Source organism: Manacus candei, unplaced genomic scaffold, assembly GCF_025592945.1.
Source record: "Manacus candei isolate 608988 ecotype Guabito, Panama unplaced genomic scaffold, ASM2559294v1 h1tg000033l, whole genome shotgun sequence".
In the NCBI taxonomy this organism is placed as follows: domain Eukaryota; kingdom Metazoa; phylum Chordata; class Aves; order Passeriformes; family Pipridae; genus Manacus; species Manacus candei.
Genome location: NW_026138081.1, coordinates 9304395 through 9355963, shown reverse-complemented (window position 1 = coordinate 9355963; position 51569 = coordinate 9304395). Strand labels below are relative to the sequence as shown.

The 51569-nt window shown below is 42.6% G+C and overlaps 3 protein-coding genes and 2 long non-coding RNA genes across 6 annotated transcripts; 2 read left to right on the top strand and 3 right to left on the bottom strand.

Annotated features, from left to right (window-relative positions):
- Positions 1–3050: 3050 nt before the first annotated feature.
- On the top strand, positions 3051–18200 carry LOC127472847 (embryonic protein UVS.2-like). The gene is made up of 11 exons (XM_051791680.1): positions 3051–3168; positions 3327–3351; positions 4237–4374; positions 5705–5822; positions 6220–6398; positions 10811–10892; positions 11806–11933; positions 13651–13766; positions 14203–14428; positions 15530–15648; positions 16221–18200. The coding sequence occupies exons 1-11, from the start codon at positions 3100–3102 to the stop codon at positions 16449–16451; spliced, it is 1431 nt and encodes a 476-aa protein (XP_051647640.1). The 5' UTR covers positions 3051–3099; the 3' UTR covers positions 16452–18200.
- LOC127472863 (uncharacterized) lies at positions 13693–20205 on the bottom strand. Its single transcript, XR_007905192.1, has 3 exons — positions 19850–20205; positions 19155–19359; positions 13693–13770 (listed from the first exon to the last, which is right to left on the bottom strand). It is a non-coding gene; the product is annotated as an uncharacterized LOC127472863 (long non-coding RNA).
- Positions 20206–20365: 160 nt separating this feature from the next.
- On the top strand, positions 20366–37307 carry ZFYVE19 (zinc finger FYVE-type containing 19). Of its 2 annotated transcripts, XR_007905185.1 has the most exons (12): positions 20366–20572; positions 21113–21234; positions 23835–23888; positions 24381–24541; positions 25770–25915; positions 26811–26925; positions 27489–27698; positions 28205–28284; positions 29007–29117; positions 30517–30656; positions 32038–32363; positions 37085–37307. XR_007905185.1 is itself a non-coding variant. In XM_051791687.1 (11 exons), exons 1-11 carry the CDS (start codon positions 20519–20521, stop codon positions 32108–32110), a joined length of 1266 nt encoding a protein of 421 aa, XP_051647647.1. In that variant the 5' UTR covers positions 20366–20518; the 3' UTR covers positions 32111–32559. The 2 variants fall into 2 exon arrangements, 1 of the variants encoding a protein (XP_051647647.1); XM_051791687.1 differs by lacking the exon at positions 37085–37307 and having other exon boundaries at positions 32038–32559.
- LOC127472861 (uncharacterized) lies at positions 35200–37188 on the bottom strand. Its single transcript, XR_007905191.1, has 3 exons — positions 36932–37188; positions 36506–36590; positions 35200–36012 (listed from the first exon to the last, which is right to left on the bottom strand). It is a non-coding gene; the product is annotated as an uncharacterized LOC127472861 (long non-coding RNA).
- A 42-nt stretch (positions 37308–37349) lies between the features above and the next one.
- PPP1R14D (protein phosphatase 1 regulatory inhibitor subunit 14D) lies at positions 37350–44232 on the bottom strand. The gene is made up of 4 exons (XM_051791704.1): positions 43519–44232; positions 39764–39859; positions 39526–39558; positions 37350–37498 (listed from the first exon to the last, which is right to left on the bottom strand). The coding sequence occupies exons 1-4, from the start codon at positions 43699–43701 to the stop codon at positions 37430–37432; spliced, it is 381 nt and encodes a 126-aa protein (XP_051647664.1). The 5' UTR covers positions 43702–44232; the 3' UTR covers positions 37350–37429.
- Positions 44233–51569: the final 7337 nt, after the last annotated feature.

Here is a 51569-nt window from a genome sequence, read left to right as displayed (position 1 = left end):
GATTACATGGTGAAAAAAGTGCCCATTCTATGCTGTGAAATTAAGTTGAAACTAAGCAAGCATCACTAAGAATATGATAAACATCATATTAAAATTTCTAACCAATGGCAGTGATAAAATATCTGGCAGATCAAGGACAGTGCAGCTAACAATGAGAAATGCCAAAAGACAGTGTAAGAAAAGGCATACGGGAGAAGGAATGCAAGTTACAGCTGTGTAATCAAATTATTTGGATAGATAATGAGAACAAGACCTGAATATTATTCTGCTAAAATATTGAAGCAGGCAACTGTAGACAAGCAGCATCAAAAAGGAAATTTGCATCTACGAGACAACTTCTGATAATGTGTTATCAGGTGATATGAGACTTAGGTCTATTAATTAGCCTTGAAAAATGCCCAGTTGTTTCTGGCAGTCAGGAAAATTAATTAAACCATGGGATAAATCTCTTCATTCAAGGTTTTTTTTTCCCATGAAATGGATATGCAAAACTGGCAGAACTTCAAAGGGCCCTCCCATCCCTCCTTGCTGCACACCTGGAGTGACCCAGCTGGAACAGGTCGTCTTCTCTTGCTTCTACTGCCTAATAACTTCTGCTCTTTCCTTTGTTGTTTTGTGATGTATTGCATCAGGAATATGCTCCTGTGACTCCTTCTGTCTCTATTTTGAACCTGATCTTGAATAGACACAGAGGTTGCTTCGAACTGTACAGAAAGAGCTCTGGTTAACAATATAACAAACATGAGGACAGTTTTAGCCACATTAGAAATCCAGAGTCCAATTTCCAGGCTTCCTCCCACCCCTTCCCACAATTTATCCCAATACCAAAGAGAAAACTTTCAGGCCAGAGGCTCCTATAGGGGGAAGGGGAAGTATATATATTTATTTACACAAATAAATACTATACAAACTAAAGGCAACTATATATATATATTATTACACTTCTATCAGTCCCTTTAAGCCCCTCCCTTTAACTTTAGTCCAGGAGAAGCCTTTCAAGGCTGATATGTAACGCAGTCTCTCTCTTGTGGGAGTGTTCGGGGCCCCTGAACACTCCCTCACCAACCTTCAGCTGTTTACTGCAGTCTTTCTCCTCACAAAGTCCAAGACGGTAGCTTTGAGACCTTTCTCCTCGGTCCCATGTCAGTCTCTGCTGTGTCATTCTCTCTCTCATACCTCAGTCTCATACCTCGGTTTGCTGTTGCTGTAGTGTAGCTTATCACAGTAGGCGTTTGGAATCTTCATTCCTCCAAGTCAGTTTTCGGCTGCCCCCAGTCAAAACTCGGCAGGGCAACTCTCAAGCCTTTTGGCCCGTCTCCAATTTCACCTGGGATTCTTCTCCCAAGTGCCGAGCTCTTTCGTTATCAGCCCGTCCACTTGGCTCTGCTTCAATGCTGAGCCTCGCATCCACTCCCACTTAAACAGTGAGAGGGAAAAACAGCCCCCTTCTGCAGCTTGGCTGCAAAGGGGGGGGAAGAAGAGGGCCTGGCCAAGGCCTGCCTCTCTCTCCTCACTTACCAGTTGTTTTGTGAGTCACGTCCCTCACAAGCACTCACTCACTCCAATGCTGTCTCTAACTCTGGCCTAGGCAGAGTTGCGGAGGCTGCAGGTCTCCCCTCTCCCCCCTCGGAGGGGGGAAAGAAGGAGCCCAGCCACCCCCTGGCCTCCCACGCCTACACACAGCAGACACCAACAGAAGAATGCCAACAGCTTCTGGTGCTGTGTATGTATGATTTTGAGCAGAAGCGAACCAGACGAGTGGTGATTTGCCCTCCAGGGAACACTGCCCTAGCACCCAATCACCTCTGAGCCCCCCACTCCCAATCGGGGGGGCCATCTCAAACTATGACACTTCTGAACCTCATCCTCTTATCAGCCAAAGAAAAATGTTGCACTTCATTTTGCAGTATAATCTACATGGAAATTATAACTGTAGATGAATTGTGGAAGTCACAGAAATGTGCAATATTTTAGAAATTTTATGAGCAAACTATTAATAGGGTAAAATGAAAATATTAGTAGCAAAGCTTTACATAATATCAGCTAAAATTTTCCTAGCAAAGTACTCCCTAATAACAAAGGACCAGCCCATACATCTCTCTGAAAAGGCACACTCTGCCATCTCAATTTGCTGTGAACCACATAGGTTCCTCAAAAATTTGTCTCTGCAGGCAATTCCAAAGGTTTTCTTGCTTATTTCTTAAAGATCTGATACAGCAAATCCTTAGGATTTTCTATAGCACCTCAGTATTTGTGCAGGGGCTGAAGCTGGAAGGAGAAAGCAAGATATGCTTTCCTATGGTGGGGTTCATGTATCTGCAAGATGAATATTCCCATTCTGTGGCTTACTCTTACAGTGTAGGATTTTCTAGGATTCAGCCTGTCTTTCTAGTCTTGTTTCTACTTATGGACATCAAAGGAAGGAGGGCTTCCCAGAAGGTGGGAAGCCAAAACTCTGTGAGCTGGTGGTTTTTATTTATAGATTCCAGAAAGACATACAATTGCTGTCAGTGGTGATTATATTGCAAGATATTGTATTGGAAAAACAATTTTAATCAACAATCGGATTCATCTCTGACTCCAACAGATTTCTAGTGCTCCTGGCTAGCAATGCCTGCCTGAGAGCTGTGCACAGAGGGGACAAGCTTATAGATGGGCTTTGCAGAGCAGGGTGGCTCCTGGCAGCAAGCTAGGGAATTACTAGAACAGGTAGTGTGGATAGATCAAAGAGTTGTTTGAGACTGAGTTGTGCTGCAAACAGACTGCTACCAGATATCCTTGCCTTGGTCAGCAGTGAGGGGACCTACAGCAGCTCATGGGTTCTTAGAATTAAAGATGAGTCACTTTAAGGTTATGGAATTTTCTTTCCTATTGCTCCACTTCCTCTGTTTTCTAAAGATAAATAAGAAATGAGAGCCTGGAAATTCTCTTGAGAGGTCCTGCAGCTTGTTTGTTTTGTAAAAATACTTCTTGTTATCTAATTTTGTTACACTTGTTAACAACAGCAGCAGCTTTCCCATAAAACTTGCCCCAAGTAAACTAACCACAACTTTGACAACTGAGCTGCAGAGCAGAGAAGATCGTCTTGGAAACCTGAAGATGAAGTACTTTCTTCTGCCAACTCATTTAGCATTTCTCTATAGCTTTGCACTAAGTAAACCTGTCCAGGTGTGTCCCTGCTCTGAGATGCTGAGAATTTACATTGCTGCTGCTGAGTTGCTCTCTCTTAAAATTAGTTACAAACTCCTACTGCTGTGATTCCACATGATAGAAGTCTTCTGCTATGGAGATGAACATGTATTAAAATATATGCTTTTTTTTTTCAGATAGCTACAAGAAACAATGACTTAGGTGAGTTTGATTGTAATTATTATATAAATAACTGCAGGTTTTGGTGGGGCTGGATCTATATACCTGAGCATCGTTATCTGGTACTTTTTTCTCTTTGAAAATGTTTTTTGGCATCACTGGAAGGCAGTTCACAGAATTCAAGTGTGTTTTAAAGTCATATTCAGTGTGATTATTTATGCTGTTTGGATAAAGAAATTAAGAAGACTTATAGAGCAATTGCTACATGAAATGTTCTTTTCTATATGTAGTTTCAGCAAATCAGATTATTCTTCACTTTGTTTTCTTTTCTATGTGATATATAGCAGTTCCCTGCCTGCTACACCCAAGACTGTTGTACTTTTCTTGGCCTAATAACTGATAGCTCTTGTCTGTGAGAAATGTATTTCAAGTATTTTGGAGTCAGAATTGAGGTGGATGTCACAATGTCTTATGTCAAATTAACAGTTAACCTGGAAATTAATAGCTTTCATGCATTCAATATGCATGATAAAAATAGTAATTTCTTTTGTATGATTCATCTCATTTTTACAGAGGTCACTTATGATTTTTCTTTAATTCCACAATCTCTAATAAAGAGTACAATGACTTATAATACTTAGCAGTCCCCTCTGAAAGCTCCCAAAGCTTTTTTAAGCTAAAATATATTTAGTCAGGACTGATTACAGCTGCACTATGACATCTATATTAATATTAAACTTTTCTACCCAGGAAGCAAGGCAAACCTAACCAGTCTTGGCATACTAATCCTTTCTCACATTATTAGGAGATGAACTTCAGTGAAAGAAATTTCCAAAAGCTTGGTTAGTGTGTACCTCTTGTCTCCCTTATTTATGTGTATTTGCCTTCTCAGTGCCTTGTATGTTCTTTATCTTCTTCATCTGCCAGGTAGTGAAATAGCTGTGTATGAAGGAGACATCCTCTTGAGAAGAGGACGACGCAGTGCAATTAACTGTGAGAGTTGTTTATGGCCTAAGTCACAAGATGGACTAGTCAAGGTTCCAGTTAACATCTCTTCTGATTTCTGTGAGTGTATGCAAATGGATGCTGTAAAGTTAGCATTGATCGGCCAGTCCCTATACTCCCTGTTATTTTATTTTTCTGTGGCATGCACCAAAAGCAACCTCTGCACAAGTGAGAGTTTATTGACACATCTCTTTTGCTGTCCTTTAGCCCTGTGGTAGTTTGGCTAAGACTCCAAACATTTCAGTTACAGACACTAAAATATGTGGTTAATTGGGCTGTAGTCAGCTAATTAATTGTAATTTCAAATATTAGCCCATTCCTGCTAACTACAATACACTTTGATATTTAGCAAGTAGAGAAGAAAGAGCATAATTTATTCACATTATGAATGTATTTTTGTCAAAATTACCACTAGGAGCACTTTTTTGAACTCTATAATTTTCTTTCAAATTTCTCATAGAAATATTCCCACACTAGAAACCCTGTAGAGGCAAAAATGGAGGAAAAGATATCCTTGAAGATATTTTTTCCTTTGTTAATTCCCTCTAGTCAGTCAATAGCTCTGTCCTGTGCAAAAGGCTGCAGGAGTGATGCCTTAATCTGGACTGGGGCTTCCATACAGACCCTTCTTAAAAGATCTTACCCAGAGAGAAAATGTCATGGAAGTGAAATATGGCCTGTGCCTGATTCCCGTTCCTCAGGGAAAGGAACTGAGGAAAGCCCAGTCTCTGCGTTATCTAGTCTGCTTCTCTGCCTATGTGCTGCTTCCAGAACTGCGGCATATACTCTTGTGGTTAGGTGAGGGTTATTTCCTTCTCTCCAAACTTTAAATGTTAGGAAGTTGAGATACAAATCAGTCATAGATGATTCATAACTAAGGAAGCCAAATTAGGCCAAAATGTTCCAAAGTAGATAAACACTCTGATCTTTATTTGGTAGCTGAATAGAAACACCACATGTGATCATCAGAGCCTTGGCTGTCTCCAGTGATTCCAGAGGGGCTGTGGCAGGCATTTTTTTTTCTGATAAAAAATAAGGTTTTGGTGCTTAGCTACAGTCAACTGGCTCATTTGGGATATTTTAATCTAATTATTTATATCTGAAACTGTCTCATTTCTTCTGTCCTGTCTAATGGAAGAAACAATGTAAATTTTTGCTTTCCATCAGGGGTTTCCTATAGAATATGCATATGGATAGCTGTAATTCTTATACCTCCCCTTAAAAGTCCAATCAACTTGAAGATCTCTGAAGGCTTTGTGCCCTTTTTTTACCATACTTGTAAGATAAAAAGCTAAAAAACGTTGTGAAGTTTTAAAGGAATGCACCCCATCAATGCACCCTGGTTTTTATTAACCAAGAAAGATTTCTCCTGGCCCCATTCTCTTTCTAGCCATAACAGAGAGGTCTTGGATTGCTGATGCTCTGCAGGAGATCTCCACACTGACCTGTGTGCAGTTTGTAAATCGCACTACAGAAACAGACTACGTGTATGTCGAACACGGGCAGAGGTAAGCTCCCTGTCTCCTGAGAGTGGAAGCACTCAAAAGGTCTTTCAGATTCCTTTCTGTTTTGTTCTGGACTTAAGGAATTGCCTTTTTTTTTTATCCTGGGAGTAAAGATTCAGAGAGCAGGTGCAATTTTTCATTTTTCTTCAGATATACTGAAAGTTAAATCAGTTAATAGGCTGCAGGAATACATGTGTGTGTGGACTTAAAAGTAACAGGGTATAATTCAAAAATGAGACATTTTCTTTATTGTTGTAAAAATTTTATCTCATGCCAGTGACTATTTGAATGTCCCCTTCTGTGGCTGCATATCTAAAGGACGTTGGTGACATAAACAGTACATCTATTTTTTTGTATTTGCTGAATATAATAATTTTGGTTATTGATTGCCTATTCTTAGTTGCTGGTCTTACTTTGGAAAAATTGGAGGACGTCAAGCAGTAGGCCTGGTGAAAAATGGTTGCATGGATAAAGGAGCAATTCAGCATGAAATGAACCACGCGCTGGGTTTCATCCACGAACAGGCACGAAGCGATCGAGACAGATTTGTCAAGATTATGTGGGAACACATAGTGGCAGGTATGTCCACTAAATCTTAAGAGAAAATATATACTTTCAGATAAAGGAGAATGTTTGTACTAGGGAAATTTCAGTGGCTACACCTATGGTAGTGTGGAAGATACAGTCTAAAAGTAGCTCTACATTCTTATTCTGATTGCCATCTTGAGCCCAGACTTCAAAATATCAAGATCATCAGAAATGCAAAATGTTATAGATAAGACTTGGCCATGAAGTAAGACTATAGGACTCTTAACTGGGTGAAACGTGACATTTGAGATCATGGTGGGGAATCACGCAGCAGCTCTATCCTGGGGAAAATCATGGAAATAGGGGAAGGCAGCAAGTAGACATCTTGGCACTGGCAGTGAGTGAAATGCACATATCCTAAAATGTATATGAACGAGGGACTCAATACTGAGACAATGGAAGCACATGCAACCACTAGCATGTGCAAAATTCTGGAACCTGGTGTGATGTGAGAGGAATGACTGCAATTATTTCCTCCTTGTGGACAGAATAATATACGCTCCCATGAAAAGAAGGAGCCATGGGGAGCAATCAGGATAGGTAAATCTATAGAGGAAAAACAAGTGGATGTTATTTGGGGAAAGGAATCCAGGATAAATAGTTTGGGCATGTGCCCATGATCTGTGTGCTGAAAACGTGGGCTCATATACACACCTCCAGGGTCTGGGCAATAAAGGGTAGAGAGAACAGCAGGAGATCAAAGGGAAAATGAGAAAGTGGTACACAGAAGGAAAATATCAGAAGAAAGTATGGAGGGAATCACTTATCTGACAGCTGTGAGAGAGCTGGACAACTCAAAACAATTGTAAAAATAAAATAGTGTATTTAGTTCATTATAGAAAATAATAGTAAATGGGGCTGGACAATCAAATACCAAATTCTCATACACCTCTTCAACAAATGAGTTATTCAGCTCTTCACTGTCAGGCAAAGCTGAAAATATCTTTTTCTCCAGATGGAACTTGATTGTTTTTATTGAAAATTCCTAACACACTGTTCTCCAAAGTTTTTTCAGCTATTCCCATGATATCCTAAATAAATTCCATTTGTGCTGTTCTTTATTGAGTTTTCAGCTCTAGTGTTAAGGTATAATTTTGCTGTGAGTTGTTTGCCACTGTACAATGGTGTGCCATGTTTGAAATGCCAGCAAAGGATATACTAGAAAAGAGGAATTGAAAACATTAAGTTATATATATTAGACACACAGAATCTTACACTAGTTTTGCAGAGGGAAGTCCACAGGTACAGATGTCATAATTTCTGAAGGATAGAGAATCACAGACTATGCTGAGTTGGAAGGGACCCCACAGGACCATGAGTGATACGATGTACTTGAAAGTATCATCCAAATCCTTCTTAAACTCTGTCAGACTTGGTGCTGTGACCACTTCCCTGGGGAGCCTGTTCCAGTGCCCAGCCACCTTCTGGGTGAAGACCCTTTTTCTAATACCCAGCCTAAACCTCCCCTGGCACAACTTCAGGCCATTCCCTCAGGTCCTGTCACTGGTGTCCTCCAGGCTGAACAGACCAAGTGACCTCAGCTGCTCCTCATATGGCTTCCTCTCAAGGCCCTTCACCTTCTTCATTGCCCTTCCTTGAACACTCTCTAATGGCTTAATGTCATTCCTATGTTGGGTGCCAAAAACTGCACACAATATTCAAGATGAGGCTGCACCAGTGCAGAGCAGAGCAGGACAATACCCTCCCTTGACCACCTGCTGATGCTTTGCCTGATGCCCCCCAGGACACGGTTGGCCCTCCTGGCTGCCAGGGCACTGCTGACTCAGATTCAACTTGCCTACAACCAGGACCCCTAGATCCCTTTCCGTGACATTGCTTTCCAGCATCTCATTCCCCAGTCTGTACAAACATCTGAGGTTGCCCCATTCTGGGTGCAGTATCCAGCATTTCCCCTTGTTGAACTTCATATGGTTGGGGATTGCTCAGTCCTCTAATTTGTCGAGGTCTCTCTGCAGGGTCTCCCTGCCTTCGAGGGACTCAACAGCTCCTCCCAGTTTTCTGTCATCTGCAAACTTGCTTAGTATCCCTTCCAGTCCTGTGTCCAAGTCATTTATAAAGATGTTGAAGAGCACAGGGCCTACAATGGAGCCCTGTGGAACCCCACTGGTGACAGGTTGCCAGTCTGATGGTACCCCATTCACTATTACCCTCTGTGCTCAACCCCTGAGCCAGATGTAACCAAGCTCTGATTCAGGCACAGTATCATGAAAGGATAAATGAGGGGAAAGACGTAAAGAAGACAAGACTATGCAAAAGGCGATGGGCTATATCTTCAGTGTTTTAACAGTGTTCACCATGGGTGGAGAATGAGACGATTTGTGTGACAAGGGAGTTAGAATGCAGAGTGTATGCAGCTCAAGCACTGTAGGGAAAAAATGCGAAGATATAAAGGGGAAAGGAAATAAAGAAACACAGTTATGTTCATGAGGACTGTTAGTGTACATTTCCTCTAAAAACATGCTGCAGTGCTCATAGCAGAGCTCCTCCTGACTTTGGTGGTGCAGAAGTAGACCTCAAGACCTTTTGCAGCTTCCCAGCTCTCTCACACAAGCTGTTCTCTTGCCAGGACTTCCGTACTGTGGATGTTTTCTGGATTTTGTTTTTATCCAGTAATTTACGTTGGAAGCCATCCTACTTCTTTGTTTTGACAAAATGCAGCCCGATTGGTTGCTGTCCACTTAGCTACTTGAAACTCAGCTTGTTTTTCCCAAACTTTTGGAGAAAAAAAAATATTCAGAAGAGTCATTACACTTAGATTCTGGCAGAGGTAGATTTTATTATTTTTTTTTAGAGTGGAAAAGATAGGGTAAGTCCCCACACATGTGCAGGTCTAGACAGCCAGATCTCTCTGGTATGTGATGAGGGAGATGGTTGTTTGCTGGCAGCACCTCAGTCCAGCCAGGATGCCATTACTTTTTCTTTATTTAGCAAAAAAATTCAGCAAAGCACTTCTGTGCCAAACAGTAGCCACATGCTCAGATGTTCACTGCATTTGAACTGTGTTCTCTGTTCATCACCTCAAAAGAAGCTGTGTACTTCCTGATAATTCTTTCTGAAGTCAGTATAGCAGATAAGAGGAACTGAGATTAAAACATAGTCAGGGGGACCAATGCCATTGAGAGACAGTTTAAGCCTTAATGAGGCTTTGATCTATGAAAAGCTCCAAAGTTGTGTTTATCCCCAAATTTTATATGACTGAGGATTTTGAATCTTCTTTTTGCATGTCTTAGCCCTCAGCCCAGGACCAGCACTGGAGGGCATTACTGGCTGAGATTTCCTCTTGTTGCAAGCCTGCTGAGTTGTGTAGGCTGCAAAGATATCCAGTTCTGAACTCTTGTCCAGATGGTCCGTGGTTTACAAACCACATTTACAGTTACAATAACGGAGTACAGAACTGGAAAGGAGTGCCCGGTGGTTAGGGCTTTAGCTTCAATGCCAGACTGACTTCATTCAGCTCCCTGCTCTGACAGTGCTTGCTTGCCTGCCTGTCATACCATGGCCAAGAGACCCAGAATGCAATTCATATTCATGCTCTACAGTCCATGGAGAGAACGAGGTGTCTTCTTCAGATAAAACTCCCTCTAACTGTGTCTCTCTTTCTTTCCGTCTCCTCTGACTAACCTGGAAGCCTTGAGGAATAGCTTCAGTGCCTAACTTAGAGAAATAAAGCTAGGTGACATGAATTCCCATCTCTGTCCCTGGTCCCCAGTCCTGTATCAGTGTAACACTTTTTTTATCTCATACTGGCTTTTTAAGGTTAAACAGATGAAAAGCAGCTATATTCAGACAGAATTGTTTAGCTGAGTTTCTCTGCTTCATGTGAATCATATCTCTCACTGTAGTCACTGCTGATGGGTTTGATAAGAGACAAGGCCAGAACATGACTGATAACATGGCCTCTGGGGCAAGGAATCCCTTTCTTTTGTGGTCTTATAACCCTGTGGTGAAAGGACTCAGCAAGACCCATGCATAGCTCTGAATTTTTTACCTACGTGGGTAGCCAGATTTCCCTCTAAAGGTATGGATGCAGCTTTGGAGACATAGGTTGGATGTTTATAATATTCAAGATAATGCTCTGAAATGTATTTGGAGACATCCTAAAGAAGATGGACAGATGAGTAGTTTTGCTTGAAGAGTGTAATGGATTCATTGATTATATCAAAACTTTGACTTACTTGATTCACTTTATATTCTGAAACCTACTAGACTGTAAAAATGGATTCCCATGGGCTTCAAAAATCTCAGGTGGTTTTGCCAGATCCGAGATTTCATGAGAACAAGTATTAGTATCCAAAGTTGCTCTTAGGATTATGACAGCAGGCAGTGTACTATTAGAGCAGCAATAATTGTTCTGACTGAAATGTTGCTTTCCTTCCTTACAGGGGAACAAGGGAACTTTGGAAAAATGAATTCCAGAAACCTGGGTCTTCCCTATGACTACTCTTCAGTGATGCACTATGGCGCGTAAGTTGTTTTCTGAAATGTCTTTTCAAAGGAGCAAACAGCTTTCGGATCTAGGAAGAAGCAGTTGCTCTGTGCAGGGAATTAATTTGCTGTTCATTTAAAATTGAGTGAATGGACATAATTAAGAGCGAGCATACTTCCTTTGTCAGCAGGAGTCCTGGAAAACGAGAATTGATATGGACAGAATTAAAACATAGGACAACACTTTCATTCACTGTACTCCTGCCTCTTGCTAGCAGAGGCCTTTGACATGGCTGTGGTCCAAAGTCTAACTGTTTTGAGTCACTGATCTAAACTAGTTCTGAAGTCTAAATTATTTCATTAATATAGTAACAGCTGATCATAGACAACAACATTTAAGTATAGAGGCAAGAAAGATGGATTTATTTTTTTTATATCATTAAAATGTTGTATGCTGCCTTATACTCATCTGGGAGCACTGCCTAAGGCTGCATTTTAGTCCATAATGTACAAGCTTATATTATGTGCCTTCTCCTTTATTTCCTTGAGCAAGTAACAACTTCTGAACAAAACTGTGAAATAAAACTTGCCTAGCCAAAAGCAGGAAATTGCAAACAGCAAATAGGCAATTAGTAACTGAGACAGAACTACTTCTGTCTCCTCTGCCTCAGGAACCAAGAATGTGGGATTCAGTTCATTTTGCCAGGACATTGGTGAACTCTCTTGACTCAGGACAGTGCAGCTTTTTCTGCTTCCCTGCCCTCAGCTGCTGCACACCAAATGGCTGCCACACTGATCCTCTTCAGGGAAGATGAGCTGGTCTCTGAGAAGCTTCTTGTCCTTTTCCATTCTGTTCATTCTGTTCATGTGGTACATGAATATGATTATGCAGTTAGAGAACTTCACTGTCTAGGAGAAGTAATCTAGAAATGTGATTTCCTTATTCCTACAGGTACGATTTCTCCAGCACTCCAGGGAAACCAACTATTGTACCAGTTCCTGACCCCTCTATACCCATTGGGCAGAGAGAAGGGCTGAGTAACTTGGATGTAGCCAAAATCAACAAGCTCTACAAGTGCAGTAAGTGCTGTAGATAAAAGGCATGGGAGCTGATGTCTGTGGGCACTGACAGACATCCCCCAAAGGAACTCAGCCATCAGTCCTTTCAATACATCTCTCCCTCACTCTACAAGAGGAAACAACTATCCCTGTGCCAAACCCCTGCCTTCTTGGAAAGGACAATTTACTTTCAATAATTCACTGTCATTCTGAGGTATCCTCACCTAATCCCTGCTCTTTGACATAAGCAAAATCTATTAGAGAAATCACGGGTGCTACTTCTGTCAAATTCTAATTTCAGGAGAGCTTGGAAGGTTGTAAAGCACGTAACCTCTCCTCAGCCATGATTATAGCTTAGGGTCATGTGCCTCAGTAGTCCCAGCAGGTTTGTGATTTCTCTCAACTAGAAAATGACTGAAGGGTTGTAAGTATGGGTGCCATTCAGAAATCTCTTTGAGAAGAAAACCACAGGCTTTTTGTATAGCTATCTAATTCCTCGCTCCATCCATTTCTTAACTCATCCCTGTGGTATCTTAAGGTCTAGAAATACCTAGCATTCCTCTGTAAGCAGGAACTCTTCAGCTGAGATGCACAAAACAGGTATAACATCATGCTCCTGCAATGCATGGGTTTTGCCTGAACTCCCAGTACACAGGCTAATTGATTTATATGGTATTTGACTTTTATGGCATGTTATTCAATTAGTTTCCACCAAAACAGGAAGAAACATTAACAAGGCCTAAATAGTAGTGTACTAAATTCTGCTCTGAATTGTGTTAGAACTTAGTTAAATAATTAGAAATTAGAAGTAAACAGCTTTCCTTCCTTTGGATAGTTAGGTACAGAAATCATTGCAGAGAGTGATTTCTCCAAATCCTAAACTTCAGATAAGACAACGTTACAATGGCTGTCATGTTCTCAAAGATAGTCATAAAAAATATTTAATTATACTCATTCTTGACAGTGGGACTGGGAATGAATCACACTTCAATACCATTATTATGTAATTTCATAATTAGATCTGTATGCTTGGAAGAACTAAATTAAATTTAAAAAAAAAAAAGAGAGAAAAACTCAGGTGCAAAGCAAAAACCAAACACGAAAAAAGTCCAGTTGTCTCAGGAAAAGCAGGGAGCAAGAGAAATATGTCATAAATTCATATGATCAGATGCCATATATTCGTGTTTTGTAATTGAGGGAGTTACACATAGTGCAAAAAATGAAGACGTGGAAAGATGAAAGACAGATGAGATCGGACTTTGTATATCAGTCACTAGGTCTGTTGCTAGACTTTAGTGCTGTTACTATTTTCCCCCAGTGACTACCCCTCTTTGATTTGACAGTGTCTAGTTTTCAAGCTTGATTTTTGCATACACACATTTGCTGATGGGAACTGATATACTGATTTCATTGAAACTAGTTCCGTCATTGAGGTTAAGGAAGTTCACAGCTGATCCAGGCCTTTTTCAGTAAACTAAAATGTGAAAAGAATGAAGCCCTACTATCTTTAAAAAAACATTAGTAGCTGAATCAGATAAGTACTTTAACCACCTTTATTTCACTTGCAGTTTTTCAATAACTTTTACACTAGGAACATCAACACAATTGTAAGCATTATAATTAATTTCTCTTTTGCAAGCTTCGTTGATGCAAATGGTTGGAGAGACTTGTCAGGCACTCCGGGAAGATTTTTGTGCAGTTTTCATTCTCTTCAACACTGTTTGGTTCTTCCCTTCAGATTGCTGTAGTTCTGTGTTGCCTAAATCCAAAGGCTCATTCTCCTCTGTCAATTACCCATCTCCATATCCGAACAACAGCAACTGTCTGTGGTTGATCCGCGTCCGTCGAAGTAAGGTAACTTTTATTAGGAGAAAAGAGGTTTGAACCTCAGTGTCTGGACTATGCAGCATTATTTCATTATCGTGAGTACCCCCTGGGAGTCAGTTTCATGGATCAAGACATTTATTTTGTTATGCAGTGAATGAAAGACAGTCTCAACAATTTTCATAAGACTTAAGACTATGAGATGCCTTATTTAACTTGATTTTTATCCAGTTCAGATTGGATGGCTTTTCAAAGACAAGCAGCAGTGAAAGATCAATCTCCAGGAGCTCAGTAATAGGATAGCTAGGTGAAATTCTACACTCTTTTAATAAAGAAAGTAGAGTTTCAATGATACATGGATAGTAAAATAAATATGAAGTTCTGGTTCACTTGATAACCATTAGATGGTTTGAGGCTTTCCCTGTGGATAGCATTAAATCCCACATCTGCTTTCTTGTTTCTCAAGGTTTTCCTGCAGTTTGAGGCTTTTGATCTTCAACCCTCCCCAGACTGTTCTTCTGACTATATAAAAATTTACAATGGAAACAGCAGGAATTCCCCTGTCCTGCTGGACAAGTACTGTGGGAAGGATTCATTGCCCTCCTTAGTGGCATCTGGATCAACAATGCTGGTAGAGTTTGCAAGTGATGAGAACATTACAGCCACAGGATTCAGAGCCTCCTACAACAGGGGTATGAACACTCCTTCACAAAGTTTATAGAACAGCATTAATAGTATTTGTATGTAAGAATTTAAAATTTTTACTATATACTCCAGAGTAGGTCTCTGTCATACTTTAGACTTTCCCAGGAATTGCTAATGCAGGAGGCCAGGCAATGATGGGTCTGAAGTCTCATAGGAAACACAAAATGGGATGTTGCATGGATCTCATGTTAGTAATCCTGAGATCCCACTCATATTCTTCTGAGAGCCTGTGTTAGGCTTCTTCATATCTCCAGAACCATTTCTTTAAATAAAAACAATGCAATGACTTTAATTAATAGGAGTGGTGCAGCCAAAGAGCACAAAGACTGCAGAACTCAACAAGAGATCTCAACCAATGAGATATAAAGCCAGTAACCAGGCAAGATGTTATGCAAGATTTTGTAGGATTTTATGCAATGGGAGAGGTACTGACCTTGGGTAACTTACACTTTCTGAATCAAAAGCTTTTGTTATGTGCATGAAACACAGTGCTTACTGTAGTCACTTGAGGGGTGTCTGTTTTGCGAATGCACAAATGTATTATGGACTGCCAGACAAAATTTTGTTGTGCTGCAGCATGCTTTCAGTTAGGCAGTAGCCCAAATAACTTGCTGCTGCTTTATTTCAACTGAAAATCCAAACCTTTTTTCAGCATAAATTGAAGAAGTCTTAGAAATGTGTCATTTTTACTCTTTTTGCATTATTTGATGGAGTCATTTTTAGAAAACACCAGATCTAGCTTGATAATGCAATCTTGAATACTTGAGCTAATTCTTCTCTGAAGTGCAGGTAGTGCCATTAGAATGCTAGGCTAATATGGTAACACTCAATTTTAAAGACAGATACAGCTTTAGATGCAGCTGTTCCCTGTTCTCCAAAGGTTATTTATCAGATATGTTTCTAAGTTCCTTGAGTACAGCTGCTGATACAAATATTAAGCAAAGAAATAAAATATTTCGGCAGTCGATTTTCATGGTAGTACATTCTTTTCTTGGCTTGAAGAAATAATACAATCGAGTATATGCAAGCTCATTTCTACTGACAAAATGCTCTTGTTAATATATCTTTCACTGTTTTTCACTCTTCAGTGAATTGTGGAGCCACTTTCAGAGATTCAAATGGAGTTATCACTTCTCCAAACTACCCTAATAAATACCCCAAAAACAGAGCATGCTTCTGGATCATCAGTTCTCCAGTAGGATACAAGGTAAGACACAGATGAATTCAGTTATGGGTTTCATCACTGTTCTCTGATGCAATGTGTTTCCCTTGGAGAATAAGAGCTGTAATGTCACTTTTTCAGCAGGCATTCTCAGAGTAAAAATCTGAAAGCAAAAATTCATTTTAAGAACTTATGTTGGATCTTGGAATCTGAAGTGCTCAGCAAGGGAAAACCTTTACATGTGCATGTGAACTTACGAATTTAGCTTGTACCAGTAGGTACAAGCTTTGTTCAAAATAATCCCTAAGTAAGAGTTCCCACTAGAAAACTCAAACATTGCACAGGTGTTGTTTTTATATTTCTCTAGAGAAAAGAACATAAAGTGTAGAGGATCAATCTTGTCCCTTGCTTCTTCTTCCAATCCAAAGACTGATGAACTAAGCAAATAATTTGATACTTATTTGCATTGCCGTATGGGATCAGGATGTGGTGCAACCACAGAATAAAAAACAGTGCCTGCACACAAGGATTTTAGATTATTTGTCCTTGTTACATACAAAGGGTAAGAGAAAAGGCTGTAACCTGGAAGCAAAGTGCTTTCTTTGTATTTTCTCCAGATATCTCTCAAAATGTTATCCTTTGAGCTGGAATATAGTGACAGATGCACCTATGACTACTTGCTCATACATGATGGAAGCCAACCTACATCACCTGCAGTTGGCCCTTACTGTGGGACAGAGAAGGTTGCAGACTTTACTTCTACTGGGAACTTTGTGCTGGTTGAATTTCACAGTGATATAGTTTGGGAGTTGCCCGGATTTGTGATGAGTTATACATTTGGTAGGTAAGTCCTATACAGATGGGGGTTGAAAAACACAGGATGAAAATAAGAGTCCAACTAGCCAAAGGTAAAAGTCAAAATGCCACCAATTTCAGAAAAAAAATATAGCTCCCTGATACCTTTCACAAGCTTGAAGCTTGATCTCTTAGTCTTACATCTGCAGTGGTGTAATTTGCATGGTGAATCATGGACAGAAATGTTCCTGCCCATGGGATGCTTCTGTCTGAGATTGTAGGCTTTTTGTTTTACTAATCCCATTGCTGGTGTTGCATGGCCAAATACAATAGCAGAGCTGAAACTATGTAAACAGATTTTTAAGAACTTCTAGTGGTAGAAACTGTGCCCATAAAAAAATCCAGAATATGGCTATGTAGCAACTTTAGCCTGTATTCTGGTAAATGTTATTACTCAACTCTAATTTGCATTCCAGCATACATAACAGAAAAACCTTCAGACACATACTTATTTATGCTTTGAAGCTAAGATCACTTACACAATTCCTGAGCTTAACCTGGAAATCACCATTTTACACTGAAGGTGCAAACTAGGATGTTTGTACAGCATCTCAGCTTGAAGAATTGCACTACCCTCTGTGAGATGAATGAGGTCAGGGAACAAATTTAACTAAAGAAACAGTTAAGAGTGGCAGGAACAAGCAGTGAGGGAAAGGAAATGGAGTGAAGCACCTATTGTTGCCACTGTGCTGTGGCCTGAGTCAGGTATTGAAATTGTCCACGGGGTTTTACCAAAATACTTTTTAAAAATGAGGCCTGAAAACTTAATGCAAAGTGCATTTATTGAATGTTCTCTTTGGAGAACATTTTAGGTGTGAAGTACCTTGTCTGTAGAGAGAAATCTTCCTCCTCTGAGAAGACAGCTGAAGAGGAGAAAGAAATCACCACCATAAACACTAGCACTTTGCCTTGATTTGATGTATTCAGAATTAAATGCTAACGCCAAACTGAGAGATACCAAAATATAATAAATAATAAAAGTTTTTGCTGAAATTATGCCTTTTTGAAGAAGAGCATGTGGAAAATGCCCATTTGCTTTCCTGGTGCCAGGAAGGCAGCCAAGAAAATTTTGAATTACGATGACTTTTTTGTGTGTGTGTGGTTTTGGGGTTTTTTTTAAGGATCTGTAATGTCCTGCTTTTTAAGCACCGGTTAATTTTTAAGCACGGCAGACTGATAATTGATAAATTATGGACATCAGGATCTAGAGCTTTCTTGCATCATGGTAGGAAAGTGCATGCATAGCAGGCAACAAATACTTGTAGTTCTTACAAGTTCCTGTCTTCTATTTTTAACTTCAACTTCAGACTGTAAAAATACTAATTCTTCTCTCTGAGTCTGAAGACTTTCATGGAGGTGCAAAAGTAATAACCCTGTGACGTCTCATTGTATAACAATGTTGAATGAATCCCTATTTTAAATAGATAGTGCTGAACAGCTTTGTAACTTGAATATTACTTTAGATTCCCTTCCCAGTGCAGGAAGAGAGGTTGACAGTGAAAACTGAGGCAAGAAAAATTTTGTTGTGTATCTCAGCCTTTTCCTTATCCATTGTTGTGTTCATTAGAGTCGTGTTCATTGGGGGTGATGCTTTCTTTGACCTTCCTTTTCTGGCTGACATACCTGTAGAAGACCTTGTTACTATTCTTTGCATCCCTTGCCAAGTTGAGCCCCATCCACACCTTAGCCTCCCTGACCCCATTCCTATACAATCAGGCAGCATCCCTATGCTCTTCCCAGGATACCCTTTCCTGCTTCCACTGCCTGTGCATTTCCTTTTTGCCCTTTAGTCTCAACTCAGCCATGCCAGTCTCTTGCCTTCTTTTTCTGATTTCTTACACCTGGGGATCAAGAGCTCTTGTGCTTTATGATCTACCAGATCTTAAAGATCTACCACCTTGGTTCTGGTCCCTTGTCCCAGAGGGCAGTTTCCCAAAGGGTCCTATTAACTAACTCCTTTAAGAGCTGGAAGTTTGTTTTCCTGAAATTCAGGGTCCTGACTTTACTCTGCCTGATCCATATCGCTCAGGACTGCAAACAATGTCTGACAGAAAATAAGGGCAGCTTTTGATGGGCTGTAATACAGTTGGTTCCTCATCTAATAGAAGAAAATGAGCCTATTGCAACTGCAAGAGAGTACTGAAACTCAGTTTTCAATTTCACTCTGGTGATGATCTGCCCTATTTCCCACACTGAACTGCAAGGAAAAACATTACAGCCTGGGAGACTTAGTAGGCAAACGGTCACTTAATTTACTTAATTTAAAATTTTTCAGATCCAAAGCTTTACTATAATGTTCAATTATAGTAATCAAGCCCCAAGGTTGTCAAGGCCAAGTCTAATACAGTGGGGCACAGTTTCACAGCGAGTTAGAGAAGAGCACAGCTTTTGCGGCTATAACTATGTAGGACAGAGAATGCAACAACTGAGTTTGGCATGAACCAAAGACAATTTAATCTCTCCTGGACTTCAAATAGAAATTGAAAACCTTACAGGCTAAGTTGTCACATAGGATTTTATAATCGAGTTCACTTTATCATGGGAAACATCAGCGGGTAAGAGAAGAAATAAAGGAAAGCTCCTGCTGTTCCGTTGCCAAATGGCTTTTGGTGTAGGAGCTGGAGAACTGCGGGGGCCGGGCCCCCTCTGGCGGACACCTGCAAGGGAAAGGGAACGGGAATGGGAACGTGCCGTACCTCTTCTCCAGACACGGGAGAGTGAGCTTTTCTCCTGCCCTGGTCACGGCGCTCAGTTCCATCCGGCAAATTTAGCCGAGGCGTTTCTCAACAGGGATGTTCTCCAAGTTGCTTCCTCCCGTGCCCCTCTGTTGGTGCTGTCTGGTTAGGAAGGTTCTTTCGTTCACTGTATTTTTGTCTTAAAGGGCGGCATTCCAAATTCCACCTGTCAGTCGGTAGGTTGCACTATAACATTAAGATTCAAACTTCCTCTTCCTCTTTTCCTATTGATCAGCTCAATAGCAAAGACAATGAAGTCTTTTGTTTGAGTTTATATTTGTCTCGATTCCCTGCTCTATGCCTACGATACGTGGAATTTCCGGGTGATCTCTAGCATAATTGCTGAACAGGTGCAAAGTTTAGCTTTCAAGTTTGATAAAGTCGTCTTTCCAATGTTTTCTGAAAACAAAAAACCCACCAAAACCAAACAAAAAACCCACCCAACCAACCAAAACAAAAATACAAACAAAAATGAAACAAATCAAAAATAAAAAATTGAGAGGGGAAACCTGCATTGTTTTTTTCTTTAAATTTAGCTTTGTTCAGGTATTAACAAGTCTTACTTCCTTGAATAAATCAGTCAGTTTCCTAATTTAATTGTGTAGGTTTTTACAATGTGGACTTATATATTAAACTGAAAAGAATGCAAAATGTACCTGCAAACTCATGCGGTTAGCAGGATGACTCATGGTACACTCAGTAACTCTTTCTGGAAACCCTGCAGGACGTTCCCTTCTGAGGGCACATAGACCAACAGTGGCAAGGATGGGCTGGAGATAACAGGAGTTTTGCAATTCAGTCGATTCTTGCTGTTCTGAACCAGGATCTCACCACAGGTTTAAGACGAAAAAGACCCCAAAACCAGAGTAACTCGGGGGCAACCTTGTCAGCATTAGAGAAGACACTTTTCGGTCCAATTAACACCCACGGCTAATGTCCGCCGGGACATGGCGCTGCCGGCGGCACCAAACTACAGGTACCACAATGCATCGTGCGGCGATGGTGCCCTGGCTGGTGGCCCGGGCGGCCCGGCACTGGGACCGTGCGGAGCCCTGGGCAGTGTAGTTTATCCACGGAGAGCTGCCCGTCGGCTGGCGCCGGGAAGGGCGGGGCGAGGGACTACAACTCCCGTCGGGCCGTGCGCCCTCAGCTCCGTGTGTTGAGGACGGGCGGGCGCTTTCCGCGCCTCCCCGCTAGTGCCAGCCCCGATCGTCGTCGACCCTCGAGCCTGAGGCAGCCAAGGGACCTGGGGGGAGGACCATGGAGCTTGCCTCAGCGGGCGTGCAGCGCCGCGCCTGAGGCTGGGCCGCGCCTCCGGTAGCGCCATGGATAGCCGGTGCTATGGATGCGCGTCCAAGTTCTCTGTCTTCAAGAAAGAGGCAAGTCCGGCTGCGGGGGGTCAGGACCGGCCGGTCCCGGGGGTGACGACCCCACAATGCGAGGGTCTGAGAGGGGAACCGGGAACCGCCTCGCCCTGCGCCAAGACATCTTCCTGGCCAGCATCCCGGCGTTGTTGTCCCTGCTTACTGAGCTATTGTGGTGCCTAATTGCAATATGTCTTCAAATATGGGAGATTACTGACAAAAACAAGAAAAAAGAGAAAAAAATCATCATGTCATCCCTCTAATCCAGCATTCGGTCATTGTCTCAGACAATTCCCACGCACACACTTTGTTATACTATGGGCTGAAGTGGTGACTCAGCTCCCAGCAGGAGTTACGTGCTGGTTCTCGAAAGTCTCCATATCTTCATCAGCAGCTGGTGATGGAGTTCTCTTACAAAAAATCAGCACAGCCCCAGCGTTATTTTGTGTGTGCCCTGTCACGGGCACTGTGCCTGCGTGCGGCGGGGCAGAGCGGTGGGGGTGTGTGATGACGGGTTGGTGAAGCCCTGCCCCGCCCCTCTCTCTGTCTCTGCAGTGTGGCTGCAAGAACTGCGGGCGGTCGTTCTGCTCGGGCTGCCGGAGCTTCACTGCTGTTGTTCCCCGCTGTGGAAACACGCAGCAGAAGGTGTGCAAGCAGTGTCATGAAAAACTAACTGGGTAAGGCGTGAGTGTTTCTTCACCCAAAGACAGTTTCCTGCTTTGTATCTTCAGTTTACATCCCAGTGTTGTGTTGCAGATTTATGCATGAGAACTGTGCCTTCCGTTTGTGCACGGATGCTGCCTGTACCCTGGAGTTTCAAGCCAGGCTGTTTCTGATCTGTTGTTTTATGAGTTGTGTAGTCCAAAGATACGAATCAGGATTTGTGCCTGTTTTCTATTATGACAGAGTAGTCAGAAGGAAGCAGGTTTAAAACTTCACAGAAGGACACTGAATTACTGTGGACATCTTAGCTAGACGAGCCCAGGTTAAGCCCCACTGTGTTTTTGCCCAGAAATCTACACCCCTCTAGAAGCACTGGCAGTCTTTTCAGAAGTGTAGTAGTTGAATGGGCTGACAATAAGATGTTCAAAGTGTTATTACCTCTGTGGGCTGTGACACAAATCGTCAGTGTTGAGGGGTCTCTGCTACACATAGCCTGAAGATTTAAAATTTTGTAGCATAAAATCAGTTTGCTTTTCAAAGAAAAAAAAATTTGCAAACATAACTTTTAGATTGCCTGTTGAAAACAAAAAAAAAGTAATTCAGAAGCAGCATGGGTTATACATGTGAACAAGTAACACAAGAACACAAGTATACACCAGAATCCCTCAGTTAGCCAATTCTTTTGTGGCCTCTTCCTTCTCTTACTCCTCTTCTCCACTTCTCTCATATAGCAAGGAATTTTCACCAATTAGTGGGGGATTTTCTGGCTCTGCCGGTGTCTAAAGGAGAGGAGCCTCTCATTAGCAAACATCTTCATCTTCACTGGCTCATGGAAACAGTGAAATACAGTATTCAGTCGTTTCAGTTTTGAAATTTTCTGATTTCTCTTTACAACTTCAAAGCCATTAAAAAAACAGGGCAGCCTTTCTCCATGTTTCTCGTGGGCCTTTTTTTCCTCATCATTTTAATATCAGTACTATAGAGTCACAGAAGAAAAAAATTCTCCCTGAGCAGGTAGCAGGTAGATCACAGAATCATAGAATGGCCTGGGTTGGGAGGGACCTTAAAGACAATCTCTTTCCAACCTGCCCTCTGCAGGCAGAGGCACTTCCGCTAGACCTGATTGCTCAGAGCTCCCTCCATCCAACTTGTCCTTAAACACTTCCAGGGATGGGGCATCCACAACTTCTCTGGGCAACCTGTGCCAGTGCCTCACTAACCTCACAGTTAAGAATTTTTTTCTAATATCTAGTCTAAAGCTACTCTCCATTTATAAACATTCCCCCTTGTCCTGTCACTGCATGCTCTTGTAGGAAGTCCCTTTCTGTCTTTCCATTAAGTTCCATTCAGGTACTAGAAGGCCACAATTAGGTCACCCTGAAGCCTTCTCTTTTCCAGGCTGAATAATCCCAACTCTGTCAGCCTTTCCTCATAGGAGAGGTGTTCCATCCCTCTGATCAACTCGGTAGCCTCCTCTGGACTCACTCCAACAGGTCTGTGTCCTTCCTGTGCTGGGAATGCCAGCCATGCAGCATTCCAGGTGGGGTCTCAGAAGATCAGAGTAGAGGGACAGAATCTGCTCCCTAGACGTGCTGGCCACGCTGCTTTTGTTGCAGCTCAGGACACAATTGGCTTTCTGGGCTGTGAGTGCACATTGCTGACTCATGTCCAGTCTCTCACCCACCAGCACCCCCAAGTCCTTCTCAGCATGGCTGCTCTCGATTTGTTCATCCCCCAGTCTGTGCTGATACTAGGGGGTGCCCCAACCCAGGTGCAGCACTTTGCACTCAGCCTTGTTAAACCATGGGACCCATTGTTTAATGAGAGTCACATGGACCCACTTACTGAGCTTGTCGAGGTCCCTCTGGATGGCACCCCATTCTGTAAACTGCATATGTTGTTATTCACGCAAATAAATTTCAGAACTGAAACCTTAGAACCGGAAAACAGTTCAACAATGTTACATTCATTCATTACTATACAGGCCTTAGCTGTGTTTGCAGCTGTTGCTTCCAAGAATGAGTGAAATATGCCAACTACAACTACCTCACCTAAGTGTGTAGTTTAGCCCCTCAACCTGAATACAGTGAAGTAGAAGATAGTTATACAATATGTGCTTGTGGTGTGCAGTGTTCAAGTGTACTAGATGTCATTATGATGATGGTTATATAATAACTTCTGTAACATTTTGTTTGGGTTGTGCATTATATAATTCTGTTTTTGTTGCATGCCCCAGCTACTTCCAGAGTGTTCTGCTGCATGGAAGCTAGTTACACTGGGAGTCTTACCTAACTACTGTCTACCTGTTTTCTGAAGTGGGAGGTGCAGGCTGTGGGAGGCAAGGGTATTTCAGCCCCACCTCCTTTGGATCACTGGTGACTGTGTTAATGCAAAACAATTGGACCAAAGGACTAGAAATGAAGTCCCCTGCTGTCCCAGGCAGTTATCTTAATCCAGTTCATAAGCTGATTGCTCTCAGTGTTAATGAGGTTATGGAAGGGGCTGTATCAAGAGGTCAAGAAAAGTCTGCTGATTCCTCTTAAGTTGAGAGACTAGGTGATTGAAGTATTGTCAGTATCTTGATTTCAGAAAAATCACTGGTTTTGTCTTTCAGAGAGGGATCTCAAAGCAGTTCAGCAAAATGGTCACCACCAGAAAACTACAAAAAGTGAGTTGCACTTGACAATCAGTTGTTTCTGCTGCGGAGTAGCCTTTTAGACCTTCCTTTTCCCCTGTGGAGACCTGCAAAAGTGGGTCTTTTGATGTGGGTATTTGCTTGGATTCAGAATTAGATTAAGGATAGAGCTTCTGTTTTGTTGTTTGGGTTGTTAGTTTGTTTTAGGGGTGGGGCATGAGCTCTTTTGAATAGACTCCTGAAAAGCCACCTGCCTGCAATTATCTGTGACTGATCAGAGCTGGCTTGGAAACAGGAACCCGGTGGTGAAATGTTCCATATCTTCTGGGAAGCAGTGCCAGGCGTGCTGCTCCTGTGAGCTAAGGTTTTCCTTACTCTTAGCAATACCTCATTGTGCTGATGTTGGAGAGCCTGGTATGAGAGAGAGTGGTTTCATTTCTGTTGGGTTCACAGAGGATGTTTTCATATCTCCAGGTTAAAATCCCTGTTCTCAATTGTCATGTCTTTTTTCCATCCTTGTCACAGGCGTGTAGCAGCTTTTGAGGCTAAGCAAAACCAGCTGAAAGAGCAACAGAAAGCAGCTGCAAAACCCCCGGGTCGAGCAGGCTCCAGATACCAGGGGCTCTCAAAAGAGGATAGAGCTATTGCAGAGAGACTGGAGAGGCTCAGGGAGGAAAGGAAACCGAGTGAGTTGTAGAGAATACTGTAAATACCTGGGGTGGGAACACTGCTACTTGGGAAACATGGAACCTGGAGGAAGAGGGGAGTTCTGGATGTTAAGAGGCTGCTGTTCTAGGGAAATGAAGGCTTAAAACAGGACAGAGCATCCAGGTACTGCTGCCACAATGGCCCAATTCTACAATGAGTTTAGGTCAATGTTCCAGTTTCATTTTGCTTCTTGGTGTTTCCCTTGAAACTACAACTCAATTTTGGGGCAGTATCTAATGTGTAAAATCACTTTCTCATTTCCTTTTTGTGGGGTAAAAGCCTGTGTCAAGGCCACTTGGAGCAGAATGAAATGAAAGTCTTTGGCCAAAGTATTTTTTAGAAGGTTTCCTGTGGGTCACTGTCCTGGGTTCCATTCTCTGTGGGACTATGTTCTAGCTAGCCTTGTCTCACAGAGAAGGAAAAGGATTCTCATCCCAGTCGACAGCTGTCAGGTTCTGGGACAGCCTTGAGGTGCTTGCAGGAGAATAAACTATTTTTAAAATTATATGGGATCCCTAGAAGAGAAAGAACACACTGCAAAGTGGTTACCTGGTTATTACAGAATCATTTAGGTTGGAAAAGGCCTTTAAGATCATGAAGTCCAACCATTAACCCAGCACTACCAAGTCCACCACTAAACCGTGTCCCTAAGTGCCACATCTACACATCTTTTGAATATCTCCAAGGACGGTGACTCAACCATTTCCCTGGGCAGCCTATTTCGGTGCTTGACAGCCCTTTCTGTGAAGAAATTTTTCCTAATACCCAATCTAAATTCCCCCTGGCACAATTTGAGGCCATTGCCTCTTGTCTGTTATGTGGCAGGGGAGGGTTTCAGTCTGATATATGTCTAGGTTGGCATTAGGAGATGGACTATACTGCCTAAAAGACTCTTATTTCTCTGCCTGTCCCTAGTATTCAAAGTCAGCTGATTGCCAAATGATGTTACCCTAATGATGTTACTCACCTTATGGCTAGGAGATAAACTGTGATGGAGGCAAGGACTCTGAAGGCAAGGATAGCATTAGGGTAGTCTCTGAGTCACTGCAGTATGACCCCTTATTCACATCAGGGCTGAGGGAGGTTTTTGCTCAGGTGTTCAGAGTCTGATTCCAGAAAGAAATACAATTTTAAGAAAAAAAAATTTGAAGTGTTTTGTTTTCATTAACAGGATAATCTCTTCTCTTGGGTTATTCTGGATTGCAGAGTCCATCCCTACTCAGGCTGAGATTGAAGCTAGGCTGGCTGCCCTGAAGGAGGATGGCCGGGGTCCTATTCCATCCACAGAGGAGATGGAGGATCGGTTGGCTGTCCTGCAGGGGAGAGATCCTCCTTCCCAGGCTCGCAGACCTGTAAGATCCCTCAGCTCTTTAGTCAGCAATTTATTGTGAGCTGACACAGTAACTGGTGTCCCAGCATGTTAACTGTTCTTCCTTCTTCAGCTTTTTTGTGTCCAGGTAGCTTAACTCAAAAATCTCTGTTTCCTGATTGTGTCATTGCTTCAGAAACAAATGGTCAGCCTTTACCAGTTCACTGTCTCAATTTGAATCCAATGTGCTCCTTCAGGTCAGGTGTAGTTCATGTGTATATTCTTAACAATAGTTGCTAAGTTTTTTACTCTCAACCCATTTGTATACCTAAGTGGTCATAGTATTTCAGAGCTGTTTGTCTGTGTTTGGGGCTTATCAGCCCTACCTTCTAATTGTATCTTGTAGTTGTTACTGCACACCAGCTGGGCAAAATCCTGTTAATTATTCCAGAAATGGAAGTTCAGCATGGTTTGTCTGAAGTTGCAGAGGAATCAGTTGGATTGAAAGCCTATGGGAATTATCTTGTCCCCAGAATATCATTTCCTTATGGTTCTTTCTTCAGCTGCATGCCCAGATGTTATTGTAGGTCTTAGTGGGGCTGCTGGCTGGCACTGTTGAGAACGGCACTTTGTTTGCATTGGAGGTAGTGACAGAGCTGGGATTGGGACCCAGCAGTGTGTACTCCTATACATTCAGCACCACTTCGCATCGTTTGGGTGACTACTCTTAGAGCTGTGTGCATTCAGCACCTCTAAAAATGAAGCCCTTGAAAGTCTTCATAAAGCCCATAAAGCTGTAAGCTGAGATTCTCAATATCAATGGAGGCATCTTTTTATGCTGCTTCCATCCAGGGTGATCTTGGTTGCCAAATTTTCCTTTGATTGAGTTTGCCACTCTCCTCTCATTTGCCTTTTCCCACACCCCCCTTGTTTCTTAGGTACACCAGCCTCCTGATACCAGAAGTCTGGTCCAGCGGACAGATGACCTGTTAACTCAACTATCTGAGGAAGTTGCCATTGATGAGCATTACAGACCAAGAGTTCAGCCTCAAGGTATTTACTTTGGCTTCCAAGGACCTGTTTATATCTGATAATGTATGTGCTATATTGAGGAGGCAATATGTGCCTCCCTATCTAGCTTACAGGTGAGCTGGGTGTCCAGTTTGTCCCTCTCTCCCCCTTACGACTACCAAATTGACCAAGAGCAGCCATCTGGCTCCATACTGGCTCTCAATGTCTTTGCCTGGAGATGGTTCCTTGTTGTCAGGGTTGTTGTACACAGATTGCTCCTCTCTGTTTCTCTAAGGTGACCTTTCCCTGGGGAGGAGGTGTTGCTACTCCTAATGCACCTGTGCACTGTTACAAAACATTGGAATTTGGCATACCATTATCTTCCTAGCTGCAGTGCTTTCTCTGTAATCTCACTGTAGACCACCAATTAGCTCACTTTCTTCTCTTCATGTACAGTGAAGATCCTACTGGCATGGCTTCTCCTATTATTACCTGGATTCATGGAGAGCAACAAGCTGCTCTCATAGCATTGCTTTCGTTGTGTTTTCTGTGCCCAAGGAACATTGCTGCTGAGTCACCAGCATGTTCTGTGTGTCTGCCTGCAGCTGTTAGTAGCCAAAGTTTGAATGATCTCAATCGAGAAAGTGAAGATTGTGTTTGCCCTGCAAATCTGGACCCAAAACAGCTAGAGGAAGAGAAGAACAAACTTCTGGCAGAAGCCGCTGCTGAGCTGCAGGAAGAGAATACTAGGCAGGAGAAGATCTTACAGGTTGCCAAGAGACTGGCAGCACTCAAAGGCGAGGACCCAGAGAAAGGTGAGCAGCAGATGAGAATACAGTGCCAAGAGAGGAATCAAGTTGCTGTGACAGAGTAATTTCTTTTCTGAGAAGTGTTTATCCATTTAATTCCTATGTTCTGCAAGAAACAGACTGAGATTTGATTTTATCTGTAAAGTTGTACAAGTTGGTTCATTATGAAATCAGCGTGAAAGATCTAAGTTGAGGATAAAGGCTGGAGCTGTAAGGTCAGACTGCTTTGTCTTGCACCCTTCTCTGAGGTAGTTCTAGCATACTCTGGTGAGGTTAACAAAGCTTTTAAAAGCAAAGTTCTGGGTTTGGTGGGGATTTTTTTCTTCCCTCTTCCAGTATTAAAACCAAACAATAACACCCTTTTTGACGAGTTTGCACCTGAAAAGGATCTGTCTGTGTCAGAGCCAGAATGCCAAAACAAGCTCACAGCACAAGCAATTGTCTCTGGTACATAAGGGGCACAAGATTTGAAGCAGGTGTGGGTTACAGTCTCCCATTTCTTACTCCTACAGTTACACTGGAAAACTATAAACTTCCTGACAGTGATGAGGAAGTGGCTGAGGAGGAAGCCATTCGCAGAGTGCTAAAACAGGTCAGAAGTGGCAGCTGTGGCCTTGTTTATCTTCCTCTCAGTTACGCCCAGCGTGTCTGTTGCCTGATGAGCATACACAAAGGATGTGTTTGTGTTTCTGGGAAGAGTTTCACTCCTTCCCCTCCTAATGCTTTCCCAATGCTAGCTCCCATGGGCCATTCAGCTGTTTTGGCAGGCGACTGACAACAATGCTTCTAGTCTGTCACGTTGTCTTTCTCATTCATGCTTAGTGTCTCTTGTGGTGTGTGTGTCTTCTTTACAACCCCACTCTGCTGCTACTTCCTTACTTCTTGTTCCTTCTGCTCCCCTATCCAGTTAGAACATGGATGATGACGTGTGCTGTGTAGCACAGCTTATTTCTCTCTAAAATGTCTCGGAATTGTCTTGGCAGGCAGACCCGCATTTGCTGTGCTTATCAGACAATTGCTGTGTCTGATACATCACACACGTGTGATTAGCATGATGTTGAGGGTCTCCTGATAGTTGTGCTGCAAAGCAGAGTGTGTTTGCTACAGGCCCCTGTTGCTGCACTGACTGTCCACAGTGTACACACAGTGTTCCTAGTGCAGAGAGCTCACATCTGTCTGGATAACACAAAATGTATTCAGACTTCTTATCTCCTGTTATTGCATGAGAGCAAGAAGGGCAGGAGGTTTAGGGCCTAGAATGAGGATCGCAGCTGTGTTTGAAACAAGAGGCTTCTTGCTTTCTCTTGTTACCAGCTCACAGAGGAAGCAGCCCTGGATGAAGCAAGTGGATTCAACATTCCTCCAGATCAGACCACCCAACCAGGACCCTCACAACAGAACCTGTGTAAGAAAGCAAAGCAAAAGGTCAGTGAGCTGGTCAGGATCTCTTGAATTGATGTATTCCAGGGTCTTAAGAGAGTAAAATTTTGCAGCAGAAGTTTGCTGTATCCTAGGCTTAATGCAGAAAAAGAGTAACCAACCAGTTTTTCCAGGGCAGACAAGCCAAGCAGCTTCTGCAAGGCTGACCAGCCCTGAGCTCAGCTGTGAATCATCCATTTAAAAGGAATTGCTCCCTGGAATACTATTCCTTTCAGGCTGGCTTTCTGTTGAATGTTGTGGTGTCATCTAAATCTGGAGAAGTTAGCAGAGACCTCACAGTATGAATATTAGAGAATATATATATATATAAAATTAGGCTGACAAGGCCACAGTCTAGTACCATATCCTGAACCTGAGTAAATGGGAGGTTTGCTGGTGCTTTCAGCTTGTGCAGAATAGAACCTCTAGTCAGTAATACACTGTCTGTGTTCTCATATAATATCAGAAGAAGGAATTAGTAGCAAGATATCCTATGCTCAGAGTGGATTCTGGCCTACTATGGAAATACAAACATGTTCTCTAATGTATATTACAAGAATTAAATGGACCTGTGACTGACAGTCACCTGTCAGGCCTATCCCCCATGGAATAAATTATTTAATTGTAAGCATTATTGAAAACATCCATCTCATAGGTATGCCACCTTGCATTTCTGGGATTACTGATGTAAAAGATAGTGTTAGGAAAAGATTATGTTAGAAAGCTGCCTTTGACAGTGTCCAGGCACTGTGTCTCAGTGTGTTTATGACTGTTCAGTTTCACAAGAGTTCTCTGTAAGGGAGAAGGAGACAACAGTTTGCCTTATGGATATATTTAGATTATGATTTCAGAAGATCTTTTTGTCCCAGCCACAGGTACAAATCAATAGTAGAGGCCTTTTGGCAAATCACTTCCTTTGTCCCACAGTTTTCTTTCTATAACAGGGAGAAAAACACACCCAACCTCCCATTACTTTCCCTTCCCCCATAACTGCTTTCAGCAAAACTGCTTGATTGCTTGCTTTTACAGCAGGAATTGTGTGTCACATGGTATTGTTGTGGTGCCTGCCAGAAGATCTGGCCTTCGTGCCCTTAACACAGTACAGACAATGTGGGTGTGTATTGCTGTAGACACCAAATGAGGGTGAATACCTGTTTACATTCCAAGCAACATAGTTTCACAACTAAATTCTAGCAAGTACCTTGGGGTTTTATTCAACAATCTAGATGCATATGGAGCCTATCCTTGGGCTCTGGGCAAGTTCTTCTCACAGACTTAGCATCAGCAGAGAGTAAACTATGGACCATACGACAGGTCATTGTGGCCATCATGCATTACAATGATAAGTTCTGTATTTTCTCTGCTGGAGTTTGAACTCTGTGTCTCTGTTTTCTTTGTGAATTAGGGCCAGACTCCAACCACCACAGCTCTTGCCAGGGCAGATAGTGATGAGGATGAGTTACCCTGGTGCTGTATCTGCAACGAAGATGCCACTTTGCGCTGCCATGGCTGTGATGGGGACCTCTACTGCCAGCGCTGTTTTCGGTAAGTCTTGCAATTCCTCTTGGTCTTAAGAGGCAGGTAAAAGGAAAGCTTGGCCCCTTTTGTTTGTTCTTCTTGTTGGGCAATAAAACAGGCAGTAGGAGGGAATATTTAAGGAACCCAGATCTGAGCTGAATGCTAGTTATGGAAATACTTTGTGTGATAAGTAGTTATCCCAGGCTTCAGGGACTAAACTGACCCTAGGCAGGAGTGTTCTGTGTGTACTGCCTCAGTGCATGTTTGGGCACATTGTCTGAGTGTTCTCTGGAGCAGCTGGTGTGCTGCATTACGTGGGATGGGATAAATGAGACTATTGTTCAGTGACTCCTATGGCTTGTTAATGCCATTGATGGATGATCTGGGCTGCGTTCCCTTAAGAGGGGAGATCAGATAGTATAAACTTCTGAAGCTTTTCTTAGCTTGAGACTTTGCAATATTAAACTATATTAAAAAGATCTTTATTGAAATATGTATATGTGAATCCTTTTTCATCAGTCAGGCCTTGCAGCAGCTGTAGTCTTGGTTCTTAAATGTTTCTAGCTTGATTTCTGAAAAATATTGCATGTCTCAGCTTTGGAGGGTTAATTCCTTTGAATACAAAGCTTTTCCTAACAGTTTGTGTGACTTCTCTTTTTTCATGCCTCAAAACTTTTGGGTAGTTGGCTGGAAGACATTTAGACAGCAAGTTGCTAAGAATCTGGTTGGGATAACAAGAGATGCTTTTGTGTATATTCTCTGATTTCCTTCAAATGTTTTTGTAAAGAAATGGAATGGGAAAAATATGAAAATGTTAAGAAAGTATGTGATTGGCTGTATTAGGTCATTAAGAACAAAGCAAACAAACAAAAATATCCTACAGCAAACATCAGTAAAACCAGAATCAGCAGTCTGGAAGGTGAACAAGTGTATAAGTTGCTCCCTGCAGATGCAGGCTTGTGTCTCAACACTGCCCACTGCTGAGCATGGTTCAGACAGCTGCCGGTACACTGCGTTTTAGCCACAACAGAGCTGTGCAGAGCAGACCATCATTTTGTCTATTGTCATAGGAGTTGCTTATATCCCTGGAATCATAGACATAGTGCTGCAAATGAGCCATCAGTTAAATGAATCTCTCCAAGAGGCAGAGACAAAGAGATCTGTTGTCATTTTCGAATCCATCAGGCAAGGCTGAGCAGACCTTCCCACAAAGCACCTCAGAGGTTTCTGTTACAAGCAAATACCTTAAGTAGTCAGTCCACGTGGCTGCCAGTCAGGTCCTCACAACTTATCTCCCTTGAGATAAGTTTCTAGGTAAGGGCTGCTGGGAGATACCTTGTGCAGTAGCTAAGGGCGAATTCCCAGCCTGGGTATTTACTTTTGACTGCACTTTGTATTTGCTTCTCAGGGAAGGCCATGATGAGTTTGACCTGATGGACCACCACACCTCCCGCTATCATCTTCCTTGCAAGCAGAAGTGATCACATTCTTCATAAGCAGTAAAGAAGGTGGAGAATGGGAAAACAGAGGAGCCAGCCAGATGGGAGGAAGAGTCCAAGTGGATTTGCAGCCAAAACGGGTGATGTTTTGGACAGTTAAAGGATGTGCTGTAATCTGAGAGAGGTTTGGAGGGCATATGACTTTGTCCTCACAAATACTCCAGAGAAGTGCATGGTTTGCTGTGTATGCTTGGGAATAAATGAGGAGGTGGATACGAGTCCATAAATACAGACGGTAAGGCAATGTGGGTTGCAGTAAAGATGAGTGTTTAAGGCAGTACTGACTGGCTGATAAGTAACTTCCTGCTTTTGCTAACAGCTTACACACTGGTTCAACAGGCAGCAAAGCACTTTGCACTGAGAAAACTGTCTACTTTGTGATCACATGTGTGATGAGAACTTTCAAAGTGTAATAAAAATTATTTACAGAGGCCTGTGGTTAAAGTCTCTCCTGGAAACGCCTGATAGCCCTTTACAAATTGTTGCCTTCTTATAATGGTATGTTAGTCCTTGTGCCAAGTGGCTTAGGGAAAGAAATGAAGAATCATGAAGTCATCAAAAATGTTTCTGTGGTGTGTTTGGAAAAGGTGCAGGGGCTACTCTGCCTTGATGGGCAGTGTTGCTCAGTTGAAGGATCCTTTGTAAAGGATACACTGATACACAGTGTTGTGATTCTGCATTGGCTGTGCCAAGGTCATGTGGTCTGTAAGAGCAACCTATCAGTCTGGAAGAGGTGTACATTAGTCTGAAAGCAGGATTTATCTTTGTTAATTATTTGTTCCCCTGGTAGAATAATTATGTTACCTGTGTGATGCTCTTTCTCTGGCTATGAGAGAAGCTCAGTTGCATATGTTCATATCCCTCCCTGGAGACAATCCAGATGCAAGTGGCACTTGCCACTGTCCAGAGCACCCAGAATTGCTTCAGATACCCAACTAAACTTGCTGTAAACACGCTTTATTCCATCAGGATGAGCCCTTTCCAGAGTAATGTGAACTTCTGAGAGAGCTCTCCAAGGCTGACAAATTCCAATGGCAACAAAATAAAGGATTTGCCTTTGACGGGGAATTTCCAATGAATCTTGCCTGTCTGGTTTGACACTGCCACTCCCAGCTGTCTGCCCTGCCCCTCTGCTTAAGGTCACTTAAGTTTACCTCCAAGGTGAACTTACAAAATAGTGTTTGCCTGCACCTCTGTCACCCCTGGTCAGAGCACAGCAAATTAATTAAGCTGCTGTTGAAGCTGGGTTTGTGCTAAAGTGCTGCATTAGCTCAGGCCCTTCAACAGAAACCTGATTCAGACAATGTAGAATAGTGATACTGCAGGGTAACACACTAAAAATTGCAAGTGTATGCAGCAGTGCCATCAAAACCTTTTGTTAGGAAGGGGTGGCAAAGCCTCGCTTCTGTGGAGGATCTTCTTTCTCCTGGCAGTCCTTGCTTCATCAGTGCCTGTCTCTTTGGGACAGGCAGATAGGAAAACTATTTGAGTTGTTCTGATGTAAGAGCTCACAATGAGCCCTGCGTTACACAAAATTTAGATAAGTTACAGCCCTGAGAAGCTTGCAGTCTTAAAAAGAAAAACAAAATGCTCTTCTGGATTTGTGTCACCATAGGAATGACACTTTTTCATTGCTATTTGACATGGATAATTAGTCTGGTAGTAAGACAGTCCAGTTCTGTCTTAGGTTAAATCCTTTGTGTTTTGTATATACAAGGGAAGGTGCAAATATCTGTTCTTATATCTCTCTTAAGACTGATCCATTCCTTTGGGCTTCAACCTCTTGATTTACAGCTGCTTCTATTTTTTTTAAAAAACTTAGTATGAGCTGGAGTGCTACTTGCAACATTTTGGATGCTTCATCAGCCACAGCCAAACATTGAGCTCCTGTGCAGTTAGGCAGCCTGTGTCTTGTAAGCCCTGCCCTGTTCACATCAGTAGTAATGGAGCAGGTTACAGCCGGAAGCAGTTTAATTAGATTCCAGATTGGTTTCTCTGGGGCCATCCCAAGGAATTCAGAAATGCACCCAACCCAATGCCTGAAATAGAACTTAGTCACACATGGAGGAGTCTCTTTGGTCATACACATGCTGCTGCTTTCCTTGCAGCACTAATGGACATTTTTGTGGCTGCTGCACTTTCTGCATGTAATTGGCTGTTTTAGTAGCAGCTCAGTCACTTTCCTCTGAAAAGCCTTCCCCACTGTAGCTGTTGCCTCAGTGACCTCCACGGAGGAGGGGTAAAAGGGTATCCAGATAGCTGTCTGCAGGAAGCACACCTAGCTGAATCTGTTGTTGTGTAAGATGAATGCTGCATGACCTTTAAGTGGGCAGTGCACTTTTGGCTGTGTTGCTTACTCCTCATCCTTGTCTTTGAAAAGATACTGGTAAACAATCAGTTCCTGATAGGCCAGGTCAACTTCAGTCATAGCCATTCAAGGACTGAAGACAGCTTGGCATCTTCCAGAAAGAGATTCACCTTCTTTACTTCTTCTATCTTTGTAGCATGTCATAAGGGATGAGATTTTCTTTCCCACTCAAAATGTTTTTTATGTAGGCTTCACCCCAACAAGAATTGAAATTAGAAAAGCACATGAACTTTCATACGTTCTGAGTTATCTTGGTGTAATCAAGAAGGCAAAGTTCCTTTAAAGCAACATTCTGGCACAGCATGTACATACTAAACATTGCAGCCTTATGCTAGTGGTGGTGCTGAGAAACAGCAAAGTTAACTGGAAGATATTTGTAAAAAAAAATTAAAACGCCAATTTTAGTCTATACTTGTGGTGTAGGGTGAGAATAGCCAACGTGTAAATAAAAGTAAGTATGAATTACTACTGTTTAAGAACTAAAAAAAAAAACCAAGTTGCTCTAATTGCCTTGTGTTGCTTTTTCTTTTGCACCATTGAGCTGAGAAATCATCTGCCCCTGGCCACGTGTTACCTTCTTCCCGGTGAACACTGTGCTCATTTGAAGTTCTCTCATGTGGTGCTGGTGTCCTTATGGATTGGACCCAACTGCACATCATAGGGGCTGCAGCTTACTCCTTTCCTGCTACTTGCAGAGTAAGCACAAAGACAACTTCTGTCAAGCAGAGTTTTGAGAACTTCCTTTTTCCTTGGTTCTAACAATGTCTGCCTTAATACATAGACAAAAATTTTCTTTGCATTACTCCATATTGAGGAAATATAGAACAATGCCCAGGGGAGAGAAGAATATCTCTTTTGGGCTAGAGGAGAGGCGTGTCAGGTCTTTGTGCTGTTGCTGCTCAGCAGAGTAAAACAAAGCCTCTTGGTAGGGTGTGTAAGTAATCGGGACTCCTATGTACTACTGTATGTAACCAGTTACATCTCTAGTTTAGGACACTGCTCATGGCCTGTCTACCTAGATCTTCTACCTGAACTTCTGTTTGATCCCAATCTGTTTTTAACCATGCTCAGAGCTTTTTTGTCCGCGTGCTGCTCTCCTGTCTCAGTGACTCTCTTGAGTCTTAGCAGGTGTCAATCCATGATCAGTGCCAGATCTACAACCGTTGCAGCTCTGGATTTAATTTTGTTGTTATTTTACTTACAAAGCTGAGATTTCAGAAGGGCAGGCATGTCCTATTAGTCCCTTTCTAGGTGAAAAATGGCCTGTTCCCAGGACTACCATAGATATATATTGGCCCTGATAAAGGAAGACCATTTCTCCAACCTAGTGGGTGAGGCTTAGAGCATCTTGGAGCAGCCTTAGTACAAGACATGATCTGCATGGCTTGCAAACTTCCAGGAGCCAGTCAGCTACAAGAACAGCATTGAAGGGAAGCAAGCCCTTACATCACAGTTGTTACTGCAGCTTGGATTTTGTCCTCTCAGAGGACAGGGCCCACAGCTTGTTCACTGACACCTGGAAAATAGGAGGGAAGCAAAAGGTAATAGTCATCACTCTGCTACTGATAAAGATGGAAAGACTAATGTATTTAAGGTATTACTGGTCCAGCCCAAGAATTCTTGTTTGTGTTTGTTAGCTGACCTGCATGTCCCTCCTGTTCCAGAGTTGGTCCCTTCTGTCCCTGTCTGACAAACAAACAAAACATGTACTCAAAAGCTGGCCTTAAATGTACTGGTACATAGAAGCCCCTCTGGATGTGACTCAGCAACTCTTGTGTTTTGAGTGGCAGGCATGAGCGGAGGGGCAGGCATAATGTCAGAGTGCTCTGCCTAAGCAATCGGCCTCCATTTGCTACCTTATTTCCTAGTCACATGTGTCAAATTACTGACCTGCTGAGAGGCTGGATGTAGTTTCCTCTGTACTTTTCCAGACAAACATTCGTTGTTGCCAAAAGAGTTTGTCCAGCAAGACAATGTGTCCTACTTCACTGCTCATTTGTGAGACCTACCTTGTCTGTAAAAGACTCACTCTGAGGTGCTCCCTGAAGGGAAATTGGGAGCAAACATTTTTTTACTTCAGTTTTTCTTTAGTACCTAAAGAGAGAACAAAAGCAAGCAATGCACGGCTGGTTTTCTCTGGTTTAATATACAAAATAAGTATTTTTACAACATCTTTTTAAATTATGAGATAAATCATTCCCAGACCTTGCTCCTTTAGAAGACACTTCTAAATCATTAAGTCTTATAGAAAAAAGACTTAGAAAAAAGGCTAAATCTTAGCCTTTTAGAAAAAAGAAAATCTCTTCCATTAGCCTTAGCAGCTGTTTCACAAACTTCCCCTTAAGAAGACCAGGTGCACTTGACCATTTTTCTTCCATCATACTGGATATTTTCTGTCCAACCTTCATAAATAACAGAGGCTTAATAAGACTTACAAAGTAGGTGTAATGCTGTAGAGTCAGGTACAGCGGTAACAGGCAGGAGATCGCAGCTGGGTCCCAGCCAGACTGAAATGGGGTGCAGCTTAACAGTGACTGATTTTCCATGTTGATGAATGAGTGATAACCAATGCCTTGTTTTCCTTGCAGCGGACAGAACAAAAGAAGTCTCGACGAGCTCCTGAGAATTGTATTCAGTGCTCCTTGGCCAGCATGGAAATTCCTAGAAGAAACTAAAGGAAGGACATCTTGTCCTGTTCCCCAGGCTAACATGCTCTTTAAGAATCAAGAAAATGTACACTCTAGCTGCCTGCTCTGTGTGTAGATCTGGAAGCAGTGGAGACTTCAAACCACTGGTACAAAGTTCACAAACTTGGTGATGTTTCTCAGTAATAAGTCCTAAACATATTCAGAAGTGCTGTTGCTGATCCTGGTTTTTGTAGAGAAGACACACGTTTCCTTGTGACCAAAGCTGGGTGTTCCATGTGAGCAAGGTCATTTCTTCTGAGGATTGGTGACTCTCCGGAGACCTTTCAATCGACTAAGCAATTCCGTAATGAAGTCCTGCAGTAAGAATTGGTTAAAGAAGGATGTCATATTAATTCCAGTGCTCACCAGCCCAAAAAGTATTATGGCACTTGCATCATTCCCACTTTTGCCTTTATGTTGAGCAGAAACCAGAATTTTGACATCTATTGAGCAAACCTATCTTTTAGCTTAGGAAAGGAGACCTTTTGATGGATCAAAAGGATCTTAAAAGCTCCTCTACTTCCCTTCCCTTGTTTCCCTCTGGAACAGCCATGTTTATTTTCTCCCTAGGAGCTAGCCTACCCCTCTTCATCCCAGATACTTGCTTTTTCTACCTTGAGATGACCTCGGGATGCTGTTGTCCTCTGTTAGGTTCCACTGCTTCCTGTTGCCACCATAACCTCCTGCCCACTTCTTCTGCCCTTCCAATCTAGGGCAAAGCAAGCTGTCCCTCTTGTTGAACCTGTAAAGCTCCATGTTGTGGATTGCAAACCATCTTGGAGCTGTGCCAGCTCTACAAGGAAGTGGCTGGCAGAGAAGAGGTGGAGCAAAACACTTGTAGGACTAATGATAACGTTGAGCAGGGGTTGAGGGGAGGCAGAGCAGATAGATGAGCAGTTAATGGTGATAAACCCTGAATACTTTGCTGACACAGCCAAGGACTATGAACTAAACTGGACCAACTGGTTATTCCAAGCAGAGGGCAATGTGCAAACTTTACTCTTTGCACGACAAGTAACATCACCATAAAGAAGTGTGCAGCCTTTCTTCACCCAAAGACATAGCTGCATGTCCTTGTAATTAGGCAAGGTCACTGGAAGTATTGCAGCTTATTAGCATTTGTGCTGTGTGGAAGCCCAGCTTCCTCACTTCAGTATCAGACGTTGCCACAACTTGCTCTGGAAGTAAATGCCTAGGATCATTCATTCCTTTTCAGTTAGTCCTTTCAGAGGAAACCACTTTGTTTCTTGTCTGCCCTCTGGAATTAGGTTGCTGAGATCTTTCAAGAGGATTCAAGATCACCAGAGTAAAAGTACATGGGTTTGCCAATGGGGTAGCAGTATCTGTATTCAGCAGGTACCCTGCTGCCCACAAGACACCTTCGTGGCTTATGAGTCAGTAGAGCAAACTCTTTTCAATTATCACTCAGGGAATGTGGGATTCTTTCCTCAGATCTGAAATTCACACACTCTGAAAACTATTTCTGTATTGCCAGCTTTGTTGAACCCCTGCTAGGAGACTATCTGTAATGATTGCTACAGCCCAGTTTAATTTCAGTGATAGTCATGCATTCATATCATTTTCTGTATATTCATCACTGTACAGCTACATAGGCTCGACAAGATGTGGAGTCTGAGGAACGATGTCTGAGCACAATGTTCACATGCAATGCATGTGGCTGAAGCAGTGATGGGGGACCCCATTTTGCACAGGTATTCAATGCAGCAAAGGCAATTCCTCTGTGATGCATGCACTACACTGCAAAGTATTAGACTCCACTCCTCTGGACGTTGTGGCTGCTTGTGGGACTTTTTAACTCTCTAACTCAAGATCAATACTTGTAAAGTTCACATGGGGAAAAGAAACCCACACGTATAACTAACTTACATGGCACTTATCTGCCCAATCCAACATGCAGACCATCTTACATTCTTGTCATTCATAACCATAGAGTGGTTAAAGCTAAGAATGCATTTAGTTGGCAGTGTGCAATATTGTTATGTGAACTGTATTGCTATCTATGGCTTTTCTACACTGAGGACCAAATAGCAACTCAGCCTAGTCATTCCAAAATTCCAAAACGTGGAATGAATGAACTTTCTTTGGTTGTAAAGCATAATTCCTTATTTCCTCCAGTGCTCTGCCTTCAGCTCACCCATGTAGATTTACATGTAATTTTGTAACACAGCAGAATAAAGTGGCAAACACCTCCCATTAGGATTAAATGAATCTACAGTACAGTAATATCTTGGCTATTCAGCCAAGCAGCAACAAAGACACATTGTAGCAGCACAGTATAATATATAACTAACATACATACGTGTATATGGTGCTTCACTCACCTCTGTAGGGCTGGAGCACTCATGGAGGATTTCCTAAAAAAACAAGGAGTCATCATTTTAGTATTTATGAGTTGATCTAATCATCTCCTCTCTACAAAAAATGTATATAATCTTACTACCTCTGACAAGTGAAAACACAGGGAAGCATCATACAACACTGGAAACACATATTCTCTACCCCCCACACCACTACTCTAAGAAGTCCCTAATCTAAAGTCACCAAGTCTCTCTATCTGACCTGTAGTTTTAATTTCTGTTCTTCATTAGGGACCTCCAGGAGATCTTCAAGATCAATTTGTGGTTCAGGAGCTGCTGTCTCTGTTTCTTCCCTTAGCTAAAAAGAAAAAAACCCACCACAGTTAATAAACCTTCCAACATCTAAGAACTCTAGAGTCCATCTTTAAAGAACTGAGTAGCTGAGTTACAATAAAACTGTGCTGCAAAATTGAAGTCATGATATAAATCATCTCAAAATAAGAAGGTTCTTATAAAGAGGGTACAGATTCCAGCCCTTTTGCGTAGTCTGCTAGAACCACACCTCCTGATGTACACATTCTTCATCTTTTCCCACCACTGCACTGCTCAGGGATCATAATCCATCATGGAAAGACCCTTTCAAGACTATCCAACTGCCGTGCAATTTAAGACAGCCTGTGACACCCCTCATCTATGAAGAGTTCACCAAACAAATCCAGCAGGCTTAGTGTTTGAGAGGCACAAATAATACAGGAAGATTTTAGGCTTTTATGCTAATTACATTCACATACTTTGTATTTATACTAAGGCTTTTTGCAGCAATGGAGAGAAAAACAATTATGCTGTTGAAAGACCTAAGAGTATTTTGCCAGCTTTCTCTAACAGACATGAGTGGGACATAATAGTCTTCTTTAATGTAAGAGGGACCCCAAGTTTTGGTGACTGGAGTAATAATCTTGTGCTACATCGGGGTGTTAGTTGGAAACATTTGTAAAACTTGATCACGGACACATTAAAGCTTCAAAAGTCTCTACAAGTCTTTAAGGAAAGCAGGTTGTGGTTTTCCAGTGTATTTGCAAAATGAATCTTTCACAGCACAACACTAGTGATATTTTGACATAATAATCAGCAGAGTAAAGATACTGGGTAAACAGCACAGTACCTGATTGCGAACTAGCATTTACAGATGTATGTGTAAAACATTAAACATAAAGGCAATACTTACAGGATAAAAAGAAACTTTTTCTTAGCAGTGTCTGATATTTCTCTGTATGCCAGAGAGGAAGTAGAAAGCCTTTGTTTAACTGTGATATGCAGCTAACTTAACAATAAATAGTAAACCAGAGTTAAATATATTGCATTGTGACCCACACAGCATTTTTTTTAAAGTAATAGTTTCCATGTAACTGTTTAGAAAGCAGGTGTTGATCCAGTTCAACTTTGTCTCTGGCTGAGGGTGAGACAGGTTAGTAATTCCCTGTGGCTTTTTGGTCCTAGTGTGGATGCTGTTCTGGATTCCATGTGCAAGGAATCATTTTGAAAATCACCAAGTCTTAGTTTGGTTGCAAAAAAGCTTCATGATAGTAAACATCATAGCATTCATATTACTTGTATCAGGAGGTGATGTTTGAACTAACCTTGCTGGCATTTGAATGTCTAGAAGACACTGAGGAACTGCCAAGGGCAGGTGGAGCAAAGTAAGAGGTAACAGAAAATGGTAAATGTAATGGAAGTTGATGGACACAAGGAAGCTCAGAGTAGCAGGGTTAGCTAAATACTCTTGCCACAATGCACAGAGGAGAACAGGAGGACCTGCTGGACACCTGGGTGATTATAAGCAATTACTGTGACACATGTATGTATTTGAAAAGATCCTATGTAACCCCCCCCGTTGTATCCTATTAATAGTCCGACCTGGCACACCATCGTGTTATGTAGTTCCTGGTAGCAAATCTCTTAGGCCAGCCTGAATACATCAGGAAGTAGGGAAATCTGTTGTGCTGGAGAGGTGCTAGCAAAGGCAATCCACTGGCAATCTGTTTCTGTAAGGGCATGGCTGGGTTTCTCACTTGTGCCTGCTGGCATTTTGTAGTAGGGAAAAAAATGTCCCCTTTGGGCAGCTGCTCTGATGACAGTAAACAGATCTTAATTTTCAGAAGAGCAGAAGTGATAACGTAAGCTGACTTGTTTTTCTTACACCTTTACAAGTGTAAAGGTCTATCTCGCTAGACTTCAGCAAGTAAGAGTAGCACATAGGGAGCCCCATCTTGGGTCATGTGGCTGGTGCTACGAAGTGCTTCTCATCTGTCTCCAAAAAAGTCCCAAAAACTTAACTCTTTAAAACTGCAGTAATTCCCCATAGGGGGAATTTTCAGAGGAACCATTCATTTGCAGTAGAAGGAAGGACCTTTTCTCCATATTTGTTTTCTGCTGCCTGTTATTTGCCTATGGCATAAATTAAAACAGAAATGAACTATTTTTATCTCCCAACGTGGCTTGAGAATCTGGTACCTTCCCACAAATATCAAATGGGAAAATTCACACAGAAAATTATGACAATAATGACTACAATAGTAAAAAACAACAGCAACAACAATAATAAAGACAGCCCTGAGACAGTTCCTGAAGTTTGGCTCTTCAGCTATGGAGTTGACATCGTTCTATGGCTCTCAGGCTAAGAAAATCACCCTGGGCAGGCAAAAGTTTCTCTGTACCATCATGGCATATAACACAAAAACTACCTTTCCTGGGCTGTGCTAACACATCCACTTCCATTTTTGATTGCAATTTGAAAGTGCTGATGCTCGGAGTGGAAGACTCTAAGCAATCATCAACTCTTTTTTCCTTAAATGTGCTTAGCACTGTGCTGAGGTGCAAATACAGAAGACAGGACAGAAAGGCCTTGGCAGTTCATTTAGTCCATTCCCATCCAAGACATGAATAAGCTGTTTTACACAATTTACTCATCTATGTCTTCCACTGAAGATGTACTGGGCTCTGAGTCAAGAAAGCTTTGTTCTCTTACTGTACTGGCCATTGCCCTACAGAGTAAAGAAAAACTCTTAGTCAAGCTATTTAAATGGGTTTAAGGTCATGATGCACAGTGTAGGAAATCCTTTCACCTTTTCCTGTACCACACTCCAAAGGAATGGAAAAGCACTATCACTTACGAAAGCACCCAGCATAAGAGCTATCCATCTAAGCACAGTATATGCACAGAAATGATAGTACAAGGTTAAAATTTCAGTGTAAGCAGCCAGTGCTGGAACTTGACTTAAATGTCACCTACCCAATAAAAAACTGTCATCTACTCTGCAACAGCTGAAATAAAGACCCGCACCATTCAGGTGCTGGACCTAGGCACTCCTGGATCTTTCTTAGTGGGACAACTCTCGGGTAGGCAGAAAGAATTTAAGAAGGACTGTTCCTGTTGCAAAGGGAAGTTCAGGCAAGGAAGACGGCTCTGGGGATTTGTGAACAAGAAGGCATAAGATCTACACATTTGTGCATAGGATTTTTTTTCCCTTCTCCTTCTGTCAGTAGTGTGTCCAGACTCAGCACCTACAGATACAGCATTATCCGAAGTGTCTCTTTCAAACAGCAGGTAGAGCCTCACTGTTGTGTCAAAAAGGAACAGGGATACACTGATAACTCTAACCCAGCTAGCTTAAATACTGCTTGCAGCAAAGCCACTCACCACATGGAGTGCAGCAACAAGAAGCATCCTGGGTTTATACATCTCTCCAGGTTCTGCTACTCGTGCTGAGCAATAGCTACATCCCCTCAGTAGGTGCAACACCAGGCAATTTAAAGCTGGTTGGATTGTATCAGTGCAAGCTTCTCTGCCTGCCGACACACCAGTCAGAGAGAGGACTGCAGCAGGTGGCAAGGAGATATCTACTGAAGAATGAAGATGAGAAACTATTTCCAGTGAGGCAGAGCAAGCAAACCTCTGTCCCAGCACACAGGTTCTCTAGACCCATTAATCTACCAAGCTGATTTGCCCCAGCTACTCACCCGGCATTGGTATAGCTCCTGCAGTTGGGCATTGATCCATTCCTCCAGGTCTAGCCAGCGCTGTAGGTCTTTGCGGTTATACTTTATGGTCAACTTGCCCAGTTTCCTGTGTGATGATTCCTCCCCAGGTTTCTCCGGTGTCTGGAAGGTTACCCGGGGCAGTGCACTGGGGTTGCTGGCCATGCTCACTGCTTCCTCCTCTGACAAGAGGAACTCACCTTCCTGTGGGCTCACTCACACCTTTCCTCAGTCTCCTTTAACCAAAGCCTCTCTGCAGCAAGTGTCTCTCAGTACAAACTACTCAAAGACGCCGAAGGTGGGATGCATTTGTGATCTCAGGAAGAAAGTTGGGGATGACTATAGGACTGAGTCAGCAGCCAGGCTCTGCAGGCAGAGTTACAGCTGCAGATTCTTGGGTTTCACCATTGGCTGTGCTGACAGAAGCAGGGAGGCAGACAGAGTTGTTGTAGTAACGTCTGTTGTTAAAAGAAGCCAAGTGAACCAGGGAATTGATGAACCAAGTTTGTTAATATTTAACGTAAGTCAGCTCCAAGAGGCGGAGAAGAAGGAGGTTTTAAATTACTGTTTTCCTACAGGCATAACTTACATGCATGTGCAATTCCAGAGGGCTGATCCATACATAATGCATTGAATCCTGCTGCAGTTCATACTCGACTCTGTAAACTACTTTGCCTGCAGCTACAGGGTTTAGCTCCCATTGAAATGGTGTATTTGGCATTTTCCAGCTAAAGCACTGGACCCATCACACACATAAGAAGTGGTCTGGAGTTAGGTGGCTACATCCACTATTTTACAATAGGTCAGGAAATGACACTGCAACCCAAACTTGGGCTCAACAGTTTCATTTTACGTTGTTCTACATTCTCTAAGTTTATTCCAGCTTTCTCAAAAATTTCTGTAGAAATCCCAGTGGCCTGAATTTGAAATCATCTGAGCAAGAGGCTTCTGGAATAAAAGAAAATATTTGTGCTCCTATTAGAAAAATAGTACAATGTGTACACATGATGACACTGCAGGGGAAAGCCTGATTCAGGATATAGCATCATCTCTTTCCCATAGAAAAGTATTATTCATGGTAAACAGGTTCACCTGCTGAAGTATCATAAACTGCTATCAGACTATATATTATCATTGCTTGGTTTACAGTTTCTTCCTAACTGGAATACAGGTTAAAGGTCTGCAGCATTATTGCCCTGTACCATTTAGAAGGATACATGTGAGCAGTACAGTTCAGAGGAACAGAAATCAGGCTGGCTGTGTTTACAGGGTGCCAGGGCACTGGGACACCTGTGGTCCCTCCAGATGCTCTCACACCTCTTTATTCATCTGTTCCCAGAGCTTTCCAGCAATCTGCCCAGGGAGCTGCCCCACTGAACAGAGAAACAGGCTGAGACCCTCCATCATGGAGCAGATTGAACATCTCCAGTCTCATGATTCATGTGGAAAAAGCAAATAAGCCTCTGCTGCTCCTGACAGCCAAGGTATTTCCAGTTTGGAGACCAAGAGCTAGATAAACCAAAGGAAAAACAACCAACCCTTCTCCCACTGATAGCTGCTGCCAGGCAGCATAGGGCAGTCTGCAAGGGGGCTGGTCTCCTTTGGAAGTCTTACCCAGTCCCTCTGCCACAGTTCTGTCCACAGAGGGATGGTGGTACTGCCAGCCAGCAACATCTCGTGCACAGGGTGATAGCAAAATGAGCAGGGCCATTACAGTCCTTCTTTTCATCCTTAATGTGAGCAAAAAATAAAAGCCTTTTCTGACGGGAAATTCCACAAAATGCTGATTCTGAAACTTGCTTTCACATCAGTGAAGAATAAAGTATTAAAGTATACCTGAAACTGATAATATCTCCTCTGCTTTTCAGACAGCCTAAAACTTCTGTTCAGAAGACAATTGTCAGCTATTTACTTTAAGCAGCTTTACTCATTTTTCCTCACTGCTTGACTATATCCTTCCTCTAATCTCACTCCTAAAACTGTCTTATTTAGACCAAAAAATCTGTGTTGTGAGAGGCTCAGAGCCTACTCAGTGAGTGCAGATTCTTCAGAGATTCTTAACTGTTTGAAACCTTGCAAAAGCCATTGAACATCTCATAATGCATTTACAACTATTGACATTTCAAAGGTTAATATGGCCCAACACAGGCAGATTTTCACAAGGTAACTTGTGAAACAAGGAGAAACACTGTCAGATGACAAGTTCCTGTCTCCAGTTAGAAGTGTTCTATTTTGGTGTTCAAGGACTGACATACTTGAAAGAGGAAAACATAGGAAAACAACCTATATTTCCAAGGAACTCCAGAGAGGCTGGCATTAACAGAAGAGAAAGAGGACGAGACTTACAAGGTGGCAATATAGAAATAAATATTTACTGATAAAGTAGACCTCCTCCAGTAGTAAACTATTTCAATCTATGATTAAAGCAAGAGAAATAAGCAAAAACAGTGCAAGATCAGTCCTTAAGTGTGTGGTAGAAGTTCCTGCAGGAACAGGACTGGGTGCCTCATTCAGAGTAAGGGATATTGTCCCCTTGAATGAGGCAGCATCTCCTATGGGTGCACCAGCCACCTGCCAGTGCTGGTAAGTGCCAGCTGCTACCGAACAAGAAGCAGCTGCATGACTCTCTTCACAGTGCAACACCCCATCCTGTCCTTTCCTCGCATCACAGCAGATTCACGTGGCCAAAGGGACAGAAAGACATGCACAGCGGAAGGATCTCGGAGATCTCAGGCATGGCTGGGAGATGTGATCTTATTTTCAACCTAGTTATCTTTCCCTATAGCCTAGGGCTATACAACCTTGCCCAAAACTTCTGGAGTGGACACACATAATTGGGCAACAAAGTCATCTAATCAGACAACCTGTTTTTTCACAAGAACTGCAGATACATAAGCTCCGGTGGACCTCCTGCTGCAGCTGCTTGTGATTGTGTCCTCTGCAAATCTGCATATCATTTATGTTGGTGAACAAACGGGGTTTAAACGTGGTCAACACATTTGAGTTGTTAGACTGAAACATTGTGCCTCAGTTTCCATGTGTGTGACCTAGGGTTGCTGTTCCTCCAGGCTTGCTCTAAGAGTGAGATGCCCCTGAAAGAAGCAGGAGGATTCAGTGCTGTGGAGTTGGACTTTTCCGACTGTCTGTGATGCCAGAGAGGCCCACCAAACCAAGCCAAGCATGTGCATCATAGTGCCAAGCAGCTGTGACACTGATCAAGGCAGCAGAGCATCAAAGGGCATGAGTCAGATCCAGTTACACTCCTCTGTTCTTAATAATCTCCATCCTGCACCTGTGACCTAAGCTGGTGCTTCTTTTTCTCTCTGAGCTGATGGCTGTGGTGTGTATTTAATAATTCAGCAGAGCCCCAGCTCATCTTTCCAGAGAACCAGGCTGGCCCCTTTCCCTTGAGTCCCAGCCTAGGGAGGAATGTTTCCCTTCAAGACAGCAGAAGCCACTCTCCACCTGCTTTAGAAAATAATCACTTTCACTGTGGTTACAAACATGATAGTTAACACAAATTAAACCAGTGAAGCCAGCAGAGGTGACTGTATCAATACTACAGTGACACCACAAGGTAAAGAGGTTCTGCAATTTCCTGTGAGCAGGAACAGGCACAGAAAAAAAAGTTGTGCAGATCAGAAAATGTAGCCAAGACTGGAGATTCAAAAAATCCAGAGTCCCAAGTAAGCATGACCAGTACACCCAGCATCTTGATATCCATCATCCACTTCCCTTATTTTTTGGTGTCTCCATGGGAGCATGGAAATCAAAAAGGCTGCACCATTGCCCCAGAGTTCTAACAAGGGAGAGTGTATCATCTCTCACCCTCAGCTTGTGGAGAATTCAGGAACACACAGGGATTTCCAGCTCAAACAGTCCTCACCTCTCACTTGAGAAGTACTACTACCTTCCCACCAATATGCAGAGAGGAGCCTATATATTCTTCAGTCAGATGTCGGTAATCAGACTTACTCCTTTCCGCCGACAGTCTCACCTTTCACAAGGCAATGAAAGGGCACTGAGGAGGAAGAATGACAAGTGACAGAGGAAAATATTTCCCAATTTAGTATTGGACTGATCAACCAAAAATTGCACCATTTGGCACTGCCTCAGGAGATAGACAGGTCTCAGCAATAACGAGGTCAGACAAGCTAGCCTGCCCACCTGCCCTGCCTCAGGCCTCCCTTACTGAAAGTCAAGTGAACCGTAAAGACTAATGGCTCAGCAGCAGCTGAGAAGGGTAAATGAGAAATAGTTTTACCTACTGCTTTGGAACACCACAGGGGGAGCAAACCCTAGACCCTCTCCTTATTCAGGAAAGTAATTGTCCTTATCTGTGTCCATCCTCAGACATCCTGTAGTGAAATAAGTAACCATCTCCACTGAGGAAGAAGCCCTCCCTTCCCCTTGAATACTTAGGTGAAGCTGACAACGTGAATTAGATGCCAAATGGATTATTTGGGGAATCTGTAAAAACCTACCTATATTGTTTTATTGCTCTCTCTCTTTCATTGTTTTGCTGTTTCCCTACAGAAAGAAGCCCACAGCACTGATAGCATGATCAGTGTTTTCATGTGGCACAGAGGTTTCGGGAAGTCTATGAAGGGTAAAGACAAGAAAAACACTGGCTGAATAGTTGAAGGGGATCTTCCTTGTTTTCCAGCCTACTTTCAGCATTTCAGGCTTGCAGACAATGTACAGCTCTTGCACCAAGAAGTCAATGATGACCTGATCCCCTTGAAAGGATGCAGTTACATTTGCAGGGACTGTACTGCTCACACCTGCAGGGAAATCTCCATCTACAACCAGATGGGAGAGCAGACTTTTCCACTGGCAGCTGGGCTGGAGGTGCTGAAAGAAGGTTTCCAGCGATGCTGATGTTGTGGGAAGTGACGGAGAAGGAGAGACCACGGGGAACCTCATGGAAAATCCGATTCCAATCACAGGTGCTTTGAAGAACAGCTAAAGTTGCCTGTGAACTGTGAAGTTCAGTGGGAAATGTAAGTTTATTCTAGTTCCTGCAAATTGAAGGTTCTTTGCTTCACATTTCCATACCTATCTCCCTGTAAAAGCCTAGTATAGACAGGACAAAAGTGCAGATACTTTCTCCATGTAACCAGTCTAGACACTGTTTCCCCTTCTTCCTTTCCCAGTGCTCTGGCCCTTAAAGATTTACCTTGGTTAGTAACATTGAAATAAAAGCCAGTGCCATGCAGGACTGTAGACAAGAACTTCTCCACAGAAACTACATACCTCCATTGTACCTCCCTTCCCCAAAGCTACCCTTGATGCAATGGGAATGGCTCTCAGGAGGACTCAGCAGCCTGTCATCCTTTCTCTTGCTTTGTTCCACAGGACCAGTGATTAGTCATAGCCTGATGAGATCCCTTCCTGTCTCCTTCCTTTGCCACATCTTTGTGCTGTCACTTGCATCCGGGTCTCACCCCTAAACCACACCAGGATGTTTAACCTGAGGCAAATCCAACAAAACAAGCAAGTAAGCAGACCTGTCTCCCAAGCATTAATAATACATGGAGTGGTTCCCAGGTAAAACGCAGCAGAATGGATTTGTCTGTAGCAGCCGGTGGGACAAGCTTCTGTGAGGAAGTCATTGCGGGTGGTGATGCCAGGGAGATGGGTTGTACAATGTGGCAAAAGGGAACCTGAACCAATTCATCCTTATTTTTCTGCCTGTTGCTGGAAGGTGAGCATCCAGCTGCTAACAGGTGCTGAGGTCTCAAGAGTGATCATACAGAAAGAAGGCAGGTGATACACCAAGCTTCTTATAAGCCATGTGTGTCTAAGAGCTCTTTTAATCTTAGTCAAATATTAAACTATGGTGTGGCTTACCCCCCTGAGTCATCTCCTGCAAAGTTATTGCCAGACTGAGAGCAGACACTTGAAAGACAGGCAGAAGCTAACAATGACTCACTGTTTCAGGACCCCTTAAAAACACTCCCAAGTTATAAAATCACACACCCTACTTTCCCTTCACACTAATATGAATAACATGTCTCAGCTGAAGTCATGGGAATTTATTAATTTTGCAGAAGATGAGGGCTGCAACGGGGTTTCTGTGTTAGAAGAGCAAAAATTGAGTTAATGAGTTGGGAGAAAAGCTGCTGCAACAGAGAGTAGAAGTCCTAGTAGAAGTCCTTAACCTCAGGACTAATCTCAATTAAAATCTCAATTACTGAATCCCTCCAGAAGCAACTGGGCATATTTAGAAACTATGCTACTGTTACTAAACATATTGAATAAACCCAAATATAAAATAACTATAAAGACATTTACAGTGAGCAGCAGAAAATTTTGCAGCAGAACATTAGCACCGCTTTCTGCTGAGAGCAAAAGCTATTAAAACTCTAAAGGCTAGGCTAGAACATCTTATGAAGTGCCTCATCCTTTCATAAATGTTGAAAAAAAAGGCAGGGAGATGGAAGGACACACACACACTCTCGAGATGCCAGTCAAGGAATTCTTCCAGCTCTGAGCTTGTAGGAGTTATATTATGTGGCACAAGAAGAAGAGATGTCATGTCCTTCACAGTTGCAGGAAACCTTTGATAGATTTTGTAACACAACACTACTACTGAGGTAGGTTAGGTAATTGCCAGTAAGACAAAAATACCAAACCAGACTGTTTAGGGCCAGATCTGCCAGTGTGGATATCCAAACATGGATGTGGATATCTGCCAATGTGGATGTCCATGGCTGGTTTGCCGTGGGGCCAACTGAACACTTAGCTCCCTGGTCTAGTGCTGGGAACTGCACTGAGACTCACCTGGCTCCACATGGGAGGCTTTGAATATTTATCCAGGAAAAATCTCCTCCAGATTAAATACAAGAGAGAGCCCCCAGCAGAAAGCCTCAGGCAGTTCAGAATACAAGAAGGAGACAATCTTGTTGTTTTTATTTCTCCTGCCCGTATTTGGAAGATGTTCAGGACAGCAAGGTCAACTCCCTCTTTACTCCTTGCACAGTCTGTAGGCAGGTCCAAAAGACCTGGTATAGAGATGGGGTCTGAGTATGGAGTGAGAGGCATCCACGCTTCTTCTGACAAAGATTCTTAAAGCCAAGCAGGAAAACAAACATCTCTCTGCTTTCTAGATGTGCATGTTTCCTACTATCCACTTTCACAGGTTAGGCTTTGCTGGTATTTTTTTAATACACTACCATAGCCAAATCAAAGCAATTTCCTTTTATAAACAGAAGTCAGTACTATACACAAATGTCAGTGTCAGGCCACAGAAGGTATTTTCTTAAAACTTTTCTCATAGAAAGTCACGAGAGGTATTGAAAAATAATGTTACCACAATATTATGTTCCCATGGTGTTTGTGACAGCCAGGAGGTGGTAAACATGTCTCTAAGGACTCTCAACAAATTCTGTGAAGATACATGAGACTGGACCAGGGGTACAGAAAGAAGTGGCAAGAACTGAAATGGTGGACACCAGAATGATCCCCAAAGCCAACTGTTGTTTGATACATAGCTGCTGCTCGCCATCTCTTTGCAAAGACATACCATGAAATGCCATCTCACATTTGTTGTTGTTTTAAGTGATGAAATATTTCATTACAAATAATGTCTAAGCAAATTACCAGCACTCCCTGCTTTCCTAAGGACAATGACAGAGGGATAAGAACAGTTTGCCTGGGGGCTTTACGACTGTTTACAGACGGAGTGGGCAGATGACACAGGTGTATCTGTTGAACAGAGGAATTTGATCATGCACCTGCAAGCAGAAGCAGAAAAGGAAAATATACATGGACAGGCAGCCTTTGTGTTCCTGTGACCCCAAACATCACTGTCCTGCAAGACAACGGCAGGACATGGGTGATCTATATGAGATTGAGGTGAAATGCTGGACATCAGTGGGGTGCGATTACTAAAAGTTTTCACTGCTGCGGTGGCAGGGTTCCTCCCATGCAGGCAGCCTCCAAATATGATCCCAAGTGCTTTCACTCAAACATCAGAGCACAAGGGCAACTGCCAGAGGACACAGACCGCCTGCTCCCCGGCTTTCAGT

Coding starts and splice junctions, on each gene's coding strand:
- LOC127472847 (XM_051791680.1), top strand. CDS start 3,100: ATGAAGTACTTTCTTCTGCCAACTCATTTAGCATTTCTCTATAGCTTT. Junction 3,352..4,236: donor TACAAGAAACAATGACTTAG/GTGAGTTTGATT, acceptor TTCATCTGCCAG/GTAGTGAAATAGCTGTGTAT. Junction 11,934..13,650: donor CAACAAGCTCTACAAGTGCA/GTAAGTGCTGTA, acceptor TCTTCCCTTCAG/ATTGCTGTAGTTCTGTGTTG.
- ZFYVE19 (XM_051791687.1), top strand. CDS start 20,519: ATGGATAGCCGGTGCTATGGATGCGCGTCCAAGTTCTCTGTCTTCAAG. Junction 23,889..24,380: donor CCACCAGAAAACTACAAAAA/GTGAGTTGCACT, acceptor TCCTTGTCACAG/GCGTGTAGCAGCTTTTGAGG. Junction 27,699..28,204: donor AGGCGAGGACCCAGAGAAAG/GTGAGCAGCAGA, acceptor TTACTCCTACAG/TTACACTGGAAAACTATAAA.
- PPP1R14D (XM_051791704.1), bottom strand. CDS start 43,701: ATGGCCAGCAACCCCAGTGCACTGCCCCGGGTAACCTTCCAGACACCG. Junction 39,559..39,763: donor AACAGAAATTAAAACTACAG/GTCAGATAGAGA, acceptor TTGTTTTTTTAG/GAAATCCTCCATGAGTGCTC. Junction 37,499..39,525: donor AGTGCTCCAGCCCTACAGAG/GTGAGTGAAGCA, acceptor TTCTTACTGCAG/GACTTCATTACGGAATTGCT.